Raw genomic sequence first — 72089 nt, 5'->3', positions numbered from 1 at the left:
TCATATTCAACTCTTTTTGTGCAAAGATGTACTTGAGACTCTTATGATCGGTAATATATATATATGGTTATAGCCAAGATGTGTTTTTAGCCAATGGTGGAGATTAAATCTCCTCAAAATCAATGGTTGAGATTGAGATTCTCAAGAGCACATGGATTGTGATTTATTTGTATGGCTAGGATTTCCTCTCCAAAAGAGAAAAGAATGGAGGGTTGAGATGAAGTTTTGCATTTAAAAATATCAAGACTAGGAAATTAATCCAAAAGGAAAGGAAATGAAAAGGAAGGAAGAAGGACGAAGTCTTCCATTGTTGAGAGAAAAAGAAAGAAAAAGAGAGAGATGGGAAGAAGTCTCTCATGGAGGAAAGGATGAAAAAGAAGAAGATGAAGGGATCAAGGTAAGTCCCATTTTTCTTCTCTTTATTTTTGGTATGTTTTATGTACAAAGTAAGTTACTTGTTTGAAATGCTATCTTAGATGGGAGAAGATGATGATGGAAGCTCTCTTGAGATGAAGATTTGAAGATTTAAAGAATGAGGTAAGGGATGTCCCCATGGGATGGTGGCTTGCAAGTTGTAAGTATGTGCTTAAACCTTTAAATGTGTGCATTGGCATGTTTTCTTTGTGTTCAAGGACCTATGGCTATGAGGTTGTGTGGGGTAGGGTAGTTTAAAGCCTCAAACCTAGGTGGTTGTAAGGATATGGAAGCCCTAACCATGTTGCATACATGAATTTGGCATCACATGATATGTTTTTGTTCATACTTATTGTCATTACACCCTTCTAAGCTTTGTAGCTCATGAGATTTTTACCCTCAACTTGTAGGTTGTTCATGTGCCAAGAAAAAAAGGGAGTGTTGCAAGCTTGAAGTTGGGAAGCTCATGGTGGGTTTGTAAATTTATGGCTTATAGAAGCCTTAGCATGTGTTTTATTTAATTTGTGGGTTTATGGCTTAGGGAAGCCTATTTGTTGTATGTGCTACATGTGATGTAATTTAATGGTTGGTAATGGCTTGTGAAGGCCTAAGACCATAGATGTAATTTTATTTTGGAATAAAACATGGGTGTTGGAGAAAAATATTTTTGTTGGAAAAGTGGATATTTTGGTGTATATGTGAGGTGTGAGAAATCTGGAAAAATTTGGGAAAAAGGGGCCAAGAAAAATGTTTGAGACATAGGCATGTCGTGAGCGCCAGGCGTGTAGGCACGCTCTAGGGAGCATGGGCGCGTGCTGGGGGTGCGGCCGTGCGTTGGCGCACAGGCGAGGGCATGCAGCAACACATGGGAGAGCGAGTGGCCAGCGCGCCATGGGGCCCTAGGCGCGCCAGCAACCCCCGCCGGTAATTTTTTTTTTTTTTTTTTTGAAAATTTAGGGATTTTTGGGGCATTTCTTAATTGATTTTGGGCCCTAGAGGAATTTTTAAAATAAAGAGATTTTTCAGGCATTTTTTTGAGATAAATGTCGAATTTTTGAAAAATGAAAATTTTGAGTTTTCCCTCGAAAATTGGTAAAAATTAATGGGTTGATGAAAATGGTGATTTTTATGGAGGCCGGTGGAATTCTTGAAAAGAAGAAGAATTAAAATAAATAAAAATGGTGATTGGGGCAATCTTAATGAAAATTAAATAGCCAGGTGTAGTATGGTTAAAGCCCAAATCTGCTAATGGATCCTGGGGATACGGGAAGGGAATGACGAAACTTAATTCTCACCTAAGGCGTTTCGTGTTGAAACATAGTCTACCCTTTACGAATGGCTAGGCATGTGAGCAATTCAGTTAATTGTTCACGAGTGGCACCCGTAAGTGGGAATAGGGCATCACATGCCATCTCTCTATCTCTATCGCTCTCTCTTTCTCCTTCTTCTATGGGATGGGACGATATTAAGGGATTTTACAGTTTGACTTGAAGCATCCAACGAGCGGAGCAGGGCGTGGCATGGGGAATCATTTCTCAACGGCCATTCTATCGGTCAAATATGGAAAATGTTACTTTCCTATTGAAAATCGTGAGCTTTTGTAAAGGATGGAAAGCCAAATGTGAAAAATGTTATTATTTAGTTTATTCTTCTATATATATATATATTTTTTCATTTTCTATTTAAATATAAGTTTGTATTTTAGAAATATCTTTTCCCTTTGTCAACTTTGATCTTATGAAATTTTATTTTTAAAAGTTTTAGAATTATTTTTCATTGTCAAATTTGGGTCCACCAAAGATTGTAGTATTCACCATTCAAGATGAAAGCTCTCAAAATATTTAAGCCTTAGGCCAAGTGTAAGGTTTGTTGGATTCCAATGCTATCTCTCAATTGTACTTTACTTATATTTTAATACTCTATTGATTAAAAATATATATTTTACTCATTTAAGATAACGTTTATTGAAATAAGTAAAATAAAAGAGTATCAAGATATAGTTAAAATACTTTTAGGATAAAGATATAAAATAATCAAGATAAGGTTAAAAGACATTATAAAATTTTTATTAAACTGTTTATTAAATTTTTTAAAATTTATTAAGAATTATATTTTGTTTATATGTTTATTAAATGCATATGATAAGTATCGAAAAAATAATTTTTTTTTTCAAAATATATTTATTATCAAATATCTAAATTTATTTTCAATGAAAATATTATAATTATTATAAATAATATATCAAACAAAAAAAAAACAAAAACAAGAAAGTGGGTAAACAATTGAAGGTGGACCATCTGGAAATTTGAAGAAGAATGGAACACATGGTGGTGGTAGAAGATTAAGGACAGATTCGAAAAAGAAATTTAAAGAAAATTAAGTATCAAATAAGAATAAGATTTGAAAATTGAAAAAGAAGATCTGGAATCAAAAATTAGAATCGCAATTAAGAATATATCAGAAGACAAAATTGCAAATCAGATTAAAAATTGATCTGGAAATTAAAAATCAAAACTAATTTTAAGAATAAATCAAATGAAGAAATAAAAAAATCAGATTAAAAAGATATTTGGAAATCAGAAGTGGTGGCAGCGGAGAGTAACAAGGATGGGGATGGGAGTGGGGGCGGGGCAGTGATGGAGATGGGCAATAACTGGCGATGGTAATGAGGATTTTGGCGAAGGAGACTAACAATGAAGCGAAAAGGGGAAGATTGGTGAGAAGATGAAGAAGAAAATGAGAAATAAGAAATGAGTGAGGAAGAAGATGAAGAAATCGGTGAATAGGGGTTTTTCGATGGTGAGACAAAAAATGAACATGTGAAAAGAAATAAGTGAGCAAGAAGATATGAAAAGAAATGGGTGAGACTTTTATACAAGCACATATGGGTAATTTGGATTTATCTGTAAATTATTAGATAAATTTATTTGAGAGAGGATGTAAGATAAATTTATTTGAAAAAAAATGATATAAGAGGTCATGTGAGAACTTTTTGGGAGAAGGTCAAATAAGTTTAATAAATATGTTAAAAAGGACAAACATTCAAAATGTTTGGGAAATTCTATCGGTAGCTCGATAAATTACTACTCACGACCGGTCAACTAAAATCTTATTTTTACTCTTTACAGCCACAAGAATTACTCTTTACAACCCATAAATTTCCAAATATGCCCTCACTGCCACAGCCACACCATTTCTCACCTTTCTCAAACAAACCTTAACAATTGTTGGCCATTGTTTTTGTGAGGAAGAAGAAATCTAGAGACTGCAAAATCAAGTATGCCTTATCTTCATAGTTCTATTTCTTCAATAAATGCACATGGCAGCATCGCCATTGGCCGCGATGGCAGCCACCATCGCCGCCTTTGTCAGCCGCGATGCCGCCACCATCGCACAAGGCAGCAGCCCCCACCATTGCGGCTGACGAAGGCGGCGATGGTGGTTGCCATCGTCATTGTCGAGGTGAGGGGGTTTTAGTGTGGGGCAAGGGGTTTCGAGGGTTTCAAAAACCCCCGCACCTCGCGATGTGGGGGTCCGAACTCGGTTCGGGTTTCTCGAACCCGGGTTGGAGAAACCCGAACCAGTATTTATTTTTTAGTTTTGTGCCTTTTTAATTTTTTTAAAATATCATTGATTTCATACTATTCTCACATGTTATTTTTCATATTAATTATATTTTTACACTTCTAATAAATCCAATTGTTGTTAATCTTATTATAAACAATTTTATTTGTCATCATGTATTTAGACATTTAATATAACATTCTTATATGAATTAAATTAATTTTGTAATGGATTATTATTATTATTTTAAAAATGATTGATATAGTACATTCATTTATAGATATGGCACGTACTCGAGGGAGGAGAGTAGAGGGAGCGGACCACTTTTGGGAGGCCCTGAAGATCCATCAATTTTAAAGAGTTTTAAAAATCATGTTGTTGTTAGCATATGGGCTAAAGAGGTAAGTGATTATGAAAATAATTTTACATTTAAATTAATTATTATAATTTTATTAATTATTTTATTATTTTTGTGTAATAGGGAAGAGGTGTATTGAAGTGCAATAGCCATGGACAAATAATTCCTAATTAGTCATTGGCAAATTAGCAACGTATTCATGATGTTGTCATTAGATCTCGGTTGGCACATTTGATAGAATGCACGTATCAATTTGCGAATCCTATAGTCGTGTTAGCCTTTTTAGAGAGATGGCAGCCAGAGACTAACACATTTCATCTACCATTTGGTGAGATGACAGTCACGCTAGATGACGTTGCTACTATTCTGAAGATACCAGTTGCTGGCAGCCCTGTATCAGTCCCTCATTTGACAGGTAATGAAGCTCAGAACTTACTATGTCGTTTACTTGGGGTCTTAGTAGTAGAAGCAGCAGGCCAAATAACGGAGACTCGGGGACCGTATGTGAAATTAGATTGGCTAAGAAGAACGTTTATGAACGTGCCAGATTCAGCTCCGAATGAAGAGATCTACAATGCCAGTAGGGCGTATTTGTTATTTTTATTAGGTTGTACATTATTTGTAGATAAGAGTGGTACCATGATTTCGGTTTCCTATCTTGCATTGTTGGAAGACTTAAGTGTATCTGGTACGTATGCATGGGGGGCTGCTTCTTTGGCATATTTATATAGGCAACTGGGTATCGCAAGTAGAAGAGATGTCAAGGGAATCTGTGGATATTTGACATTACTTGAGGTAATCATTTAAATTTTATTATTATGTGCATATATTTTGACATATTTTCATATATATTAACAATTATTTATATTAAATGTACACAGGCTTGGATATACGAACATTTTCCATTGACTAGAAGTAAACATAACTTAGCATATATTGACGAGTTGCTTAGGGCTCACCGTTAGCTTCCTATTCGTGAGTACGATTCTCTATAATCTTTGCGAGAGCAACTTAATGACTTAATTGAAGATCAGGTATTTTGTTCACACATTATATTTTACAACTTAATATAGCTTGTCATTGAAATTGTATAACACGTGCAAGTCATATGGACACCATATAAGAGGCATCGTACATAACACACACTGCATGAGATTGCGTTCTTCTCCGAATATCTTAAGTGTGGAGGCGTGATTGAGCCATATCATATGGAGAGGGTTCTACGACAATTTGGGCATATGCAGAATATACGTAATACCCCGAAACTTGATATAAAGATTGGAAGTTGTAATAATGAGTTTTACCCTAAAGTCTTATGAAGGAAAAGATTGCAATGATGATTCATTACCCTAGAAGACATGACTTGGAGAGATCGGATTGGATTTGAAACTTCACCTTAAATTCTTATGGAAGAATGATTAATCTTACACCAAAAGTCTTAAGGTGGCTTAGCTTGGAAGTTGTAAGGTTAGCTTGGAAAGAAAGAATGGTTGTAATGATTGATTTTACCCTAAAAGTCTAAGATGACATAACTTGGAAGACTAGGATTGGCTTACAAAAGAAGAAGATAATAGTGCCTATCCTAAAGGCCACATGAGGGTGTATTTGGAGGCTTTTGATTGGAAGAAATGGAGGCTTGCTTTGGAAGATAGAATCAAAGAAGGAAAAAAATCAGAGAATGTAATGATTATTAAGGTATAAAATAAGGTAACTTAGGGGCTAAGAGAAATCTTGAAGATTTGAGATTTGAGAATCTATATATAAAGGGGAGGAGTAGAGGCCACGTGAAGCTAAAGTGTGAGAAAGAAAACAAGGAAATAAAGAAATCCAAAGAAAAAGCAAAGAAGGGAAGATAAAGACACCTGGTCGGAAAGCCGCAAAAATAGAAGGGAAGTCGAAAAGGTAAGTCAAATTTCTTTCCATAGAGTCGTAGAGCACGAAAAGAGGAGTTTGTAGGTTCAAACGGAGAGTGAATAGGAGAAAAAATGAGCAAGTTATAGCATTTTTAATCTTAGGTTGCAAAATCCGTAACAAGGAAGGAGGAGGCGCGTGGCCACTCTTCCAGGGGCATGTGAGGGTGCGTCCGGCCTCTATTTGGCTTGAAATTTTCACTGTTGTTCTCCTATTTTAATTATCTACAACCTTATGTAAAAATATTTAAGGTTTGGTTCACTGAAATCCGTAATTTGTGCAGAAACAGCCCTTAGTGCTCGAAACTGGGCTGTAAACAGTGCTATCGAAGGAAAAATGATCAAGGTGAGTGGTTCTTGTGCATGCTTCCTCTTGATCATTCTTGATTTAATTTGTGAGTGGTTCTTGTGCATTCTTCCTCTTGATCATTCTTGGTTTCATTTGTGAGTGGTTCTTATGCATGCTCCTTGATTCCTATTAATCATTCTTGGTTTTCACTTGTGGATGGTTTGTTACTTACATCTTATGTTCCCTTTGTTTTGAGAATATCATTTCTACTTTGTTGCATCGAGTTTGACCATAACATCTTTCGTGTGTGACTTGTGTCATATTCCTTCTGCTTTGTCATACATTTTGTCATTTGGTGGTTATGGCTAGTTAGTGGCTTGTCGTGTGTGAACTACCATGGGGGCCTGTGTAAGGGGGCTAACCACGTGGGCCTGTGTAAGGGGGCTACCTCGAGCTTGTGTAAGGGGACCAAGGGGTTCATACATGGCAAGTAAGGAGGATATCTCGTGCTTGTGTAAGGGGACCGGGAGGTTACATCTCATATGTTTGTTGCTTTTAAGCAAATCTTGCCTATTGCACATGCATCTCAGTATTTGTATTTGTGGCTATTTGTTGGGGTATCACAGGGGATCTTGTGCTCTTGCAGTGAGCTGTGATCTTGGGAGATTTGGTTCTTATTTCTGCATGTCTCCTGGCAAAGCTGCATATTGTTCTTGCATGCATAGTTTTTTTCCTTATACCACTCACTTAGATGTAATAATCTAACTCGGGTGTTTTATACCCCTGGAACATTCAACGTTCCAGGTATGTTAAGCTTATCAGGTACTCTAGGTTCCAACACAAGCAAAGATTCAGAGGTGGTGCTTGGCTGATTTAGAGTTGGGTTTATCTGGGTACCGTGTCATCCCAACATTGTAATGTAAATAGCAGTTAAGATACTTAAGGATGTATGGTGTTTGTCTCCGATTCTGCGACTGTACCGCAAAATTTATATATTTGTGAAGCTACTATAACTTTCTGATATGTGGGTGCGTGACGGACTTTTATTCAAACTTGTGGAAATCCTAGCTATTTAGCATACGCAGGTTCAATCTTTACTTCCATTGATAAAGGATTTCCAATAACGCCCAAGGTCATTATTAGCATATAATGAATATCTTATTGCTTCATTGTGTAATGGAAAGTGGAGCATTACAATATACCTCCACCTCCATTATCCCCTGTTGAAGCCAAACGGGGTACAGCTACGGCAACATATAAGGTAATTTATGATTTTATCAATGATAGCTAAACTCGCTAGGATTTTTAGTTATTGCCAGCACACCGATGAGGTGGACTTGCCCAAGTGCCATGGGAGTGCAGTGAAGACTACTTGGCGTGGTATCATCGCATTACGCATCGAGTCATACAAAACCTTGCACATAGATTCAGGTTTGACAGAGGTGATCAAGATAGAGTGACTATTGCTGATGTGGTAAGATTAATTTTGTAATTGTAATTTTTTTTAATGTATTATGTTTAATTTTTCATATTTAAAATAATTGTATCTTGTAGTGCATCATGGCATCACTGTCTCCTCTTACGCACATCATATCAGGTGGATCCACTCAGGATGTAGATGCATGGAGACGAGCATGTCTTCAAATATATGATATTTTAACTATTCTTATAGGGTTTTCTTCTACTGGGTCTCGTGCATATACAGTATCCCGCGGAGCATCTTCTAGTGTGGTACGAACACCGACGGTGGTTATATCACCTCCAGCACTAATTATAAATCCACCACCTACGAGTTCAGATCCACATCATTCAGCCCCAGGCCCCCCTCAAGAGACAAGAAAAAAGACTGATAGAGATTAGATTTTTGTTGTAATATGAGACTATCTGTATTTGGTGCAATGTCACTAATTACCCTTTCAAGATGTTATTCTTTATATAGTTTAGTTTTCATGTGTTTGTTATTATTTATGTATTTTGTATTTGTTTTTATTTTTTTGTTAAAAATAAAAAACTAAATATTGTGTCCATAATGTTGCTTCTATAAATACTTTAAAATAAAAATGTAAAAACAGCATATACGTAAACATTAATTTTATTAACAAAATGATAGTCTTTTAAAAAAAAATCAGTGATAAATAGTTAGAAGTTACATTAACAAAATAAAATGATACAATTGGTTGATTGATTATTGTAAGTTAGGCTGATGAAGAGGGTAGTTCCTCATAAATGTCTAAACCATGTTAGTTTCTTTAAAAATTATTTTCATAACTCGAATAACTAATCATGTTATTTTAAAAAGTAATTTTATCATTACTAACAGAATTTTTTTTTTTTTTCCAAAATTGAAACTCCTTTATATCATAAACTTTAATTGTGGGACAATTAAATCCAATACATCTTATGTCAAATAAGATATTAGTGCAATGTAATCCACAAAATAAAATGCGAAAATATATACAAAGTATAGGAAGGCTCAGATATGGACAACAAATCACCACTTAGGTAACTCCAAAAATAAGACCACCAAGCCCCAACGAAACTCAACCCCGAATCGCCCAACCGTCCTTCTTTCTGGGCTGAAAGCATGGCTAACATACGTAATGGGCTAGGCTTCTCCATCTCTTAAGCAAATGGGCTTATGCCCATTTCTCCTCTAAAGAGATAATAAATGTGCTTATGGACTTCAAATTGGGCTGCCAATAAGTGGTGATATGGGTTAATGTTTCAATCACGGGCTGAAGCCTATGAAGATTAAACTTGCCCGAAAAATCATCATCGCTTTAGGCCTTATTCAGAAACAGAACCTAAGAATCACGTGTCAGATGTTAGATATGAGCCCTGAAGATCGATTCTAGTGACACAAAAGGACTCGATCTTGTAATTCTTTAAATATTATTTATATGACAAGTTTGTGTTTTTATTTAAATTCCAATATGGTTTAAATTATAAAACATATATCCATTAGTATAATAAGAAGTGGATACCATTCTTAAGTGTTAATAATACGAGTTACGGATAATCCATAATTCATTATACTATAAACAAGTTCCTGGCCATAGAGTTCCTAATCTGGATAATCGCAACTCGTAAAGGCCAGCACATCGTCTTCTTCCTTATTCAGTATGAGATACTGAAAGGTAAGGTTGGTGAGTCTTATGCCATTCTGTATGAGATATAGAAGAAAGATGAGTGGGTGCTCGTTACAAGAACGAGTGCACTGAATGGGACTGTTAACATTAAATCACATAGGTTATTTCTCACGGGTCAATTATTTAATGTTAGTTGCGATTGTGCAACTAGTCTTTAGACCTGAGATGACATGGATATCTATGTTTTGATGGATTAGGATATCAGTGATATTATGTGGTTGTTCTAATCAAGGATAATCATACGTATCTATGTGCCTAATTCAGTGATACATGAGGTATGTGTGCATTAGACATAAAATCTATCACCTCTAGATTTATGAGGAAGATATCCTATGTGATCTAGTAATCACTTGACAATAAATTCTTGGCCGAGGTAATATGACGATGGAATTTGTTCCATACCGGTTGTGTCACAATTAGTCAAGAGTGATTTTGGATTTGGTCATATGATGAGATTAAGATATTCGACCTACTGACCATGATCTCATATCTTGTCGGGATATAGGATGATAGAAAGACCGTATTGCATGGTAACGTAGTAAAAGGTTTACAATGCCTATTTCATAATAAATTGGGTAAACATGACATATTGCTAGATGTCACTCGTGATTTACGAGAATTAATTGTTGATTATTCTTGTTGTCAATTTATTTGTGAATCCAGAAAGTCCCACCCAAAAGAAATCACTTTCAAAGAGAAGATGTATAAATTAGTAATTTTATAATTACTAATTATAGTGCATTTATTTATTGGATAAATAAGAATAATTAAATAATTATATTATGAATATAATTATTTAATCATTAATTAGGTTGGGCCTTTTGCTAACACATTAGACTTAGCCCAATAACACTATTGGACTCATGTACCATTTAATTGGGCTTAGCCTAATTACATTAAATGGAATGGGCTTGAGAAGCCCAGCCCATTTAAAGAGAAAGGTTATGTTGGAGTTATATAAATAGCTCCATTAGCCATTCATTTCTCTTTTAATGAACACTTGAATCACTTGAGAAGTTGAGAGAATTTTGAAGAACTTGTGTGAATCCAAAGAGGTAAGTTAGAAATTTTTGTGAAAAATTTCTTTACTTATCATTCTCTTGATACTCTTGGATTAGAAGTAGTTTCGAGTGGACCGACTCGGCATCCTACACTTGGAGGATTATACAACGGGAAACCTAATGGTGAAATCGGATTTCATCTAAGAGGTAACCTTTCGTTTTTTTATTTCAATTTGTTAAACTGTAATTTCTGAAAAATGGGATACCTGTAAATTAAATTTTAATTCCGCTGCACATATGATAAGATCTATGTAATCTCAATATCAGATAAGTTAAAAACTTCCTGTGTTGCCACATCTTAACCAACTAGAGATAAAAATGCCTGAATTCTGGATATGTATGGTCTTTCCCAATCACATGTATTATTATATCGAAATCTGTACCAATTCAGTGCGACAAGAGAAATTGGTGAGCTTGGCTTAAGGAATACCTTATAAATGACATATGCAACAAAAATTGTTGTTAAAACAAATGTATGAATAAATAACTATATAAACAAATAAATAACAAAATAAGTAAGAATACATGCACAAAATGACAATCATTCATAAATCCTATAGTAATCATCTTGTGTTATACTGCTAGAGAAGGGATCGATCTGAGTGGAAGATATGTAAGACACTGGATCCGTGACAAATGCACCAATACGACATTGTATTTTGAAGCAATTAAATGGACCATGTCAAGTAAAGTCATCCAATGCTCACACGGTGCAATGTCATCAAAGCAATATAATATATGTAGTAACTCATCCACACGCATGTCTAATCCATAAAATTACGTATACATCGCACGAAAAGATTACAACTCTCATATCAGACTAAAACGAATATCTCTCCAACTATGCTCACTCATACCAAGTAACCCTGCTATCGCGCGAAATCCACAATGTCCATCTAATTATACATTAACAATACTATGCACGAACGGTTGTATTTGTGGTGGGAAACAATCATCATACCCCTTGAGTCGGTTGGTGTTTCTCTTGGATATCCATGTTGTTAGGGATGTTCTGTCTTGACCAGATTGAACTATTTCAAACAAGGACGGATCACGTTTGGTGGATGTATCAACCTGAATTTTCTTCTTCGATCCTGGCTTACCCTTAGTCCTAACTTTCATGGTTGGTGGTTGTAGTGAAGTTGTGTCTAGATTAACTATTTATCTCAACTTTTGCTTTAATACTAGCTTCACTGGCTCTGATTCTAAATAAAACATTTTATATATACTCTCCATCTCTGGCTCAATCGTTACCTGCGATGACACATCATCATAAGATGACTGTACTACCTGCAATCTTATCCAATGAGGATGCACAGTTGACAAAGGAATTGGTCATCCTTATACCATGAACTCTGCAATTTCATGTGCACAAGGTAAACCATATATGCTTCTAATCACACATCCACATGAAACTTTGTCTATCCCAATTTTATGAGCAAGTTGCGATTGCATTAGCACCATATTCAATGCACTTTTTGATATAACACCTCACAATTCTCTAAAAATTACTGGTTTGAAGTTATGTTGCACCAACGTTAAACTTTTTTCAAACGACCCCTTAATCTCCACATGTTGCAACTTAATAAGACTGTTGATAATTGTCCATGGTGACTCTAAGTCACCTTGAGAAGATCCAAGATGTCTCTTCAACTTTGCATGTGCACTCTCAGCCCTGTTTGTAGTAACGTTACTAAAATGCATTATTCTATTTGTCCATGCTACAACAAATTTTTCCTTATAATCATTCAACCATGTCTTTCTCACATAATTAAGTGTGGCCTCATATGCATGATACTCAAGTGTTAACTCATACAGACGACTTTCATACTCATCCTTAGTCAACGCAAAAACAACCAGGTTCCAATTTAACATAAATTTCTCCCATGTCTCCTTTCTATCAAATAATTTCTTACATTTGGCGAGCACATTTTTTGATATATGCCACCTACACAACAAGGTGCTCGTAGTTGGAAACACTTTCTATATTGCATTCATCAATCCCAATTCTCTATCAATTACAATTACTCCTAGATACGTATTATGAGTCATTAGACTCTTTAATTTTTCCATTGCCCATGTGTAATTATCCTCATATTCATGATCCATAAATGCGAAAGCAATAGAAAAAGTTAGCTCAATTGATGTCACACTAACGATCTCTAGCAATGGATACTTATATCTATTAGTTTTGTATGTACAATCCATTATTAACACATGAAAAAATGTTTTAAATAACTCTAGTCATTGGATGAGCCCAAAATAAGTCTATGATACAATCTGATAATCTATCACTTCTATGCCACTCCACATAATTACAATCTTTCAATTTTTTCATCAAGTGTTATATTTGTGATCGACCACCTTTATCCATGACTCTATATCTTTGTCGTGCATTATATATAGCTTTGATGGTACTCACATTTTTTTCATCTTCTGCTTTTAACGTCATCAAAATATTTCTAGGCTTCACAAGATTGTTAGATATTGTTATCATAATTTGTTTCTCTTTCTTTGTAAGTCGGCCAGCATATGAATGACCCTCAAGTTGAGTTGTTGGTAAATAGTTGTGCAATCCACATACAACCTTCAACATCCAGTGTTCATTTGACAATTTAACACCAAGTAACTCAAATGGACAACCACACTTTTTAGAACCTGTGGTCCTACGATTTGTTTCTCCTATTGTCTTATCTTCTTTTTCAAATGATTTATATTTTCCACTCTGTTCACAAGCAAGACAAACTCTAGGTTTTCTTTATATACCCCCAGATTCAGAACTCTTTATAACAATAACCATTCCATTTTCTTTTCCAACTGTCTTAACCCATTCAATAAGTGTTTCCCTATTACTAAAAATCTCATTGCTAACAAAAGTTTGACTAGCATCAAACAATACGGCATTCTCATTCTCAAAATTCTCTAAATTTTGATCATCAAATCCCTATTATCAAAACAAAAATAAGATACATAAATTAAAAATGTGCTTTAAACAAAATATTAATAAAATATATAAATTAAAAATAATAAGATTTATATAAACAGAAGAAAAAATATAAATTTAAAGACAATACACGACAAAATGGAATCGCGGGTCAGGAACTCGAAACCACCGACCCGATTGCGGGTCACCTCGAGTTAGGGTCAAGAACCCGAGGGTCCCCCGACCCACACCAGTTGGGGAATGGGAACCCGAGGGTTCCCTAACCGTTGCAAGTTGGGAGACCCTCGGGTTCCCGACTCGATACAATCAGGAACCTGAGAGTCCCTCGACTCACAGTGGTCAGGGAATCCTCGAGTTCCTGACGACTAACAGTCGGGGAAGCTTGGCCTCCCTGACTAGAACTATTCAGGGAACCCGACACATTCCAGTCGGGGATACCCAAATTCCCTGACCACGAAACGCATTCCAGTCGGGGATACCCAGATTCCCCGACCACGAAGGGTATCCCCGACTAGAATGCATCGGGGAAGCTCAAGTTCCCCGATATTCGGCCTCTACTCCAACTCTATGATTATCATTCTCAGCATTTTCAAACATGCAACAATCCAAAATTACAAATAAAATGAGTTACCAGAATATTGACGTGCTACTGGTTTAGGGTTTGCGCTTCATTGTGCACGACCTGCTGCTCATCATCTTCTCCATAAAACTCTTCCTATCTCATTAATTTTTGGATATAATCATCCATTATATGTAGAGAAAAGTAGAAGAACAAAATTAAAACTAACAAAAACAAGAACAAGAAGATAATCACTGTGATCAGAAACCTTCATAAATTTTCAATGAAAGTGATCGGGGATTGACTGCGAAGAGTAAATAAAAGGAAAAAGTAGTTGAGAGAAAGTAGTTAGGTAAGGGTAATAAAGGTTTTTTAAGGGAAGGTAGTTGAGACAATATTTGACCGAGTTATGAAGAGTAATTCGTCGGGCTGCCGATAGAATTTTTCAAATTATTTCTCATATTTTATCTCTTTTTTTCTCATATCTTGATTAATAAATATTATCTTAAAAAAAAAAAGCCAGAAGAATTTTTTAAAAAGATGCTGCCGAACGAACAAACAAAAAAACACACACTTCACCAAACAGAACTATTTTGTCATTATTTTTCTCTTTTAATAACTCACTCTTCGATCTTGTGTGGAGCGGATTGAAGAATATTTCAATATTACGCAAAGTGCCACTTCCTTTTGGTTTGCTTGTAAGATTGAGAAATAATGTGCTTTGAACCTTAAAGAAGAAAAGAATCCTCAAAACTCAAATCCAAACAATCCCATCACTGTGGCAATTTTATTAGTTTATGTATGATTGTTGTTAAGTTCACTTACTTTACTGAATGTACAAAACAAAACAGTAAAGACTTTCAGAAAGCTTCTCTCGTCACTATTTTGCTTCTTCTCAAGATAACTATTGTTTAGTTTTCTCTTTATTTTCTTCTCTTTCATTTGCAATTCCAGAGAGGAGAGAGTTTTCCTTTCTATTTTCTATAAGAATCATCCATCAAGACCGAAATGATTTCTTATATATTCTTCTCATCCCTCCAATAAATCATATACATTATAGGCCACAAGTCCCCAGCATTATGCTTGAGAAATGAATTTAAACATTCACAAATTTCAGCTTTTATTAAACTACACATTTTCTTAAACGAAATTAAACTTCGGTTAAAGGTGCAGTAGCAGCAAAAATAATTTTCCTTTCCTTCTCCCTCCATATAAATGTTTGATAATTCATTTTCCCGTAAAACTATTAACTGTAATATGCTTCATATTCAATTTCAGAATCAATTCTAGACAAACAAAAATGTGTATATATATATATATATATATTACAATATTTAACTAATTCATTAGATGATCTATTATCCTCATCAGACAACGTGTTGCTGGCATGCAGGGGGAGGGAGATGAGTGGGACCTATGCCAGGACCCACACCCCTGAGTTTGCTTGCGTCGGGCAAAAGGTAAGCAACATAACATTTCATTATTAGGTATATTTACATTATTTAATCATCACATGACAACAAATTCTTTATTTTTATCTAACGGTTACTTCATCTTTTGTTTTTACATTTTAAAAAACAAACGAAATTATCTAACAACATATTCATTTTTTTTAAAATTAAAAAAAAAAGATAAAAAACTATCAACAAAATCCCAACGAGCCCTTAAGGTCTAACGCACAATAAATGAGTGATCATATTTGTAGGGCTAAAGAGATGTATCTTGCAGTTGCAACAAAGTAAGAGGAGCTGTGAATTTAATAGGTTCAAGAAACAAGTTATTAAACATTAATGGACATGGACATTCAAGGGACTATGTTTCCATGTACCTGCAATTCCCCACCCAATATAGCCAGACTTAAAATCACTAGTAAATGCAAAATCAAATAAATGGCGTGATAAATGCTTTCTACATTTTGGGCAAGAACAATTAAAGTATGTACACACAGAAAATAGCAAAAAAGTAACAAAGTGACTGGCAAATAGTTCACCTTCCAGGCATGTAGATAAGGCAACAAATTGGACTGGGATGTAAATGTGAAGAACACAGAACTATATTGCTTTTGAAAGAGTTAAAAATCTAGAAAATTATACATTTGGTTGTATGTCACAGTAAGAAAGAAAATTGGTATTCTAGACAAAAAATAAAAAAACCAAAAAATAGAAAGCTTTGATGGGGGTAAAAAGAAACCTTTCTGTCGTACTTTACCTTGGGGATCAGTATGCTGCGCAATCATCTGCTAGAACGAGGTGTCAGATATCCTGTAAACCATGTGTGCAAGAGTTCATCGCAATCTGAGTTTGTATGCCGCCTCTACAAAATTTTTAATGCGCCTCAATGAAAGAATTGCTACGGTTGTAACAACTTCCGCTCTGTAAAATAAGAACTTTCCATCCAGGGAGTTTGCGGAAGAAACTAAAGCAAACTCAAAGGAACTGGACCATGAAAAATCAGTTACTATCTCTGTACATCTATTCCTAATCATCACCATCCATCTCCTCATCCTGTTCCGATGATGGAGGTGTACCAGTCGTGCTGCTTTCATCCTCCGGTTCAAGCTGCTCTTCCAAATCCGTCTCATTTTCTTGTAGTTCACTCTCATTAGTGCTGTTCTTCTGATAGCGAAGGGTAGTGGTAGAATGCTCCAGTCCTTTGGGGCACTCCTCGCGCCCTTCATAAGATAAGAAGGCAGGAACACGGGTGGGGTTGAGAATTCTGCAGGAGCATTCAGGAATGGGGTGTGAAAGAAATGATGACGGTTTTGATATACGAAATTCCCTTTCAAGGCCTTCCTCACGCAGGCTCTTGGTCAGATGCTCTCGCACTGAAAGCGTCCAATTGTGTTTTGGATGGTAAAGATTGTCTCGGGTACTATTCAAGAGCTCAGCAAGATATTTCCTGCTTTGAGTTCAAGATTGCGTGATTAAAGATGGGAAATTCTCGAAAATCAAAGTAAAAGAGAAAAAAAATATATATACTGATGAAGAAAAAGCGTGCCTACTCAAGCACACAGCATTTTTTCTTTTGTACATTCAGCCATTCAATTATCTTGAGAGGACAGGGCATAATTCCATTGCATCAGTACAAATAAAATTAAGGATTATGAAAGCATATTAATCTGCGTGGTTGTGAGCTAACAAATCCGCCATTCCATAAGAAACCAAAACTGAACTCAAAATAATCAAATAGAATTTCTGATCATTTTTACCTGTCTGGCCGATATGTTCTGGCAGATGCCATCTCATAAAGACGATGTCCCATGACCAAGCCTGAAAAATCTGGCCATCCACTTCCATCGTTGTTGAAACCAGGAAAGAAAGCATCTGCTTCCACTGAAACAATATAATCAAGAGCAGCCCATAACAACCTGTGTGCTTGCCTCCTCAAATCCGCCAGTGAAGGGTCTGGTTCAAAATCATTCTCTGCAACCCAAGCATACCATCCTTCCTTTTCATGCTGATAAATGGGCCTACCAGGAGGTGGAGGAAGAGGCCGGGGTCGTGGTCCTGCTTTATTCCATTCTTCTTTTAGCTGTTCTGCACTTTTGGCTGGAGGAGGCTTGAAAAGATCCTCAGGAAGTGGAGTTTCAGGTCCAATCAAGTTGATTAGCTCCTGCTTGCTACATAAAGAAGTACGATCTACTAAGTTGGTGTACAGTGCACGTAAAGGTATAAGAATCCTTTGACCACCAAAGGTTTCAGAGCCTGCCAAGTATATTCTCATTTTAGGAGGGTAACCCATGACCCGAAGGAGAAGCCCTACCTACAAAAATGAAAAAGGAATAAGATAATTGTTGTACATAATAGAAGCTCATATTACGTATGCGCTAAACATATTCCTGTCAAAAGTTCGGTCAGTTAAACCAATTACCCATCAGATATTGTTGCAACTTTAATTCTTCCTTATTCAATAACTTGCGTATTGATTTAAATGTTTGGGATGAAACAAGAGTCAAAGGAAAGTGATATAATGCATTAATTATACTGCATATTCAGAGCCAAGGGATGTTTGCAGTGACTGGTAAACCCAGAGCAATTCAATGAAACGGAAAGAGTTGATATAAACTGCTAAGATGACTTAAATTTATTGAGCATGGTCAGAAGGGAAAAAGCTTCCATATCCTCCAACAAGGTTCGGCATCAAGGGCAAATAAGTTGACGACTCACAATATTGAAAACTCATCTGAAGTTACCATGCACTTTACACCCCTCAAGGGTATTGCATCTTAATTTTACAAACCTCAAACCGTAGCTTTGTAAAACTGTATGCTATACATTTGTTTCTATGGTATCAGTAGATCAGAGAAGTTTAGTAGTGTATAGATGAACTTGCTAAAGACAAAAGCAATCTTAATAGCCTTTTCAGCTCACTTCAAGCCATAATCAAGCATGGAAATCATTTTCTGTTTGAACATTAGGACCAGGTTTCATAGTTTGCAGTCTTTATCTCGTTCAAATGCACACACAAAAAAAAATCTCTAATGCCAACGAGCTCCCCTCTGGTATAAGTAACTACCTTGTCATCTACATCAATCAACATCTCATGCTAAGATATTGGACATGAAAAAGAACCAGAACCAGTATACCCTGTGGAACAATAAGAAAGAAATTTGTAATTCCTGTGCTTGCTTTGATTTCAGCTTCCTTAAAGCAATCTAGTTGGGTGCAAGAATGCATAAAATTGCAAACACATGCAATGAAAATATAAGACATTTCATTCAGTTAAAAAGGGAAAAATACAAACATTTCAAAAAATGCCATCAGATTATTCGAGTTATATAGTGACAATAAAATTTCATATTAATCAGTAGGAAAGCAATCATGAAGCAGGATACCTCCTCAGGCATGAGGGGGCATGAACCATTGCCTTTCCGAACATGTGAATCAACACTTAGTTCTTCCTTTACAATTCCTTGTTTAATCATCTGTGCCCTTCGGTATTGTATAAGTTCAGTATGAACATCCTGGAGGAATAAAAATCACACACATAGACATAACAAGAATAGAATATAGTACAACAGTAACAAGCAAATGAATATACAGTTAGCCATATTGGCAAAAGTAGATGTTTTCTAGCAAACTCTTCAGATATAAAGATGAATGAAGTCTCCCACAAGCTATAAATATTAAAGATGATCCTTCTATTAATTTGATACTTTAACACATTCATGTTTTACTTTTATATAATGTTTTTTTGACAGATTCTTGCATTACTACCAAAAGTTTTTCTTTTTCCCAATTTTGCAGATGAAGTATTTTTTTGTGTGGATGTAATGGAAACCATAAATTGTTAGCACTTCATACAGAACTACATTCTAAGGCTACGAAGATAAAAAAATTCCACTCTAATAGCATATATCGGCTTTGCAACATATAATTTTTGCTGCAACAAACAGGCTAAGTCAACATGGCAAGATGATCAGCATAAGTAGGGTTTGGTAGCTACCTGAAAAAGCTCAGCACAGCCATGATATGCTAAGGTATCTCTCGTGAGGCCAGTATGGAAAGCAAGGTAAGGTTGTCCAGAAGCTCGTAACCTGAGGGTAAAAAGTTAATTGCTTGAGGCCATCCGACCATAATGTATACTTAAAGGAAAAAACTACTCTCCTTTCCAACTTAGCAAATTTGAACCAGCAGAAGGAACATGGAGACTAATTTGGGTGCCTGTCAGGCTGTGCCCCCAGGCCCACGGCACTTAGGTTCAAACTTATGTAAGAATGCAAGCCAATAGTCAACAGACTGATAAAGATCTCATTCCCCAAAACTCATGCCACATATCAAGATAAAAAAATACACGTGCTGATTCATTAGGTGTTTTGATTTAATGAGAAAGAAAAATAGTAAATTTGGTTCAACGATAATGACTAAAACAATTGAAAAAATTCTTATGTTCATCAAAATTTTAATCAAGTGACATGTTCAATATAATCGAGTATGTGAAGAATCAACAAAGTTTTCAAGAAAAAATTAATCGATTAAACCATAAGAGTAATTGAGTAATGCTCAAAGTATTTCAAAAATAATCGATTACATATGTAAGAATAATCGAGTAAACATAGGAAGTATTCGACTAACAAAACCCTTGTACTCAAGTGTGTGATACAATTTTCTGTCATCTTAAAAGTAATTAAATTGTTTTTGTAATCGAGTAATAATCAGTTGTACTCGAATGAATTTGCTTTGTAATTGAGTAATCTTAACTTAAAGTTTTTGGGCATCTTTTTACTCCAGTGAAAGTATTTTTTTTGTATTCGAGTAGATATCATTTGTAGTCGAGTAAACATAAGCTGAAAATAGGTTGTGTCTCTGGACTTAAGATTTAATTGGGTAATGATCTTTGTACTTGAGTAAGAATCATAGCTAATCAAATAAACATTGCTTTGTAGAAGAGTAGATAAAGCATTTTTCTGTGGCTTGCAAATAATCAAGTAATGGTATCCTCCTACTAGAGTAAGCATGAAATATAATCGATTACATAATACATCTAATCAAGTAAGAATCAAACTTAGTCGAATAATGCTAATTTATACTCAGAGTATTTCTTGTTAGATTTCAAAAATATAGCCGTTACATTGCATTCAATGAAGTTAGTTTCTACTTTTCAGTGCATTAAATGCTTTTCAGACAACTTGTGCGTACTTTATGAATTGTTAATAATTGTTTAAAGTTTGTAGAGACAAAAAGTGCCAGTTGTAACTTAAACAAACATTCCAATTGTTTAATGCAAAGTCAACAACATTCAAGACATGAAGCCCTATAAATAGGAGGAGTCTGAAGAAAAAGTTTACAAGAACATACAAGCATTCTGAGCTCAACTTCTCACAAGTCTTCTCGATAAAATCTTTCTGATCTTTTAAAAGCGAGTGATTTGCATTCCATATTCTGTAACTCTCTTTGAAGAGATATTTTTGTTCCTATTGTAACATCTTTATATTTTCTCTTGATAAATCCTTTCACATTATTTGTGAAATTTGTAAAGGTTAAGTCTGAACCTTAAAAGGCATTAGTTGTGGCTAAGCCAAATATTGAAAAGCCAACTTGTCAAGGTTAAGTAGCCGAACCTGCTTAAAAGCTACAAAGGTATAGGTAAAAATTGTGTTTGCCAAAATCCTTAGTGAGGAACCGAGGTAGTGGATTAAGCTTTAAAGTTGAACCACTTTAAATTTGTTGTGCTTGATTTTTACATTTTTACTCTACTTCTGTTTATTTGAAGTTTTTAAAAAGGGTGAAAGAGGCTTAATCCCCCCTCCCCCCCTCTTAAGCTAACTATTTCATCAACATGCTCCAATGAAAAGATAACGACAATGTCACTTCTTGTTTAAAATTGTCAGACATAACATTGATTGGATTAGCTACCAGGGAAATGGCAGCAGTGAGCTACTAATCTAATCAAGCCTATAATCATGTCCAACCAGATCATGCAATTCAATCTTAATGCTTTCTTGCTACCCCCCACCCCCCTCTTCTCCCAGCCCTTCTCCTAAGCCTTGTGTTATCTAGCCTACAGTAAGCCTTGTGTTAGCTAGCCTACAGTCAGCGTAGAACTCATTAGACCAAACATCATGAATTCTTTGTATACCATGTGACTACCTTAAGGTAAGTGAACTGTGACAGCACATACAGTATATTCATGCCTCAGCTAAAACTAAAGCAAAGTTATCACACAAGCGACTTGTGCTACAGTTTCTCTTCTGCATGATTACTTGAAACAGGTCAATTCATAGGTTCATTTATTGACATATTTGAACATTAGATACAAGGTTCTACCTTTTATGTTGGGATAGATAGTATTGCCCTAAAACATGAACAACAACATACCAAGTTTTCATCCCATCATGTAGGGTCTGTTACATGAATTCTAGCTTGTCAGTCATTTCTACTTGTGGCCTTTTCTTCTATAAAGCCATTATAACTCATATCATAACTAAAGATCTCCAACCTAGTTATTCTTGGTCTTCCTCTATCTTCTTTGCAAGATACTTGTTCCACTCCATCCACTCTCCTCATGGGAGCCTTTATTGGTTTTCTTCTCACATGATCAAGCCATCTTTAATCGAGTCTCACATGTTTTATCTTTGTCAGGACTTGAGGATTGTGCCTGACTCGATTGGGAATTAGCAGCAAAGAGAGAGAAAGAGAGAGAACAAAAGTGAGAGAATTCTGGAATTACTTCTTCATTGATGCCTACTTCTTTACATGGGCAGTATTTATACAATCAATCCTAACAGAATAACCATAGTTGGTTATGGCTAACTTCCCGCCTTATAGCTCCTAAGTAACATACAATGTAGGCTTATTCCCTAACTGCCCTTAGGGTCGTGACAATTGCCCTCTCCTTCAATCAATTATTGTCCTCAAGAATTATAAGAGTCCGGCAGCCCTGGGAAACTGCTGCAACAATTCTAGTAAATTTTCCCAAGTAGTATGCTCCAGTGGTCGATTAGTCCACTAAACCAGTACTTGTGTAATAGGTAAAATGCCCCTGTATATGATCCTTCTCTCAACAATGGCATGAGGCTCTACCTCCTCTTCCAGCTGCTCAGCTATGGGAGGTAATTCGGTGCTGACATTAGCTAGGGGCCCTTTAACTGGCTTAAGTAATGAAACATGAAAAACAGGGTGAACTTGCACCCCTTTTGGCAGCTGCAATCGATAAGCCACTGCTCTCACCTTGGCCACAATAGGAAATGGTCCAAAATACTTAGGACTCAGCTTGGAAACTAGAATTGTGGTGTAAGGCTGTTGGAGGAAACGTCTGACCTTCAAATAGACCTGCTCTCCCACTTCAAATGATCTTTCAGTCCTCCTTTTATCCGCCATCTGCTTCATTCGATTCTGGGCAGTACTGTCTTTGTGAGAAATACTCGCCCACTGCTGCCATAGTAGGATTAGGGCCTGAAATTGCAGGTAAGAAGGTTGGTTTATACCCAAACATGGCCTCAAAAGGACTCCTATTAATGGTACTATGGTAGCTAGAATTGTACCACCATTGAGCTAGGCCTAACCACTTATTCTAGCTCCTGGGTTTTGTGAAACACATGTAGCGCAAATAGGCTTCAACACACTGATTTACCCGCTCCGTTTGTCCGTCCGTTTGGGGATGGTATGCAGTTGACATATACAACCCGACACCTAATTTTTTGAATAATTCCTGCCAAAAGCGACTGGTAAAAATGGTATCCCTGTCAGATATTATGGATTTGAGCACCCCATGGATCTTGACCACCGAATCTAGGAAGACTCGTGACACCTCTGCTGCTGTAAATGGGTGAGTTAAGCTGATAAAATGGCTGAATTTGGTCAACCGATCTGCTATCACTAATATCACATCCTTCCCTTCTCATCTAGGTAGGCCTTCCACGAAATCCATTGATATCCTCTCCCATGCTTGCTCCGAAATTGCTAAAGGCTACAACAACCCAGGGTAAGGGACCTGTTCATGTTTACACTGCTGACAGATCTCACATGATAGCACCAATTGTACCACATCCCTTTTCAATCTTAGCCAAAAGAAGAGTTGCTTCACCTTTTGATAGGTGACCCTTACACCCGAATGTCCCCCTATTGGTGAGCAGTGTAAGGCCTTTATAATCTGCTCTTTAAGCGTTTGGTCTTTTCCAACTACCAATCTGCCTTTGTAACGAAGCACCCCTTGAGTTAAAGTATATCCCTTAGGATTTCCTTGCTGCCCTGCTGGTTGCACTGCTAATTGGGCTGCCCTCTCCTTAATCCAATCCGTGGTGTCATAACTTCGTACCAACTCCTGAATCCACATAGGTAGAATAGTAGATATTACATGACAAGTGCCTTTCTCATCCCTCCTGGACAATGCATCTGCTACCAAGTTTGCTCTACCCTTCCGATATTGAATTGTGAAATCTAACCCCATCAGTTTGGAGATGCCTTTCCGCTGTAATTGTGTGTGCAATCTTTGCTGTGACAAAAATTTAAGGCTTTGGTGGTCTGTTTTTGTCACAAACGAAAACCCTTCCAAGTAATGTTGCCATTTTTCTACTGCTGCCAAAACCGCTAGTAGGTCTTTATCATAAACACTCAATCCCAAGTGTTTTGGAGCTAAAGCCTGGCTAATGAATGCCATTGGTCGTTCTCCTTGCAACAGCACAACTCCTATTCCTTTGTCACAAGCATCCGTCTCCACTACAAAACCCTTTGTAAAATCCGGTAATGCCAACACCGAGGCCTCAATCATAGCCTTTTTAAGTTGAATAAAAGCAGTTTCAGCTTTAGGTTTCCATTGGAAGGCATCTTTCTTAAGTAATTCAGTTAGGGGTTTGCTTATTGTCCCATAATTCCGAATAAACTTTTTGTAATACCCTGTCAATCCCAGAAATCCCCTCAATTCTTTTACAGCCACTGGTCTTGGCCATTCTACCATGGCAGCCACTTTAGCCGGATCTGTCCTCACTCCTCCCGACACAATATGTCCCAAATATTCCACTTCAGTTTCAACAAAGGCACATTTTGATAACTTGACATACAATTGATGAATCTTAAGGACTTCAAAAGTAGGGTGAAGGTGAGTAACATGTTGTGTTAAATCAAGGCTATAGATGAGGATATCATAAAAAAAAAAACAAGGATGAACTTCCTCAAGTAAGGCTGCAAGATTTGGTTCATTAAAGCTTGAAAAGTTGCGGGCGCATTGGTTAACCCAAAGGGCATGACAGTAAATTCGTACAGCCCTTGGTGTGTCCTAAAAGCGGTTTTGTGGATGTCATTAGGTGCCATACGGATTTGTTGGTAACCAGATCTGAGATCCAGTTTGGAAAAAACCTTGGATCCATGGAGTTCATCTAGTAAATCTTCAATTAAGGGTATAAGGAATTTATTTTTGACAGTGTGAAAGTTAAGCTGCCTATAATCAATACAAAATCTCCATGTACCATCCTTTTTTTTAACAAGAAATACAGGAGAGGCATACAGGCTTTGGCTAGGACGAATTATAGAGGTTTTCAACATAGAATTGACTTGTTTTTCTATTTCAGATTTTTGGATGGGAGAGTATCTGTAAGGCCTAATGTTAATAGGGTCTGAATGTGGTTTCAAAGGAATGGAATGGTCCAAAGAATGTTGGGGTGGTAAGGAATGGGGCTCATCAAATAAGTCTTTAAAATTCATCAAAAGTAGGAGCAAGGTATCCGAATTATGTACCTTCCTAGAGATTTGAGCTTCAATGGTCTGATTAGCTGGCTGTTGGCTATTCTGGGACTTGCCGTCCTCCTGCACTGCCATGGCTTGTATAGAATACAGTTGTGCTATCTGTCCTCCTCTAGTGAGCATCATCTTGTGCAGCTTGCTGCCCTTAATCATCTTGCATTCTCCATGCTCCAGGTTGCCCAACAAGGTAAGCCTCCTATCTTCCACTTCCACAGTCACCTCCAACTTATTGAAATCAAAAGTTAAGGGGCTAACCGTCTTCATCCAGTCAACATCGAGGACTATATCGCATCCTCCCAGCTCCAAAACTCTAAGGTCAGCCACAAATTCTTGATCCTACATCACCCATTTGAACCCTTTGCATTTGTAATGACTGAACATCCTACTACCATTAGCCACTGTTACGGATAAGGGAGCAGTTGCCGTTAAGGCCCATTTCAAACTTTTGGCTGTAGTTTCACTGATAAAACTGTGGGTGCTCCCACTGTCAATCAATACCATTAGTCTTGTTTTCCCCACATGGCCTTTTACCTTAATAATTTGTCCCATGGGACTGCCTTTTAAGGCATGAAACGAAATCTCGCCCCCTTCCTCCTCTTGTAGTTCCTTTGGATTCCCTTCTTCTTCCTCCATCACTGCTTCTTCTTCTTCTTGATCCCCTTCCATTTGCATTATCTGTTTCTTGCATTGGTGTCCAAAGCTATACTTGTCCCCACACTTGAAGCAAAGCCCTAGCTGTCGCCTCTGTTCCATAATCGTATTCTTGGGCCCTTGAGGGTTGTAGGCCCCTTTAGATGTTCCTTGAGTCACTAATGGAGTCATGGTCTTGAAATTACCCCCACCCGATTGGCCATTTCCCAATCCTACTCTCAGGGGTACCTTGTGTTTCTTGAAAATTGCTTCCAATGTCAACTCTTGGAGCCTCGCTTTTTCTGCCGCTTGACTTACAATCGCTGGCATCATCATCTTCACCATTGACCGAAGCTCATCCCTCAACCCACTAATGAAGGTCGAGACTAGATATTGCTCCGTTAAACCAGATTGAGCCAAGCACACAATGGCTCTCAATTCTTCAAACCTTGTTTGATATTTCACCACTGACCCTTCTTGTTTTAGTTTACTAAACTCTTCGATTACATCCCCAATACTCCTTTCCCCAAATCTTGCACATAGCTTTTCTGCAAAAACACCCCAATTCCTTTCATGGTCTTGATCTTGGGCCCACCCTTGGTACCAACAGTCAGCCGTATCGTTTAGATAGGCTGTGGCCATCATAACCTTCTGCTCCTCGGGTACCTTATATAACTGGAAGAATCTCTCACAACGCCTCACCCACCACCTCAGCTTAGTTCCTTCAAACATAGGGATTTCTAATCGTGGGCTAGGGGTATGGTTATGAGAATTATATAGAGGGTTTCGCGCCTGAGTTTCTTGATTCGACCTCGACTCCTCCACCCTTAGTTGGTCTCGATTGGGTACATGATCCTGGGTTGACAGTAAGGGTTCCGAGTTCCCCCTAGGAGGAAATTCTGGTGACAATCGGAATTGTGGCAAGGACGATAAGATGCCCAAGACGTTGTTCAGTCTTTGTCCGTATTGTTCTAAAGCTTCACGGGTTCTTTCCGCATCCCCTTTTATCTCGTCCTTCATCGCGACCAGTTCCTCTCGCATCTGCATCATCGCTTCTTGAGTCTAGTGCACCTCAAATTCCATCACCTCCATCCTCACTTCCATCTGCCGCATTCGTGTTCCTTCGGCCATTCTTTCCAATCCGTCCGCCTTCATCCGTCGCTGGCCTCCACCCACCCACAGTCGATTCGACCAGCTCTGATACCACCATGTCAGGACCCGAGGATTGGGCCTGACTCAATTGGGAATTAGCAGCAAAGAGAGAGAACAAAAGTGAGAGAATTCTGGAATTACTTCTTCATTGATGCCTACTTCTTTACATGGGCAGTATTTATACAATCAATCCTAACAGAATAATCATAGTTGGTTATGGCTAACTTCCCGCCTTATAGCTCCTAAGTCCTAACTAACATACAATGTAGGCTTATTCCCTAACTGCCCTTAGGGTCGTGACAATCTTTAACAAGAGCAACTTGGGACGGCAAAAATTTCAGTTGACAGAAATTAAAGAAATATTTTTTCCGTCACATAATGGTGAAATAAAACATCATCAGATGATCAATAACATTATGCAAGTTTTTCATGTAAAATGAGAAACTCCAAGTAGAGGATTCGACTAAAAGATCATGTACGCAATTGGATTTACTTGCCTTTCCACCATCAGGTGCCCAAGTGCTGAAATTTCTGGGCGAAATTGAAGAGCGTGAAATGCAACCCGACATCTGAGCCTTTGATACTCAGCCAAACTTGGGGGGAGAATGGGCTAGTAGAAAAAAGAAAAGTCCGACGAAAATATCACAATCATGGTAATAATCAATAATAAAGAAAATAAAAATGGATTACCCGTGAGGAATGCTCATCATAAGAAGTAAAAGGAAAGATACTAAAAAACTAAAATTCTATTGCCTGGATCAGCAAAAAGATCTTGAAAGATGATAAAATCAAATGACAATATCTAACAGAGCACTAAAAGAAAATATAAGCTAATATGATTCCGGCAGTCATGGTTCCCTACAATCACTTGCCAATGGATACAAGCTTACTGTAGATGTTCCTAACTAGAAAGATACAAATAGAGATCTGAGATCTGACAGACATGCCCACCAAAAATTGATACTTCACCCACTCTTTTGACATTTGTAGGAAATACCACAAAATCCAACAGACCATGCCATATGTAAGTAAATCTGTGTACAGTGCATTTTCTTTTATAAGAAACATAGACGAGTTTATAATTTTATTCATTAACATTCAACAATCTGGTAGGATTTCTGCATCATATCTAATATATATAAATAAAAGTGTTATTCAACTAGTAAAAGTAAATATATTAATCCTAATTAAGACATACATATGAATGTAGTGTGTGATAGAAGGAATGCAACGTGAGTAATTCAACAATCCAGGAGTAATAAAGCAACTAAATAAAGCCAACCATAGACAGTTGAGATTTGTTCAAGTTGGAATGTAAATAAATGAATCATAGTGAAAACAATATTAAGAAACCCTAATCTCTTGAGCTCCTACTCCCTCTCTGCCTGTAATATATGCAGCAGAGGTTTCCTTCTCAATCTCCATCAGAGACTCAACTCCCACCATCAATAGCCCCACCACCACACACAAGCAAACAAAGGAAAAAGAAAAAGAAATGTACCAGTAGGCAGCCTCCATTATGCAGCACTAATCCAACAACCTTTCCTTCCTTTAACTTTGGCAAGACCTCCTTAATATAAAAGGTTGGAGAAGCTGAACTTTTTGGCTTAAAACTTGCAAACTGTTTACGCTTCCTAGCCTCTTTCAATTTTGGGGGCAAGCTCTTTACAACTGTTACATCATTTTTAAGAGCTTCTATGAACTTCTCCTCATCATAGAGATATGAAAAGCTCTTGAACTTGGAACTGCACAGAATTTTCAGTTACAAATCTAATCAAGGCATGAAAAAGCAAAATTGAATCTTGCTAATTGCTGCTTCAAAATACAAAATGTGAATAAACCTGATGCCTTTAGAACGAGTACTTTCTTGAATCTCTGGAATGACAAGTGTGGCATTTAGAAGCCTGGAGATGGTAACAAGATCACAAATCTAACAAATTGGATTACGAATTTTTAGTTAGAACAACACTATGATATAAAATGCCAAAAGAAGTGAACAATAACAAGCAACATACCGAACTTCGAATCTTCTCAAATCCACCAAAAACTTTGGCATATATGAAACCGTTATTCTCCTCAGATGGAGCAGCTACATGAAAAGCAAATAAATGTAAGATTAAGAATGGTATAACAACCCCACCACCCGCGCGGCAAAAAAAAAAAAAAAAAAAAGAATGGTATAACCAAACTTCAAAAGCAAGCCGATATCCTGTCCCACTTACAGAATGATATAGGGAGGGGGAAGCTTAACAAATAATCTGATAACTATCAAGGGGAAAAGAAATTGCAGGTTGTCATATATTGCTTCATTTACAGCAATTTTTTCAGCTCTTTCCTATTGTTTTTAAGGCCTCATATTTCCTTTCGTTTATCCATAAGTTTGTCTGAAACTTGGCCAGGAAAGGTGCTTTAAACAAGATCTTTATACAGGATCTACAAAATATTTTTGAACATTCCTATGAACATGTCTTATCATTCATAGTTTTTCTAGAATTGGTTACTTTCGAGGATACTAGCATCCATATTAAGAATATGCTTGCCCATAACCTTAAACAAATTAGATTCACATTACAAGGTTAAAAGAATTGTTTGAAATTGGTCAACAACATATCAAGCCTTACTCTCCCCAACTAGGGTTGATTACATGAATTCTAGCTCGTCAATCATAAAAGATTGGCAACATATATAAAAATATAAATTCTCCTTTTATTACTTTTTAAAATAAGTGAAAGGGATTTTTGTTCACACTTCTCTCCCACCATGTAACATGTAAAAAATAATTTCTAGCTGATCAATATAAAAATACATTGTGAATCCCAAGTTTTGGTAAAGATACAAGGGGTACCCCTCAGATTTTAGAAATTACACTGACTACCCATATTGTTCAAAAGGTTGTATCAGATTACCCCCCTGGTTATTAGATTTATGTTACACAAGGCACCCCTAATGTTTTTGAAACAAGCTTAAACTCTTGAAAGCTTGAATGATTTTTATTGAACCCGAGGAGAGTAATATATACAGATTACACCCTACTTTTTCTCCTATATATAGGAGAAAATTTAGGTTATTTATCCCCTAGAAACTAGGAAGATTTATCTCCTAGAAAATAGAAATAAATCAAATTTCAAAACTGAACAAAACTTAACTTTAGAATTATCTATCTGATCTAAACTTTAAACATGCACTCTTCCTTTATTCTCGGCCTCTATCCATCTATCATACTCTCTTTTTAAACTTTGAATCTTTTAATCCCGTCCAACACTCCCCTCAAGCTAGAGAATAGATACAAGTCATTTCCAGCTTGCCAATTAATGCCTCGAACCCTAGTCTTGCCATGGCTTTTGTGAACACATCAACTACTTGATCAGTGGTGGGAATATAGGATAAATTAATCCCTCCTCCCTCAATCTCCCTCTTTATGAAACTTCGATCTATTCTCACATGTTTTATGCGATCATGTTGAACTGAATTTTTCACAATGTTGATTGCTGACTCACTATCACTGTATACCTTTGTTGGTTGAGAAAAAGGTATCATTAAGTCTTCCATTGGCCTCTCTAACTAGATCACTTCACAAATTCCTTGAGCTATGGCTCGAAATTCAGCTTCGGCACTGGTGCAAGCAACCACTGATAGAAGTTGATCGGTTATCCTCAATAGAAACTGCCCAATCAGCATCAACAAAGCTTTCAATTCCCCTTTGCTCAATTTTCTGAAACATTAAAAACATGAAAAGTGACAAATACTGACTAGGAGATGTTAGGAACCGGGCAACCGTGAAGATATGATTCTGCCTTAATTGATACGTAGAGCCGCAAACACGAATTCCTCCAAGTCGGTCCACACGATCGGCCGTTTCCACGAACGCCTTGAGTAATGCTAGTAACCCTAGGCGCCTCCAATGAGAGATCCGAATTTTTCCTTCTTTTTCCAGCTTCTTAAGTGGCCTATTTATAGAGTTAAAACCCTAATTATGCCTTTGGAAAAACCCTAAACGATTTAGGTCTGGCCCATAATCATATTGGGCCGTATCTCTCTTTTAATTTGTGGAACGGACTCGACCCAAGTGTGTGACCCCTTAGGTCCACCATTGGGCTAGATGTAGGGCCAATTCTATTGGGCTATATGAAGGCCCAACTCCTTAGAATAATTAAACTCTTTTAATTAAACTTATGGGCTTCATAATTAACTCATCTCATGGGCTTCTTAATTAAACTCTTTAATTAATAGTTTTAGAATTAATCATATTAATTCTAAAACCCTACATATCATGGTTAACGTCTAGCAACATGCCATGAACGCCTAGCCAACGATGAAAAACACGGACCTTTTCGATTGCAATTACCGTACAGTAAAATCCTTTCATCAACTATGTCCCGATTGAATTTAGGGTATGGTTTTATGACGAAACCCTAGTCATTCAATAACTATGTATCCATTCCAGATTTATGACTTGTTCGATGAAATCAAAACACCTTTTGATTTCCATCTCACCTTGGCCAAGGATTTCCTTAGTCATGAAATCATCGGAATACATAGGACATCTTCTCATCTTGTCGATAAGTGATGAATCCTATTTCGACATTCACAAGCCTTCATATGTGATAAGGTTACGCCCAGTGATAATTTGTTAATGACTCCATTGGAATCCAAAAAGAACCAAAGCGTAACCAGTCAAATATAAGACTACCATGATGTCTCAAGTCTAAGGACCAATCTGCACTACTGCAACACAGAAATTCCAATTCGACAATCAACAATTACCATTAGGAATTCTGTAGCGGGTCAGTTCAGTGTACTTATTCTTATAATAAGCACCCACATATATGCACTAGTGTCCACACACCAATGTCTATGAAACAAAACATTCTCCTAATTGAGCATGCATCATATATGCTAGTCTATCCGAGTTATTAGTGTCCAATCCTAATAACTCTATGACTAGGAACATTTAAGATCAAGGCTTATAAGGAATATGTTTCATGATCGTCATCTCTATGCACGACCATATTCCATGAGCCTATTTGATCTATGGACTTTGTCAAGAGTGGAAATAATAAAGTCAACCATCAATGACAAATAAAACATAATGCCTTACAATAATAATTGATTGAAGATAAAGAGTCACAATGGAAAAATATGATCAATTACATGTAAATATAATTGGCTTGTGGGGCATAACTCTAACAGGAGAATGCATATACTGACTAATTACACTTACTGCATATGCTATGTCTGGCCTAATAAGCGACAAATAAATTAACCTCCCAACCAACCTTTAGAATCTTTCTTTTCTACTGGGGTATCATCATCTTTTTCTCTAAGCTTCTAGCCTTTGTCTAAGGGAATTCCAGCAGGTCTACATGCCAACATTCCCGTATCTCTCAGAAGATCAATTGTATATTTCCTTTGTGAGATGAATAGGCCTTCTTTGCTCCGAGCAACCTCCATTCCCAAGAAGTATCTCATGATTCCTAGGTCTTTGACTTTAAATTCAGCCCTCAATTGCTTCTTCAAGTTTTCAATTTCCTGCATATCATCCCCTATCACAATAATATTATCAACATAGACAATTAGTATAGATTTCCTTCCATTTCTATGGGTTTTATAAACAAGGTATGGTTTGTTTGTCCTTGTTTATACCTTAATCGGTTTAGGGCCAAGCTAAATTTCTTGAACCAAGCTCTTGGTGACTGCTTTAAACCATATAGAGACCTTTTAAGTTTACAAACATTTCCACTGCCAGCGTCATGTTCAAAACCTGGGGGGATCTTCATATATATTTCCTCATCCAAATCACCATTAAAGAAGGCAGTTTTAATATCAAATTGGAAGAGAGGCCACTCTAAATTAACAACAATAAAGACAAATACCCAAATGGAATTAAGCTTAACCATATGAGCAAAAGTCTCCTCATAGTCAATCCCATAGGTTTGCGTAAACCCTTGGGTCACCAATCTAGCCTTATATCTTTCAACACTTCCATCTGCATTATGTTTTATTAGAGATAAACACATCACTCCCACAGATTTCCTCAACTCAATAGCTCACCTTAGACCCTTTCCCAACCGAGGACCCAACTAATATATGAAACATACAAGAGAATAACAAAAACAACAACAACACAAAAGGATTTATCTTGGTTCAGTCTCAAAATGAGACCTACGTCCAAATTGCTAGAGCACCTCTAATCCACTATCTTGAAAACCCTTTAGGATGAATACAAAGAGAACCTTAATTCTACCTAGCCCATATACCCTGAAAGCTTAGCAGAATTCCGAGATTACAAAGCTATACCCAGCCTTTCTCTACTTCTCTTGCTCAATCCCAAACACAAGATAAAAACTGAAATTAACCCTTCTCGGAATGAGGCGCACAATACTGATGCCTCTACCCCTATCCCACGATCCCTATTTATAAGCCATAATAGGGCCATGATTTACAAGGAAATAGCTAACTGACCGAGTGACCAAAAATAACTAACATAACCGATCAGTCAACCTTCTAGAAAACACACCTTCTAGAAGAATTATACATCTAACATTACAACAGAAAATTACAAATGCAGCAATACAATGTTTCCGATTACACATCTATCCTAATCTAATACAAATGACACAACATGTTTCACAATAAATACCCACTTACATCCAACTACCTTTTTGTTTGAAGGTAGTTTCACAATATCCCAAGTATCATTTCCAACCAAGACAGTCATTTCTTCCATAACAGTCGCCTTTCACTTAGGATCATTCGTAGCACTTCGAATATTTTTGGGAATTTCAATGCTGTCAATCTTTGCAACAAACCCTCTGAACCGAGGAGACAATTTTGCATAAGTCAAATGATTAGAGATAGGGTACTTGACACATGATCTTACCCCTTTCTGTAGAGCTACAAGCATAGCCCAATCCAAATCATCCCCCCTTGTAGCATTGTTGTCAGTGCTGGGAACAACAGTGTCATCCTTTGATGGACCAGCCTCTAGAAGTGATGGCTAACTAGGCTGAGGTTCCTGATGGCCTTTAGGTCATCTAGAATAGACTAGCAGAGGATTGTTGGCTACTAAATTTGGAGGATAATGGGAAATAGGGAATGTAATCTCAGGCTTAGAGGTAATAGGAGAGGGAGAAGACGAATTACGGGCATGAGGATCATGAGAATTAGAAGAAGAATTAGGGGCATGAGGATTAGGAGACTTAGAAGAGATAGGTTTAGCCAGTGTGTTGTCAGGTGTTGATGCTGAGGATGCTCCCCCTTGAGAACATACCGGTAGTGTAGGATCAAGAAAGGGATGAGAAATAAGAGAATCCCACTTTGGACTATTCGTCCCCTCTAGAGAAGTTGTAGATTGATAAAATGGAAGATCCTCATAGAAAGTGACATCGATCGACACAAAAAATTTGTGGTTGGTAGGACAATAGCACTTGTATCCTTTTTGGGAAGGAGAATACCCAACAAAGATACACTTGAAAACTTTGGGATCAAATTTGGTTCGAGAGAGATTGTTGTTGTGAACATACACAATGCACCCAAATACCTTAGGATCAATTGAAGATGGAAAGGAAGCATTTGGATATAGATCACAAAGGGTATCGAGAGGAGTTCTAAATTTCAGGGTTTTAGAAGGGAGACGATTGATCAAATAGGCAATTGTAAGAACAACATTGGTAGTAAACATCATAACTAGAGCTACTTCTAGGAGGTGTATATTTTTTCTTTCAGCCACACCATTTTGTAGAGGTGTGTATGGACATGAGCTTTAATGAAAAATACCATGTTAGAACAAGTAGTTAGTAAAGTCATGAGAGAAATACTATCGGCCATTGTCAGTTTGAAGGATATGAATAGAAGTTTGGAACATATTCAAAATGAATTTGTGAAATCTTTTGAAAATGCTGCTAGCTTCTAATTTTCCTTTCATAAGATACACCCAGGAAGCTCTACTATGATCATCAATGAATGCTATAAGCCATCTAGAACTAGAGATATTAGGGTGTTTAGAAGGACCCCAAATATTGCTATGGATCAAATGAAATGGTTTAGATGGCTTATAGGACTGAACAGGGTGGAGAGAGTGAGGTTGTTTTGCAAGAGTACACTGCTCACATAAAAAAACTTGTTCTTTATTGATGAAAATTTGTGGATACAAGAATTTTAGGTAAGGAAAACTTGGGTGTCCTAAATGTTTATGCCATAACAGGACCTTAGCATTTGTTGTTACATTTAGAACAACCTTATTTGTAGAAGAATTTGGAATATCCCCAACCATATAGTAAAGGCCATCCCTAGCCTTAGCACTGTCAATCATCATCCCCGATACTTGGTCCTAAAACAAACAATAGGATGGAAAGAATGTTACATTGCAGTTTATATCTTTGGTTATTCTACTGACTGATAGTAAATTGCACTATAATCCTAACACATGTAGGACATATTTTAGCTTTAGTTTTGAAACAAACTGTTCCAAGTCCCAAGGCAGAGAAGGTTGTGCCATCAACCATAGAAATATCAATAGAGGTGTTACAAGGTGTATATTTGGTCATTGAATTAGCAGAACTTGACATATGATTTGATGCACCCATATCCACTATCCACACATTTATCATGAACCTAGGGTTCATAATAGGGTGGGATTGGCCATTGGAAGAATCCAAGAGGCTTAGGATTAAGAACAGAATGTTTAGAGGGGAATTTGGACATAAATGGGGGAAGATAACATATAGAATTGAGAGAGAGATATTGAGAGAAAAGGGGGAGAAACAAGAGAGAAACGTGAGGGAGGATGGGAGAGAATTCTAGAAAGGAAAATCAGACTATTCAATTCTCAAAAACATAATCCTCTTCTTTTACAATTGGCCTTTTTATAGGCATAATTAACTGCTTAACTAATTTCTAACAGCACCCATGTGCTCCTAACAACTTGCCAAACATCCCTAATAAACTATTATATCCTATTACAATAATGCCCCTTTAATGCTTCTAGGGTCATAACAATTCCCCACCTTGAAAGGTTTCTTGTCCCCAAGAAACTTATTACAACCCAGCTATTGTTTCTTCATCCAATGCCCGCTTTCTCCATCTAGTTCATCCTTCTTTCTTTTTTTCTTCTTCTAGGCCTCTTCTTCTTCATTCTTAGGTTCTCATCAACTGGAACAAAAATGATGATCATTTCAGTTAAGACTGCATCTCCCTCCAAGGAATAACATACAATTTCCCTTGGGTTTGCAATAGCTACCAAATTAAGATTGTTGGTACCCATAGTCTGAGGACCCAATATGATGCCAAAACCTATCAATATGTCCACATCAAATGCCTTCAATGACTTTAACCGCTCTCTGTCGCAGGTGGTAGCTGAATCCTGCAACCCTAAAGCTGTCAAATGATGCTCATTCTGAAATTCACGCATTCGACAAGTTACCACGTGTTTCCCTCTTCTCATCATCTTCAATGTTGGCTATTTTGAACCCAAATGGTTGACTAACTAGTTCTCCATCCATCTATTCATCCTTCAGTTCAATAGACACGCATTCGGATTTGCCAACTGGTGGAAGAACCAACATAGCAGCAGGAGTCTTGTTCTCTTCGATAACACCTTTGACTTCTTCAGCTACCTTTGGCTTCCAAAATTCCTCACCACTTTGAATCTACTGCAGGTGGAGAGAACTATTTTCAGAGTCATAACTCGTAGAAGATTTCCCTTGAATGAAACAAAAATCAACATCTCTTTTTTCCGCGAGTGTGACCTGCCAACCCTCATTAGGCACATCCAAATGTATTAACTCTTCCCTTGGCTGCAAAACAACCTTAACTACTTTTTCTGTCAGAATTTCCTATCTCCATGTAGGCAGTCCAACAACATCTTCTTCTTTGTGTTTGGTGGAATTTTTCAAAAGCTCGCTCTCCACAGCTTCCTACTCCAAGAATCCTTTATTACAATAATTCAATCCTGATGATTGCTTGTTTGAATCAATCATATTCTAGTGAGAACTTCCTAGCTGTTCATCAGAAAATTTTCTTTTTGGTTTCTCAAAGAATTTAGCGGGAAAGCTGTAGTGATACTTCTTGATCAGTATCCTTGCAAACTCCTGCAACTGCTCTCATATCATATAGCCAAATTCCTCGCACGTTTTGCTAACCCAAGGGTCTAATGACTATTCCTGTGCCTCCTGATTTGACCCAAACTCCTCGTGATTTTTGTTAAATGAAAACGCATCATTCTTTTCTTGCAGTTGAGGTTTCAATCGTATCGTGTGTGCACTGCCTTCCCTGGTCTCACGAGCAGGATAGCCCATTGGAAATGTGGCCTCCTTTTATTGAAATTGAGACTCCATTGGTCTCATACGTGCATTGTCCGTCATGGCTGAAATCTTGTGCTGGAATTGAGGCTCCCATTGTAGGCACCTTAGGCGAATCCCACATCGACCATGTAAAAGGGGGGAACTAGGCATATAAGTGCGGAGGGTGTTCTACATAGCGACATGCATTTTGGAATTAAATCTCAGAGCGACAAAACCAGAGATTGGTTGCGACCTGAACCGAACAATACGTTGCTACATGGACCCCGACCGTTACATAATGGTATTAGAGCCAACCCCCGAGCCTTTGAGCGCAGTGGTGGGGCAAACCTCAGTAAGGACACTGAGTCCCTAAGGGGGGGTGTATGTAGGCACCTTAGGCGAATCCCATATCGGCCATGCAAAGGGGGGGAACTGGGCATATAAGTGCGGAGGGTGTTCTACATAGTGACGCGCATTTTGGGATTAAATCTCAAAGCGACAAAATCGGAGATTGGTTGTGACCTGAACATACGTTGCTACGTGGACCCCGGCCGTTACACCCATGGTCTCATGCGTGCGTTGTCCCTCATGGCAAAAACCTCACGAGTAGGACAAGCCACAGGCCAAGAACTCGAAGCGCTGTCCATCCTAAATCCCCACACTTCCCTTCTGTAACTGCCTCAACCAGTCACCTCTAAAATTGATCCAATAAGTGGCAAATTGTAGCCATTGTTCTGCTTCAAGGTCAAGTCTATTTTAGGATCGGAAGAGGTCGCATAGTTACCCCGATTTGGTCGGCCTTCTAGAGTCCCCTAGAGCTCCATCAAAAGTGAGAATTGATCACTACAGTGGTCACGTCACGACCGAGATTGTCGAAGTCAAGGAACTGATCTAGATTGCCAGCTACTCCTGATTTTCGTAATCGCCTTTAATTTTTGAGAGTCAAGCTCCGTGCTTCAGAATCAATTGGTTAAGTCGTCTTCCAATTCCAAGCCTCAAATATCAGTCGACCTCACCTCCTTGTGTATTGAACTCAATTTCCGAGATTCAATCAGAAATTAATCAACAGAAAAACAACAGAGAACTGATTCTACTTGCTTCAGTCGCCTTTATGGGCCCGATTCTCTCTGGGTTGACTTCCAAAATGGTCCAAATCCCTTTCCAATCAAGGTGGGCAACTCGCTTCACCCGTACGGTCAGAATTGTTTCTTGACCCAAAATTGCAGCACCACTATGCCTTCCGATCAAGCGGCCACACCCACAGAACTCCTAACGGAATCGCCTTTCGCTCTGCACCTTTTTCGATCGGCTCTGCCACTCTTAACTCGTTAAGTGACTTGGGCGCAACCCTCGCTTGCTGAATTTCGCAACCAATAATCAACAACTACTTCGTCTTCAAAACTCGGATCAATTTTGCGACTCATCACTGCGATTTGTGGAAATTAGCTGGCTCGCCATTGATTTCACAGCTTCCACGTCACCCGGATTTCAACACATGGATCACTTCTATAATCGTCTACCTCCATCGAGATAGACCAACTCTACTTCGAATTTGGATCTCACTCACGCCAAAATTCAACACTAAAATCACTGTCTCTGTTGAATTTGCCTAAGTTTGTAAATCTCTGCTCAATCAATTCTGACGAGAGTTGTTGAAATCAACAGCCAAATTACATGAACCACTGCTAAAAAACGACCGCTTTGATACCATTTGTCATGAACCTAGGGTTCATAATAGGGTGAGATTGGCCATCGGAAGAATCCGAGAGGCTTAGGATTAAGAATATAATGTTTAGGGAGGAATTTGGATAGAAATGAGGGAAGATAACATATAGAATTGAGGAAGAGATATTGAGAGAAAAGGGGGAGAAACAAGAGAGAAACGTGAGAGAGGATGGGAGAGAATTCTAGAAAGGAAAATCAGATTATTCAATTCTCAAAAACATAATCCTCTCCTCTTACAATTGGTCTTTTTATAGGCATAACTAGCTGCTTAACTAATTTCTAACAGCACCCATGTGCTCCAAACAACTTGCCAAATATTCCTAACAAACTATTATACCCTATTACAATAATGCCCCTTTAATGCTCCTAGGGTCATGACAACATTCTTAGGAAGCTTTTTTGAAATTAGGGAGTAATGAGAATTACCTTGCAAGGCTATGGATGATGTAGGCTGAGGATTAGGAGTACTTGAAGGATTTATACCTTGATTTCGCAACCTATATAAGGCTTGGATCAGCTCTTCTGATAGGTTCAGATTTGTACTATTCTCGATTTTTGTAGAAACATCAGTTGCATAGGCTGATCTTGTGATTTCCCTCTTGTTTCTTGGCTTCCAATTAGCTGGTTTGCCATGAATCTTCCAGCACGTCTACTTTGTGTGGTAAGGCCTTTTTACAATGGTCACACCACTGCTTTTCTCTTCCTTGATTCTTTGATAAGGTCTCCCCCTGTTTGACAGTAGCAAGAGCTAAATTCTAATGGTTTAGGATAGGATCATTTAGTTAATGAAACATTACCCTGCGTCTGCTTTCTTCTCTCCTTGCCTCTACAAACACTTCTCTAAGTGATGGTAAGGGTTTTGTACCCAAAATCCTTCCACAAACTTCATCCAAATCAGGGTTAAGACCGTGTAAAAAATAAAAAATACAATCTTTTTCCACCATCTTATTGTATTTGATACTATTAGCTGGGCATTCCCAACTGACAGTGTAGAATAAGTCCATTTCATGCCATAATTCAACCAAAATGTTAAAATAATCTGTAACACTAAGATTACCTTGTTCGATTGTTCTAATAGCTGACCTAATTTCTAAACATTGAGAGGAATTTTTCAAGTCTGAGTGCATCTCTTGGATTGAATCTCATATCTCCTTTGTTGTCTTGCAGAATAGGTATGTTTTGCCGATCCTTGGCACCATAGAATTTATTAGCCACGCCATGATAGTTGAGTTTTTCACCTCCCAAGTGCCATAAGTAGCTGCAATAGTTGGTGAAGTGGGGACGGAACCAGTCAAAATTCTTGCTTTGCCTTTTCTTGTAATTAGGGGTGTTCAAAAAAACTAGCAAACCATGGAAATCGACTAAACCGAATTGCACCGCACCACAAGATTTTTTTAGAGGGGCGGTCCGATACGATTTGAGAAATCCTCAAACAACAAACTATACGATTTGAGGATTTCTCGGTTCGATTTAAAACTGAACCGCCTAAATATAATGTAATAATAAAAAAATTATAAAATAATTTATTTAAAACAGATCTCAAACCAAAAAAACAAATCTCAAATAGATTGTATAAACAATCTGTTTATAACAGATTGTTCATACAATCTGTTTTGTTCTGTTTATATAAACAGATTATTGTATAAATAAAAGATTATTTACATATAATTTTTTATTTATTTTGATTCATGGGCTAAATGGCTGATGAAACAATTTATGATACCATAGAAACCGCACCATGAAAATGGGTTAATTAATATTTTGGATGTTTTGGGTAAACTGCGGAAATCGCACCAAACTGCACCGCAATTTGCGATGCGGTTTTCGCGCACCAGACCAGACCACGCGGTCTGGTTTGATAGAAAAACCGCACAAGCGGTTAGGTGTGCTAAAAATGTTAAAAACCGACCAAATTGAACCGTGCACACCCCTACCTATAATTACCAGCATCACCAATTGAAACCATTCTCTAAAATTACTCCCATTCAACTTGTGCTGAGTAATTTGTAGAGGATGATTATCAATAGGATTTGTGGAAAATTTTGGTGGAGATGGAGGGTGTTGGAGAGCTTGGGGCTGAGACTTCGGTTAGGGCCGGGTTTTGTTGAGCTTCAGCCATGAACTTGTAAACAACCAATACTTCAATGCTGTTTGAGATCGGAACAAGGCTCTGATACCATGAAACAAGCTTAAACTCTTGAAAGCTTGAATGATTTTTATTGAATCCGAGGGGAGTAATATATACAGATTACACCCTACTTTTTCTCCTATAAAGTAGGAGAAAATTTCGGTTATTTATCTCCTAGAAAATAGGAATAAATCAAACTTCAAAACTGAACAAAACCTAACTTTAGAATTATTTATCTAATCTAAACTTTAAACGTGCACTCTTCCTTTATTCTCGGCCTCTATCCATCTATCATGCTCCCTTTTTAAGCTTTGAATCTTTTAATCTCGTCCAACAATTTTATATTCTTACACAGATTTCTTAACATCAGTTTAACAGAGGGGAGATCAGTGTAATTCCCAAAATGCAGTGGGCACACGCTATAATTTAGTGAAACCTCAGGGGTGTTGACAGTAATTTACTCTCTTCCATTTTCTACAAGTTAGACAAAAGAGGACACAAACCACAAAATAAAACTATGATGTGAGAGGTTTTGACTAGTATCGCTGAGAGGAATTTTGACCAGTCTTACATTGGTTAAAAATCTAAGAAGCCATATTTAACAACTTAGGCAGGACATTATTCCCATGTATCTAGGAAAAGGCTACAGTACAGGCTAAAATAAATATTTGACAAGTAACAATAACCATAAAAATAAACCTGCAGGGTGGCAATGGTATTTTCATTTTAGTTTCTTTTTATTTTTTTGGGTAAACCTGATTAACAGAAAGTTGTTCATCTCACTCAAGAGTAATTGATTATAAGTAAACAAGACTTATGGTGCCTATGAGTTAGCCAAAGTCTGCAGGAAAAGAAACAAAACATTTAAACAAATATCTTATAGAATCCTATGATCAAATCTCAATTCTCCCATTCTTGTAGTGATCCTGATTAAAATTTGAACTTGAATGCAGATAAATGCATGAATCTACACATTACCAGGATATGGACTTCGAGGTGTGGCATATGGCTGCAAGGACTCTAAAGAAATCACATTTCTCCACACCTTACGGTTACTAGTTCCCTGTAGCAATTCAAGATGAAAAGAAAATAATCCATACATGAGGAAGATGAATTCAATGTGAAACCAAGTATCACAAAAGCTGAAAAAAACACAACACAATTAGAAAAACTAATATCTCTTCTACCTGTCTCCCATCAACATTTATATTTAAATCCTCAGTAAACCCAGCGGCTGCACTGTACTGTACTAGATCGGCACTTGAATACTTGGCAAGAAGTAGGTGAACCAGCAAAGATAGAAAAGACAAAACCAGTCCTCCAAGGGCAGCCCATTTTATTTTGGATTTGAAGATCATCTTGATTCACACCAAGGCATTCAAGAAAGCTTCATGGATCATCTCAGTGCTATTAAGAAATAGATTGCATGTAGCCACCATAAAACTGAAATGCAATACCCATAACATTAGATTCTAAGTGATGTCATCTGATGCAGATATGAACCTGCTCTAAAGCAAAATTTCCAGAAGTCCATATCTGCAATAAGGACACCACCAAACAAATGTACTGATTAATCACATCAATAAGCACATAAGTTCTTGCATGTGCTCAATAAGGGAGTGTTTCATTTACCTAAAATACATACATAAAAACATGTTTAGAGTTTAGATTGTAGGAAATAAACTCCCTTCAGTAAGAAATAAAGAGATAGGAGGTTTCTCTTTCCTCAAAAAAAAAAAAACACAAACTGCAGTTCTTTAGTTTGCTTGATTACTAATTATATGGGCAATTTTCCTATCGCATAGAAAGCTCCATGGTTAATTTTATAGCACAACCCCCTGCTCTGAAGCAAACATTAAAGAGGAAGCATGAATTTTATTATTATTTTTTTTCATTACTTGAAGAATCAAAACTTGGAGATTTTTCGAATAAACTAAATTACATAAATTAGACAATTTATAAGGACCTGAATGTTTTGCAATCCTCCTATCAAAGTAGATATTTCCTCCAAATACTACCTTATAAGACTCTACATCTTTTAGAAGTTTATTATCAATCCAGTAGTCTGTACAAAGTCAAAATGGTTACTATCAATCCAGTGGGCCCTTACAAAGAGGGAGGGTTCCCAATTTTGTGGCCCCCAAATAATCAAATATTCATGGGCCCTGAGGCAACCGCCTCATGAGCCTCATGAAAGCTCCGGCCCATCAGAGACATACACTTCCAAGATCCGGAGAAACAAATCATCAAAAACTAACCAAGCACATGTAATTTCACAACATTTTCAATAACTTACTTTTGTGGAAGCTGCTCGATCAGCTCATCAGCCTTCCTCTTTGATTTCCCGGCCGGAGCATTCCCCTAAGCCAACCCGATCTGCTGTTCGTCGGGGACAACCGGATCGAGCTGATGCAGCTGGCCGAAGATCGTCGTTCCCTCGCCAAAGATCAAGCCCGCCGTCCAATCCCCAAGTCGCCGTCTCATAAAGCAAAGACTGGAGAGATCGGGTGCGTATTTTCCAAATTACCCAAATATAAAAGATGAAGTTGAGGGGCATCTCGCCCCACCCCACCCCCAGCCCGACATCTTATTTTATTTTTAATTATTAAATTCAATTTACTTATTCTTACTTATAAATTAATTACAATTATAACATCATTAAGTGGTGTTTTCTAATTTTTTATAGAAAAATATATCATTAACTCTTAGTATTATTCTATTTGTACTATGTTTGAATTATTTTTTATAATTTTTTATATTAAAAATTATATTTTTTTAATTTACACTTGACATTGCATTTTCGTTTTCTATTTTTTAAAAAACAAATATCATTTTTGTCATTTTTTATTTTGTACCAAAAATATTTCTCACTTCCATTTTCATACAACCTAAATTAGAGTATTCAAAATCAAAAAAAGAACTCTTTCCATAACAATAATAAAATAAGCTCAGATAATTTTTTTTCCTTTATCATCCATCAACCCAAGCATTCAAATGTTGGTAACAGAAGCAGGTTGGCCAATCCGCAGAGATTTTGACTAGATTTAGTTGGATAAAGTAAGAATATTGGATTACTTATTCAACAATAAACATACCAACTAATTTTAAAAATCATTAATATAATATAATATTGTTCCTTCCTGGCCAAAAATGGGACGATCGAAGATGGGACGTGGGCTCCCTCGACGGGTCCGTCTGGGGGGCGATTGGCACCTGCAAGCACTCCAACAATCAAGTGAATAAGAAAGTAAGATAGGCAGTGTATCAACAGGTCAGAGGTCAGAACATACCTTGACTCTGAAGAGAACTGCCTGATATAGAATGAGAAGATGCCATCCTACATGCATGAGACATGCATTTGCAGGTGATGGGACTGGCTATTCGAAGTCGGTGGTGGTTCACAAGGGGTAGCATGGTGGCGACGGGACCCTCATTAATGTAGATGGAATATGCCATTAATGAGGATGGGATCTGAGACAACTGCGCGAACATCTAGTGGGTTTGCAATGATGTTGTGGCAGGCTGGCGCTGGGCCAAAGCTGGGTCTAGAAGGGAGATTAGGTTGGGCCGAAATTAGGCCTAAGGAAAGAGCCGAGATTGGGTCTAAAGAGAGGGCCAAGATTGGGCCTAAGGAGATGGCCAAGATTGGGCCCAAACGGTCCATAGCCTCCCAGGTCAGATGCTCAAGCAGCAAGCGTTCGAGTTAGAAGAAAGGAGCTTGAGCGATTTGTGTGCAATCGTTTTGGAGAGTCGAATTGGGCGGGGCCGAGGAGATCGATTGTGCCGATTTTGTTTTTTCCTGGGGTGATGACTCTGAGTCATCGTGCGGTAGGCCTAAGATGGGCAAGTGGGGCAATATCTTTTACGCGTCGGTCTGCATCGGGTATGGCCTCAAGATTCGAAGGCATTTTTCCTAGAAGGTAAGGGTGTTATTTGGGCGATAACTAGTAATCCCTTGGATGCACGACAGGCGGTAGCTTGGTGATGTTACGCATAGCTTCAAGAAGGCGAAGGGTGCTGGCCACTATAACTGTACATCGTCAGGGTCTCGTATTGCCAGGACACGTTCGGGATATGGTCGAGTTCCTGCTTATGTACGCTGTCCGAGCTCGGGGAAGAGAGGTCGTGCTTTCCTTGGTGAAGCTTTAGGTGTGTTTCTGGGGTTTTGGGTGTGGTTTGTATTCCGATTCTTGCCAAGTGGGGGCTAATCCTAACGGTGGGATGCTTCCCCTTGGCATACACCATGCGGGACTTTGGGATACTGAGAGTCGTACCAAAAAAGCGCGTCATCATAGGTGTGTGCGTTGGCTTCCAATTTCCTTGGGAAATTTGAATGTGTGATGGGCATGTGACAAGTGACGCACCCTTAACACTCTGTTAGACATCTGATGGCGCTTTACTTTCTTTTTGACGCGACGTGCGAAACAGTTTAAAAGGTGCACCCTCTTGTTTCTGCATTCCTCATAGTTTAAAAGGGCTAATTTATTGCTTTCTTTGATTGTAATTGCGTAAGCTTTCAATGTTTTCTCGATTTTGCTTGGTCTCATGGTATCGTGACCTTTTATTGTCTTTTGACTTAGCTTATTCCCTTTGTCTCAAAGCGTCTTCTCTATGTCGCGGTATCATGACTTTTTTTTTTTTAATTATGGACGTGGTGGCTCTTGATTAGGTTAGTGTTCAATCCTAGAACTCAATGTGCCAGTTTTAATTGGCGGGGGGGAGGGGCTGGGGGATTATGACTGCGTGCGTGGCATAGGCTTCAAGGTTATAGATGATGTGAGTTTTTGGTGCCGGATGTATTATGGGGACGAAGCGCTTTGCCTTCCAAGCGTTTTTATAACACACAAGAAAGGTTGATTGGCCAAGGCAGGATTTGGTGTTTTCTTTTCCGAGGTAGGATTATGGCAGCATTAATGGTGCAGCTTTTCGGGGCCTGACTGTATTAAATGTTTAGGAGACAGTGAGGGGTTTCCAATTGTCGGACATTTGAGTTTATAAGGAAATGGGGAATGGTTTTGCTCTATGTTATCCCTGCTGGCTTGCGTCTTCGTTCTGGAAGACTAAAAAGATGTGGTTGGTATTCTACGGGGGGAGTTTGTTGTTTGAGTGGGGTGTTTTTGCCGGTGGCTTTGGGAACCGTGATTTTCTAAGTGGCATGGAAAAGGTAGAAAGGTCTGTGATTGAGTGTATTGAGACGAGGGCAGTACTAGGACGGGTGAGACATGACATGTCTAGAATGGGTGACGTGGCTTTATCGGGGTTTACTTCTGGCAAAAACGCCATATGTTGTTGTCCGAGGGCTTGGGCCACTAATGCTGATATTATCTGGCTGTCGTTAGGGATTGTCTGCCTGCTCCATGATTGAAATTTGGAAATGTCGGGGCTACCTAGGCAGTAGGTCGCTCTGGATTTTCATCAGGAGTGACAATTATGCTAGCAGAATTTGACCTTTTGAAGGGCAGGATGTCAGGCAGTATAAAAAGAAGGTCGCGCCATAATTAGGCGATTCTGAAGTAAGGTGCGTGCTAATAGTCTAGAGGAGTGCAACCGTTGCTTAACCATGCTTTACCAGTTTGTTTGTTCTTTGTTAGATTTCCAATCACTTGTTTCGTGTGACAGTTTTAGTGTGATAGCCGAGTTTAACGGAGAACTGTTATAGGTGTGAGGTTTGTAATCAAATGTAAATTGTTCATAACGAGAATGTAAGTTCTTTCTAGGTACCTTGTTTTGTGTTGTGTCCTGATGTAAGGCTTTTTGGGATTGAACTCAAGATCCGGCGTACCTGTCTGTCTAAGTTCCAAGGTCTGCGTGGGGTATGTGCATCTGTCTGATACAAGGCGTGGCTCAATAGGGTCGAGGCGAGCTCGAGGCCCCAAGAGAATGACGGGGCTATGCCAAGGTTCGCTCGGGGCGGACTGACTATGTCTGTCTGGATCCCGAGCACAGTTTAAAGGATGAGCAAGTCTGGCTCGAGGTCCTGTGCGCCTGTCTGATACAAGGCGTGGCTAGATAAGGCCGAGGCGCCTAGAGCAATGACGGGGTTGTGCTCGAGGTCTACTTGGGGCAGACTGACCATGTCGGTATGGATCCCGAGCACGGCTTAAAGGAGGACCGAGTCTGGTTCGAGGTCCTATGCGCCTGTCTGATACAAGGCGTGGCTCGATAGGGCCGAGGCGAGCTCAAGGCGCCTGAGCAATGACGGCGCTATGCCTGAGGTTCGCTCGAAGCGGACAGACCATGTCGATTTGGATCCCGAGCAAGGCTTAAAGGAGGGACCAAGTCTGGCTCAAGACCCTGTGCGCCTGTCTAATACAAGGTATGGCTCAATAGCGCTGAGGCGGGCTAGAGGCGCCTAAAGCAATGACGGGGCTGTGCCTGAGGTTCGCTTGGGGTGGACTGACCATGTCAGTCTGCATCCTGAGCATGACTTAAAGGAGGACCAAGTTTGGCTCGAGACCCTGTGCGCATATCTAATACAAGGCTTGGCTCAATAGGGCTGAGGCACCTAGAGCAATGACGCGTTGTGCCCGAGGTCTGCTCAGAGCGAACTAACCATGTCGGTCTGGATCCCGAGCACGGCTTAAAGGAGGACCAATTCTGGCTCGAGGTCATGTGTGCTTGTCTAATACAAAGCATGGCTCGATAGGGCCAAGGCACCTAGAGAATGACAAGGCTGTGCCCGAGGTCTACTTGGGGGCGGATTGACCATGTCAGTCTGGATCCTGAGCACTGCTTAAAGGAGGACTGAGTCTAGCTCGGAGTCCTGTGCACCTGTCTGATACAAGGCTTGGCTCGATAGGGCCGAGGCGGGCTCAAGGTGCCTAGAGCTATGACAGGGTGGTGCCTAGAGCTATGACGGGGTTGTGCCAGAGGTTCGCTCGAGGCAGAGAGACCATGTCGGTTTAGATCCCGAGCATTGCTTAAAAGAGGATCGAGTCTGGCTCAACACCCTGTGCGCCTGTCTGATACAAGATGTGGCTCGATAGGGCCAAGGCGGGCTTGAGGCGCCTAGAACAATGACGGGGTTGTGCCCGAGGTCTGCTCGAGGCGAACTAACCATGTCAGTCTGGATCCCAAGCACGGCTTAAAGGAGGACCGAGTCGGGCTCGAAGCCCTGTGCGCTTGTCTGATACAAGGCGTGGCTCAATAGGGACGAGGCGTGCTCGAAGAGCCTAGAGCAATGACAAGGTTGTGCCCGAGGTCCACTCAGGGCAGACTGACCGTGTCGGTCTGGATCCCGAGCACGGCTTAAAGGAGGACCGAGTCTGGTTCGAGGCCCTGTGCGGCTGTCTGATACAAGGCGTGGCTCGATAGGGCCGAGGCAGGCTCAAGGCTCTTAGAGCAATGACGGGGTTCTGCCCGAGATCTACTCGGGGCGGACTGACCATGTTGATCTGGATCCCGAGCACTGCTTAAAGGAGGACCGAGTCTGGCTCGAGGTCCTGTGCACCTTTCTGATACAAGGTGTGGCTCAATAGGGCCGAGGCGAGCTCGAGGTGCCTAGAGTAATGATGGGGTTGTGCCCGAGGTCTGCTCGGGGCTGACTGATCATGTCGGTCTGGATCCCGAGCACGGCTTAAAGGAGGACTGAGTCTGGCTCGAGGCCCTATACGTTTGTCTGATACAAGGCGTGGCTCGATAAGGCCGAGGCGAGCTTAAGGCGTCTAGAGAATGACGAGGTTGTGCCCAAGGTCCGCTCGGGGCGGACTGACCATGTCGGTCTAGATCCCAAGCACAGCTTAAAGGAGGACCGAGAATGGTGGATTCGCATTTTTAAGCTAAGTTGCTTCATCAATGATCAATATATCTAGTGGTCTCTTTCCTTCTGTGCACAGTTTTATGGGGCTTGATGCAGTCCAAAATATCAAACACACATTCTTTAAGCAAAAGCTTTGAATTGTATCAAACCTATTAAAAGTTAGCAATACTAATGTTTCACTAAGAAGTTTTATGTAAGGCCCAACTTTTGGGCCTTATGTTAAGAAGGCCCAGGAAGAGAAAACCAAGCCCATATGGCCATATAAAAAGCCTAGGGCTCCTATTTCCCCCCATCTTTTATTCTCTGTCGTTACCAGCAATCTCTCTCTCTCCCAAAAGCACCAATTTTTGCAAAATTCAACCATTGGATCTTGAATCCAACCACATTATCACCTTGAAATTAACCCCAATCTACAACAAGGTAAGCTCTTATTTTTATTAGCTTTACTTTTAGCATAGATTTGTGAGAGGTGTATGTATATGCGCGTGGGTGTCTAGGCCGAAAGTTTGAGCTCAAATCTAAAAAGATCTAGCCATTGGATCTTTTTAGTTTTTGGTTATGTTGGTCTATTGGGGTAAGGAAGTTCAGTGGTGGTCTTGGATCGCCGAAAAATGCTAGCCGTAGTGGTCGGCGACGTCAAATAGTTTGGTTTTCAAATTTGACCAAAAATTAAAAGCTAGATCTACAGAAATCTAGTCGTTAGATCTAGCTCATTTTTATATATATTGACCTTCGTTACTAGGCATTTCTAATAGTAGGTTCTGAACGTCAAAATATTCGACCGGTGATGGCTGGAAGTGGATGCTAAAAATGGCCGGCGGTGAACATCGGCGATGGCAGCAATGTGACTGGCCTAGGTTATTTTATTTTGGGATTTTGAGCTGTTGGGGTAGCATTTGGGTCTGTCTAAATCTTAGGGGATTTAATTTTGTATTTATTTAATTCTGATGTAATTTGATAATTTTGTTAGGTGATTTTGATGCGCCCCAGCTGAGAGGCGTTTGAGGGAATCCCACATCTTCTATAACACAATGAGTGGGTAAATTGTATTATGGTGGTAATTATTGCTTTCATATCTCTTATTATTTTGTTATTCCATATATCTTATTCATGATCTTGTTCTTTAGTTTCATACGGGAAATTGGAATTTATATTGTATGTTTTGCGCATATTGGCACTTGTGGTTAAATTGCATCTCTGTTAATATGTATATGGAAAGATACGATTCATGTTGTGTTGAATGTGGATGGTAGTACTTATACGTGATATATTGCATATGGCATTTGATAATATTAAATATTGGTATGAAAAGTGTGTTAGATGGAATAACGATTAGAACCCTGTATGCTAACTATTGTAAATGTTAGCCGTTGGTGCACCATGTATACATTAGGGTGAGAGTGGGTTCGCCCTTACTTGGTGAGAGTGGTTCCACCATGATGCTTAGTAGGCGAGAGTGGTTCCGTCGAAACAAATCTTGTGGGTGAAAGTCGTTCCACCCCAAGAAAATGGAATAGGTGAACTTTGGTTCTAGATGGTTAACTCATATATGTACATATTTATTTGTCATCTCCTATATTGTTGTAAGTATTATTGGGCATAGTATGGTATGATGATCATTCTTGGATGCATTGATTTTACATTTCCCTATTATAATCCTTTTTACTCCTCACTAAGCCAGTAGTAGGCTTACCTCTTAATATTTCAAATTTTGTAGGTGGGCATCATTTTTTATGGTGGAATCGTGGTAAACGATTCTACTCCATTTACCCTAGTCACGCTCCAGCTACAACACATACATCTCATTTCACTAGTTTGAGAATAGGGAGGTTTAAATGTTTCCTTCGTATATGAATTGGTAAATTTTGAATACTGTAAGTATATAATGAATTTATAGCCCAATGGGCACTTCAATATCAATTAAAGGCAATGGAATTACTTTGTAATGTATATGAGATGTTTAAATGGTTGAAGGATTATGTGTATTGTAAGGCTTACTATTCATTGTTGGAGTTTGTGGCTTTTTAGGGGATGGTGCCGGTCATGGCCCAGATTTTGGGTCGTGACATTTTAAGTATTTTGATGAAGTCTCTTTTCATGGAACTCAACGCAAGTATCTTTTTCATATTCCTTACATCTTGAACTTCATTGTGAAATTCTCTCAAACCATCATTTGCCATAGCCTTGGTTTGCACCAAATTTTCAATTGACGCTAGCAGATAAAGAGCTCTAATAATCTTCTGTACTAGTTCAACTGGAATGAAAAAAGTTGGCAAATGGATGTACAAACTTTTAATAAAAAAAAGGCAATTGCTTTCTAATGAATTTTAATTGATTTACCATAAACTCTTCAAATGGATATGAGTGAACTTATCTTCCTTGTCTCTGTTGTTTCCCTATTCCCATCAGAAGGCTTATTCTTGTTCTTTTTCTTTTTTTCCTAGGAAAGGCATCTTCTTGTTCAGTATTTTCTTATTTTCCCGTAAGGTTTGAAGATTTCACCTCATGATTTTTGTTCTACACATATTTTCGAGTATTTATCACAAATACCATCCTCCTCATCTTTGTTGTTGTTTACCTTCCTATTTCCATCAATTCTTTGTTCCTAATCCTCCACATCCTCCTCTTTATCATCCCCTTCATCATGATCCAATTCTTCAACATCCTCGTCACCATTCTTTGCTTTCGCCAAATACAAGCTGTACTGACATTCTGGGTCTTCAAGCAGACTTATCATTGATTCTATAATACTTTTCTAGCTAATTAATGGAGAAAAACAACTGTCAAGACAATAAACGCAAAGACTAAGAAACACATCAAATAGGTATTCATGATTATCAATCTTCATTCACTTTCATTTTCTAAGTAAAACTATGTCTCCTAATCTATAAGAATCATACTCTAGAGCATCCTTAACTAAACCCACAAGCCGTTTTGCAACCCCTAACATTGCAATGTTCATCTTCCCAGTCCTGGGGGGCCTCCATATCAGTTTTAATAGTATTCTGATAATTATATTCTTTTGTACCACGCAATCTAAAACAACATCCATTTGGGAATTGACGAGCTTAAAGGAGCTTATGATATTATAAGCATCTAATACAGATGCACTCTTGTTCTCTTGAGAGATACACCAACTACAATTGCTCCCAATCTGTAAGAATTTAAACAGGGGAAGTTAATGTAAACATATAACCTATACTTATCCCTATCCAATGAGAATGTCGCAATAATTAAAATAGAAAGAATGGGAAGGTGGTTAATATTGGACAGGTGATTCTTATCACAGAATCAGACTGCATGACCTTTTTTGAGGATGTTCATGTTGCCTCCAACTAGCTCCGAACTCATTACCTTCCATATTCGAATATTAGTTTTCATGTTTGTTAGATAGAAAAATACTTTTTTATTCCATTAGGTGGGCTTTGATGAAAGTATATTTAGTTCCTGAGAGCCATTACAACCAAAGCCAGAACACAAGGACTTGGAGGCCTGTTGATTAGATAAATTTCAGTCTTCGGTCTCTCAGGGCGATGAGATCTTCAACCCCGCTTATTCATTTCATCACCATTTGTAATTTTACTTCTCTTCATTGAAATTCTATAGTACAACTGCTTGGGAGGCATTAGTCCTTGGATTTTCTTACTCCAATTATTTTGTAGGTAGGTGCTCGGGCTACATTTTCTATGTTCAAGCATAAGTCAGCAAGTGTTTCCACAACCAATGGGTTGACAAACAACTTTCAAGTACTGATTGGTGACGAAAATGTTAAGGGAATTTTCCCAACCTCTCAAAAAATTCCAAGTATGGTAGGGAGAAAATGTCATTAAACATAGTACATAATTAAAATTCTTGTAATGGAAGACTAGAATTCACCAGAAAAAGAAAATGAAGAATAAAAAGTATTAGTTCTAGTTCGATGCATCCCTAAATTCTATTTGAGAATTTCAAGTTTGTGTAACATGGCACACTAGAGAGGTTTTGCAAATGATCCTTTCAGCATTTGGAACTGACCTCAGTTCTTCAATAGCCTAATGCCAAAGCATATCAACATAAAGAGAGACAAATAGAGGAGATGAAAACTTAAATTGCCTGTCCACATACATTAAAATCAACTATAAGATGATAAGGGTAAAAGAAATGAGAATTCAAATAAAACTAACAAAATGAGCTATTTCAGTTGATCACATAAAGTTGGGATGATCATCTTGATCTTGAAGTACTAATTTCCACATCTAAAGTTCTTTTTTCAAATTATTCATCACCAGAGTCAATTATCACTCCAACCTTACCAAATCTCTGTTAAAATTATAGAAACTTGATTTGGCTTTAAATGTAAGTAAAATCTTGCATTGCTTACACAAGAAGAAAACAGCATGCAAATGTAAGCATACATATGAATCCAGTGTTTGTCACCAAGAAGACAAAGAAGGAGAATATTTTCCAGACCTTGGCCTTGTAAAGATTTTTGTTGAGCACATCGTCTAGGGACCAAGAGAACACAAAGTCTATCAAGCCTTTACCCTTTGGTTGATTCTTCTTCATATTACTACTAGCCATCCTGTTTCTCTTCTCTTCACAAAACTATCAAATATATCCAGTGGAAAAGCTACTCCAGTCCACTCCTAGATACAACAAACCCGTGAGAAGATTTTTTTTGTTATCAGAGAAAGAGAGAGAGTGTAAGAGAAGAAGGCTTGAAGAAGAAGATGATGAAGAGGAGGAATGCCCAAGTCTAGAACTTATGCATGAAAGAAGATTCGTATAAGTGGGCTTGGCATTTAAGGTTGAAGAGTTCCTTTATTGTATCATGTAAAGGTCATCATGAACTCCATACGAGTTGGTATAAAGGAAGTGTTGAAAGAGAAATGGACAGTGGCCAACTCTCAACAGAAGTAAAACGCTAACATAAGGGTGGTGAAGGGGCAACCTTACATAGAAATCTGAAGGTTTTGTGGATTTATTGAATGAAAATGAGGGAGGCTGGTGGTGGAGAGGAAAAAGCCTTTTGGTTTTCTTTGTGGGTAAATAATCAGAAAACACCATATTTTAGCATATTTTTCAAATTCATTATTAGCTTCAAATTATCAATTTACCTTTAGAACTTTAAAATTTGTCACAAATGTGTTATGTTGTCTAAACTCCATCACATTTTACCCAACTATTATCATGCTGAGTGTGCATGAGTTAGAGGAAAAATCAGTAGAGGGAAAAGTCTAATTGTTAAAATAAAACCCTAGTAGTCCACATTGTACAGTTTCAAAAAAACCTAAGATGTAATGTCTCTTAAGGCATTTCATCAAATAGTTAAAAGGATAAAATTTAAACACCCACACTTACCAATATGGTCCCATAAGCACATCCAAAACAAAAGTGTATTGCATACATAGCCCATGTTTTTATTGTCCATGATTGAACTTGAAGATATGACAAAAGACAGAAATACATAAAAGTCTAGAATTCATATAGTCGACCCTACATAGTGGGATAAAGGCTAGATATGTTGTTGTTGATTGAACTTGAACCCCAAATCTATCCCTACAAGATGAACGAAATTAGCTAATGCACCAATAAAGCTAAACTCATTAGACTCAATTCTGAATCCTCTCATTTCAAAGAAAAGCTCCATGGCTTCAACTTTGCGACTGGATTTCACAAAACCCCAATATTATTGAACTATAAGTCCTCGCATCCGAGCACGAAATGCTGAATAAAAACCCTTCGGACATAAGCTACAAGACCAAGCTTTGAGGTGCGAGAGACAGAGAGTGTTGGACAATTAAGTGCCTTCTTCAAGCTTGAGATTGAGGCATGAACCGCTTTAGCAAGTTCAAGTGAGTGCGATTTTGTTCACCCTGAGGGTAAAAATATCATTTTGGTCTCCCTCCTTACCCACCACCCTATTTCTTTCTCCTCTCTCTTCTTCTTCTCGTCGCCGTCTCGCCGACTAGTGCTCGCCGCCTTACCTCACAGCTGTGTAGCGGCGAGGAAGAGCGTCGGGTCGATCGGCAGCAGTGGGAGGAAAGAGAGAGAAATGACGAGGCGAGGCAGCGAGAGGAAGGTGAGAGGAGAAAGAAATGAGGTGAGTAGAGAAGAAGGCTCCAAATGACTTTTTTCCCTCAAGGATAAAGTCATCCGGGGTGAACAAAATCGTACTCGGTTCAAGTCGCTACAAATTGGTATCGTCACTTGCCAGGTGGCTCATGGTTTTAGGTAGACAGTAGAGGTGGCGACGGTAGATGTGTCAGTTACGACAGATACTTCTACCGGACAAAACTTTCATAATTCCATTGGAAGCTTCCAAAACTCATATTTTCATTTTCTATTTTGTGGAAAATGATTTTTACATATTAAATTTTTATTTATTTTTTTAAAATCATATGAAAGCATGAGTTAAAATAACTTATTTTAACATGTTTGATATTCTAAAACAATGAAAATTACTTAAAATTGAAAAATAAATATATATAACTCAAATATTGGATTTTTAGAAAGCAAATATTATATTTGGATCGTCTGGGCCCAATCTCGGCCCTTTTCTTAGGCCCAATCTCGGCCCAACCTGGTCTCCCTTCTAGACCACGCTTTAGCCCAATGCTAGCCTGCCACAGCATCATTGCAAACCCACTGGATGTCCTCGTAGCCGTCTCAGATCCCATCCTCATTAATGGCAGATCTCATCCTCATTAATAGCGAATCACATCCACATTAATGAGGGTCTCGTCGCTACCATGCTACCCCCTGAGAACCACCACCGGCACCGAATAGCCAGTCTCATCATCTGCAAACGCACGTCTCATGCATGCAGGAGAACATCTCATCCTTCTATATTAGCCAGCTCTCTTCAGAGCTAAGGTATGTTCTGACCTCTGACCTACTAATACACTGCCTCGTCTTACTCTCTTATTCACTCAACCGTCGAAGTGCTTATAGGTGCCAGCCGCCCCTGGATGGACTCGTTGCCGGAGCCCATGCCCCGCCTCTGATCGTCCCCCTTTTGGTCAGGAAGGAACATCTGGCGCCCACCGTGGGGCTCGGTAAACTTATCTACCCCATAAGCTCATCGAAGCCTTTCGAACCAATCTTCTCGCGACCGCACCATGGTGCTAACCAGAAGCACCCCTGCCCAAGAGCTAAACAACCCCAGACACCCTCCGCAAAATCCAACTATCATAGAGGTCCTTCTCTAGATAGTAGAGCCGCTCCACAAAACCAATAGCATGACCAGCCCAACGGACGGGCCGCCTGCGATGTCGAGGGCAGTCACCACCAACACCATCAGGCTACTCATACTCCAGCTCCCTCACCTCCCACGTCCCTGTATTCTCATAACCATCTTTCTCTGAGTTCATAATAACTGTTCCCTTACCCGATGGTTTCCTCCCTCCCTATGCCTTAGAGCCCTATGACGGTACCACTGACCCCCAAGATCACCTTACCACCTTCAGTGCTGCCATGTTGATAAGCGGAAGCTCGACCCAATAATGTGCCGAACCTTCCTGAGTACACTGAGAAAATCGGCCATGTTATGGATCTCGTCCTTGGAGCCAAATTCCATCCACGACTTCTCTGAGCTAGCCACCCACTTCCTCACTCATTTCTCCACTAGTCGAGCCCATCGCCGGACCTCGACCAGTCTTATCAACCTGAAATAGGGCGAACACGAGCTGTTACAGGCATTCATGAACAGGTTCTTTTAAGAAGCCCTCCAGATCAAAAATCTCAACCCCGCGATATCCCTACAAGCAATTACGGCTAGATTAAGAGTGGGTCCCTTTGCCAATTCGCTGGCTCAAAAGCCCCCTGCTACCCTGGCTGACCTTAGGACACGGTCGGTACGATAAATCGACATGAAGGAAGCCTCAGCTGCCCGACGCGCGAAGATTGAACCACAAATACAACTGCAACTAGCCCCCCAATTGGGGCCTTCTCCCCGGCATCAACACAACCACAAGAGGGATCCCCACCGAAACCAAGAAAGTCGAGACCATAACAAAGGGCGAAGGGAACTACCTTGGGCCCTCGAACCACCCCGGTTGCACTATAACGCGTACATTCCCCTCATGACAGGGCAAAACCAATTTTTATAGAAGTTTACAACACTAGGATCATCCCTCTCTCGGATATCAACGAGCAACGACCTCCTCGTGGCAACACTAACACCAGCAAACAGTGTGATTACCACCGTATGTTCAAACACACAACTGAAGAGTGTGTTACCCTGAAAGACCAGATAAAGCGATTGGTTAGGGAGGGTTACCTTCGCTAGTATGTCTATTAACCCGACTGGAGGCGATCTCCCCAAGGCAACCCAAAAAAGCAAAGGAGCCGCAGCCCTCAGAGGCGGCACCAAGCAGGCGGGAGACAAAATGTCAGACCGCCTCTGGGAAACCAGGTAGCAGGGGTTATCAACACTATCTCTGGAGGCTTCACAGGCGAATGAGAGTTTAGCTCAGCAAGAAAATGACATCTTCGAACGGTAATGTCAATAGGCAACGCCGAAAAAATACTAAGGAAAATTCCTAACCACCCCGCAATCTTCTTTACCGAGGAGGACTTTGAAGGCATCGATAAAAACCTCGACGATCCCATGGTAATCTCGGTTGTCGCCACCAACTTCTTGGTGAAAAAGGTCCTCGTGGATCAGGGCAGCTCGGTTGACCTATTGTACCTGTCAACCCTAAAGAAGATGGGAATCCCCGAACAAGGGCTAAGACCATTCGACAGAAACCTAATTGGCTTCTCAAGGGAATAAGTAGGGGTCAAGGGCTACATCGACTTGCTAACTTCATTCAAAATTTCCCCCCTCATCATGACAATTTGCATCCGATACTTAGTCATCAATTGCCAAACACCATACAACTCGGTCACTTTTCACTCAATAAGTTAGGCACGGTAGTGTCTACCCCCCATCTAGCCATGAAATTCCTAGTAACAAAAACTGAGGTTGGAACCATTCATGCTGACCAAAAATAGGCTCGGCAATGCTACCATGACAGTTTCAGGATTCGAAGCCCAAGGCCCCGTAAGGATGACAAGGGAAGCGGCGCTCCAAGGAACAATGACCAAGCAGCAAGAACAAATGGCCAGACCTTGCATTCTGGCATTTACATGACAGAATTGGAAGAACAAAACCAACCGGCAAATGACCAACGCATAGAACCCCACCTCGAAGAACCAGACTCTTGCCCAGAACAAGTCACTTGCGACACGAGCCGATTGCACTAGGACCAATGTTAGTAGTAGAGGCCGCCACCTAGCTGAACCCGTGGCATAAGAAAGCGGGGGCAAACCTCAACCAAGCAGCCATACTCTTAGAGAATCATTGTTACAATATTCCTGGTTAAGTAAATATGGTTGACTTGTTACTTGTCATCACTTCAAGAGGAAGCACGACCCTTCCTCCAACACTCCCCAATAAGTCCTAATATAACCTCACCCTCTCTCCATCATCTCGAGGCCACCACAGCTAGTCCTGTCCACTCAATTAAATGCAAAAACAAGTCATTTACAACCTCGATATACTCTGACAAGCCACTAAGCAAGCCAAAATAAAAAGGTATGCCATAAACTCCACATTTTACAACTTGTCCACCCCGAGCAGACCTCGCCCACAGCCCCATCATTGCTCTAGGCGTCTCGAGCCCGCCTCGGCCCTATCGAGCCACGCCTTGTAAACGACAACTCCCAGCAATTGTCCCAACCATGGTATGGTATCCAAGTTATTATGTCTTGTTAATCTTTGAAAGTTTTATTTATTATTTTTTTTTCCTTTCATGTGCTGAAAATTTACTATCTCTTGATATCTGAGAATTCTGAATTTTGAAGAAGCTTGTTTGAGAGGCTGGTATTATTGGGACATAGGAAACATCTTTGAAGTTAAGTACAAAATACACCTATAAGCTTATTTCCAAATTGGGACTTTTACAACAATAAAATTTTGGATGCACCAATAGTTAAGGAAAAGGCTTATGAGAAGTGATTCCTTCCTCATTAACCTATCCAAACTTCTCATGTTAGAAAAATGAAATCAAATGATTCATATAATGATACTGGACTTACTTGGTTTACACAGTGAAAGTTGGATAAGTTGGTTGAGTTACTGGTATTAAAACAAAATCATAATGAAAGTCATTTGTTTTCACAGCCTAAATGCTTCACACACACACACACACAAATTTCTTTGAACAATTGGAGAGTTTTTCCAACAATTTGAAACTCGTTTTTTGCATATGCTTTCTATACATATTCTACAGTATATACAACTAATATATATACCATAATGTACAAGCGTTTTTCACCCACCTGCCCACTTCCACCATGAATGGAGGAAATGGGATTCAACTGCAATCAGTAGTTGTTCCAACTACACACAACAGTTGCAAATCTGATTTTGGATCTATGTTTGGATCCAAGTCTAGATCTGGATTTGGAGCTGGATCTAGAGCTTGTTATGGGCGAACCGACCCAAGTACACAACCTGAATTTACTACATCTCACATAAAAATCTTCAAGTCCAACACACTTCCCATATGTCATAGCTATTTTATTCAAACCTTATACGTGTAGATCTTTTTCAAGTGTTTATGCTTTTGCCTAAGATAAAACCATGTTCGTGAAGTTGTTTAATGTAAACTGTAATCATGGATTTATTGTATTTATATGATTTTCTGAGTTTATGTATACCCTTATAAGCCATTTTTATATCATGCCAAACAATAACCAAGTGAACAGGGGTGGAGCCAGAATACTTAAGTAGGGGTGGCGAACAACTATAACAAAAAATGTAAAACTTAAAGTTATACAACAATTATCTATATTGTTAAAAAAATGTATTGTAATATAACGTCAAAATATTATATCAAATATCATTATAGTATTTCCACATAAACTCAGACACATGTTTCTCAAAGAAATTCTTTAGTTTTAAAAGCAAAACTATTGTACTTACATTTAGGTCTTCACAAAATCATAGATGTTCTTGCCGGGTCTTCATATTCTGAAACTGCTGCATGATTTTTTCATTGTCAATTGTATGAAATGTTTCCTTCTCAATATAAGTAACCAAACAATCATTCATTCATTGATCACCAATTCAACTACGCAAACGATTCTTAATGAGATTCATGGCTGAGAAAACTCTTTCAACGGTTGCAGTAGCAACAGGAAGAATTAAAGCTAACTTTACAAGCATATACACCAATGGATACATAACATTCTTTTTCGTTTGGATTAATTTCTTTGCAATACCACCAATCTCATTAACTTCCAAAAATTCTTTATCAGACTGCACATTAATTATATAAGTCTCTAATTGATTCTTAAGTGCCATAAGATCAACTTTAATTTAGAGAATTCTAATGAATAAAAGTGAGCAATACGAACCAACTTATCCTTGTCAAAAGCATGAAAAGAAGTATTTGGATTCAAACATGTTACACAAAGAAGTAACTCAATATTTGTCTCTGTGAAATGATTGTTAAGCTCATGAAGTTGTTTGTCTATCACCCAATAAAAAAGTTCAACTCTGTAATGATGCGTATTAGTGTGATGTTCAGCATTATGCCTTGAGCGCCCCGGAACAACATAAACATCATCCATGCTCGGAATTACAATCTCATGTTTTTCACAAAAAGAGGAAAGCTCATCAAATAACAATTTCCATCCATCATCTCTCATTGTTTGTAAACGTTGTTTGCATAATTTAACCAATGTCATGGCATTTGTAATAGCCTGATCTTTTCTTTGCAATGCTTGTGACAACTCACTTGTAATGCCCAAGACATTTTTTATCAAATGCATGTTGAATACAAATTCAAAAGATTGAATTAAACTCAATAAAGCACAAGCTTCACCTTTTTGTTCTAAACTTGTACCATCTTCTTCAACAATTTTCAGTATATTAATAACAGAGGAATATAAAACAATCAAGTTCATCAATGCACCATAATGTGATCCCCACCATGCATCACCAAGTCTTTGGAGACTACATTCTTTATTTAAACCACGTCCACTTTTAATTTCCCCATTACTCAATGCTTCAATGACTCTATTTGCTTATTTTTCTTTTAAAATATCTTGACGCTTACATGAACCTCCAACAACATTCACAACATTACTAAGAGAATTGAAAAGAAAAGCAATTTGACTATGACTTTTTACAACTGCTACAAGAGCCAACTGAAGTTGAGCAAAATAATGAATATAGAAAGTAAATTGATTCTCTCTTAAAATAAGACTTTTAAGACCATTAAATTCTCCCCTCTTGTTATTAGCTCTATCATAGCCTTGACCACGTAATTTTGATAAACTCAACCCATACTTTGAGAACAATGATTGTATTGCTTCTTTAAGTGATAATCAAGTTGTGTTTTTAACATGAACTATACTAAGAAATCGTTCAATGACACTTCCCTATTTATTCACATAATGCAAAAGAACGACAATTGTTCTTTGAATGTCACATCACGAGACACATCAACTAAGATAAAAAAGAAATCATCTCCAAGATCATCAATTAGTGCATTAGTAGTTTTCAGATGCTACTGCATTCGCAATTTCCTTTTGGATATCATGAGCTATTACTTTAAGATTTTTTGGAGCATTATTCAACATAACATTGTGGATGCTTTCATTGTGATCAGCAAGTTTCAAAAAGTTACCTTGATTTAATGAACTTTCAGACTCATTGTGACCATGTAATGCCATTCCCTGACGTAAAAGGAATTGAACACAGTCTACTATTGCAGTCAAACAGATTCGATACTCCTTTCGAGCTTGCTCGAATTGTCTAGAATAAAGAGTTTCAATATGTTATCTTTGATTCATTAAAGCTTGACATTTGCTCCAAGCATGATTGTGAGCACTAGTGGGGCCTCCTACATGTTTTTGAAGTCTGTTTTTTTACTTCCAATTTTTGAACCCCCCCTGAAACAAAGGATTCACCTCCAATGCGTTGCTCACCAACATACTCTCTCATAAGATAGCAACACAAACAAAATGCAACATCTTTTTAAATGCTATACTCTAACCAATTACTAAACTCATCAAACCATTCTGGCCAAAAATGACGCCTTCCATTTCCTTGTTTTTTTTGTGGAAAGTGGTGCCCTCATGGTTGACATGGACCTTTCAATAAATAGGCTCATCGAATTTCAACTCTCTCATTAGGATGATAATAAAAAATACTCTTTCGTAATCCTGGATCTATTTCAAAATTGTCTAAATCAACACACTTATACTTAGAATGTTCTAGATCCTCACTTGCTTCAGAAATTGAATTTTGCTCTGGCCTTGCTCTTTTATGAGAAATTTTTCCATATCTAATTAAAAAATAAATTATTATAATTCATGTAAAGAAATGTTAATGCTATTATTTAGTTCCTAGTTCCTATAAATAATAGTTATAAAGAAAGTTGAAATATTTTAGATTTTATTTCTTCTTTTTTGTGATTAATCTTTTCTAACATATTTACAATTATAATAATACATAACTAAATAAAAGTTGCTGAGATTAATTCTTTTCATTTTTTCTCAAAACATATCAAATACATTATACATATCCTTCAAATTTTTAAAAACAACCTAAAACGTCCCTAGCAGTCAATTACAACAATACATAACTAAAACTTGAAATATATATCAAGGATCTGTATTGAAAAACCAAAAATAATTTCTGAAAATTCTAAAAGACTTACCTTTTTATAGATCGATGCCACTTTCATGGTGAAAATATGATCAAATCGAACATCAAAATGTTAGATTTTACAAAATTAATAATTTATTGATATATTCTTGAGAGAAAATAAAAAGAAGAGAAATAGAGAGAATGGCGTTGGGCTTTTAGATTTTTGGCCGAGGGTGAAAGAGATGGTGGGTGGCGGAGGAGAGAGATTAGTAAGGAATAAAGAGAGAATGCTGAGACTAATTTTGTTGGAGTGGAAGAGGAGAGAGATTTCAGATTAATGGGAGACAAAATGTAAAGTAGAGGGGACAACTTTTCCAGATTCTCGTGTTGGTATGGTGAGGGTGAGGGAATAAGGGGGGGAGGGGGAAGAGAGAGAATAAGGGCAGAATATAAATTTAAATTAAATATAATATATATTTTAAATTTTTTTTATCTTGGGAAAGGGGGAGCTGCCCCCCTTGCCCCCACGGTAGATCTGCCCCTACAAGTGAACATCACATTTAATGTTCTCGCAACAAGTTCGCTTCAATGATGATTTTGTGAAATCCATGGCTAGCTAGGATTAATAACATGGAAGTCCAAAAGGAAGTGCTTTCTCTTCTAGAAAAGCTTTCGGGTGGCTGGCGACAAAATAGGGGATCAGAGTTCCCAACGAGAATGTGGCTGTGTCCCAAATTTATGAAGTCGATGAATCACTCAATCTTGCATGGAGAGTAGGCATCGTTTGGGAAAATTTGCAAGAGGTTCAAGTCCTGAAAATCTAGGATGTTTTTCCATCTTTATAGATAACAAAACTATCCAAGCGCCTTGAAACTGAATTTCAGAATTATATGACCAACACTATCAACCAATGCAAATACGAAAAACTTGAAGGGTATGCATATGCTTCATTTTTCTTCTCACATGCTTTGCTTTTGGTTTATGGATTTGTCATATTGATTATTCAAATAATGAGGATATTTCTTTGATCATATGCCATAGGAGCTTAAGATTGCCAATGGCTTGGCTGGTCAGATTGGTAGTTCAAATAATCTTGGTTTGGATTGAAGTTTGTTGAAATTGTAATCCGTTTTTTCTAGCCTTTCAATTGGTTATGCAAACTTATGTTGAGTATGGTTAGTGTTGAGTCAACTTGCTCATATTAATTAAGTTTTGATGATTAACAAAAAAAGAATTTTTAATATACAAATTATAGTATTTTTGATGATTAACAAAAAGAGTTTTTTTCTTAAATATATTAATTGTAGCATTGGATTATTTTTTATATTAATTTATAAAATATTTTCATAGCATATGCATTATCAAAAATATTATTTTTTATTAAAACTATTTTATTAATTATATCTTTTAAGATTAATTTATTAAATGTTTTTTTTATCATATATTATTAAAAATATTATTTTCTATTAAAAATATATTTTATATTAATTTATATAATATTTTTATAGCATATGTATCTCAAAAAGTATTTTAAGAACTAGGTGCGTGTGCTTGGATTTGAACCCAAAACCTCCAACCTTCCAAAGTCTTCCCTTGTAAGTTGATCCACAAGCCCCCTTTGTTATTTGAGTGCATATATTAAATTTAAGCTATACTAAATTTTTCCTACTATAACAATCATATTTTTGACCATTGGAAAATTGGTTAAAATGCCTACAAATACCCTCCCAAACTCATTTTTTGAGAATCCAAGTGCTTCCATTGCATATGCAAAGCACCCGAAAACTCTCAAACGCTCTCAAGCAAAGTATCCAAGCAATCCGAAGCTCTCGACATATTATTGCACATCCATCGAATAACCACAAGGCAAGAGGAGAAAAGTTCTTCAAGTCTTCTACAATAAATTTGACTTTCTCCATTTGAGGTTACAAATTTATTTAAATATTATTGCCTTATATAATTTATTCTTAATTTCTTATTTGTGTGCAAGTGTGGATAAATTATTTGTAAAAATTTAAGTTATTATTGAGGATTGTATATGTTTCCTGAATCTAGTTTTCAAGGTAAATTAGGGAGAAAACCTTGGTGTAGTGGTTTCCTAGAACCCATTGTAATCTAGGTGTGTATCTAATTTTCAAGGTGAGTTAGTGTGGAAACCTTGGTGAAATTGATTTAGTGAAACCCAAATGATGGTTAGACCTTAAGAAAGTGGACTAGGTGTGTGTGAAGATACCGAACCACTATAAATTGTGTTGTGCCTCATTGTACTTATTTTTGTTATATCTTGTGTAACGACCCGTTAAATGGCCCAGCATTTATTTAGAATTATTTAGTTAATTATTGAGATTTAATTAAAAGAATTTACCAATTAAATTTTAATGTGGCAATTTAGAGATTTTTAATCGAGAGAATAGCATTTAAAGAGCATTTAATTCTAGTTATTTATTATGGAAATTAAATGATAGAACATGAAGGTCATTTAGCAATTTGTGATTAGTATTTAATTATCTAATTAAAGTTATTTCATGATTAGGAGTCCATGCGGGAGATGAAGTTAAGAGTCTCCAAAGCGTAGTAGGAGATTAAGAGATGATTTCTAGGGTTTGTGATGCTTATAAATATTCAGTCTATTAGTCATAATCTTCTCACGCCGTTAGAGGAGATTTCTGTGAAGAACAAAGAGCTAAGAACAGCATCAGTGTTTGCATAGGCGAAGTGGTTTAGCAAATCGTCGATCCGATCGATCATAAGGCAAGTTCTTCACCCTGTAATCCTTTCTTGTGGGAGTTAATTTAGCATTCGTTATCAATCCATTCAAGTCTCTTTGATTGAGTCCTCAAATTTATGTAACAGACAACAGATACTTAAATATATATATATGCATAGAGCAGTGAGTGCATGAAGAAGATATGCATGAGTCTTTAGCGATTCTTTTAAATATGATCTTTGAAACATGATAGCATATGTTTTCAGATTAAACAGGACTCTTTGTTCTTGTTCCCAGATTTTTATCAGTTTACATGCATATGTATATTCATAGTTATATCAATTATCCAGTGAGTTATGATAAGCTATGCATAATTTTTTCAGCGTTTTCTTTCATAAACGATTGATTGATCCATCTTGGTATTATTCTATATCAATTGAGATTGTTCTCCCAAGATTTCTTTTGGAATGATGTAGTAATGTTAAGTTTTTTATTTAAGATATAGTTTATGTTATTATAAGATTCGTTTCGTATGAGTTTTCAGTCATTCGAATGAGCCTCTTTGTCATTCGAATGAGTTCTTAGCATTATCGTATCATTCGTATGTGTTTTTGAAGTTTTAACTCTGTCATTCGAATGAGTTTTCTTGTCATTTCAATGAGTCCTTGAAGATATGAGTAAGTTGTTGCTTTGTATAGTCTAGCATTCGAATGAGTCTCTCTGTCATTCGAATGACTCATGAGTATTCCATTCATTCATTCGAATGGGGTACTGTTGCATTCGAATGAGTTGCTTTCTGCCCGTTCAAATGTTGGAAAATTGTTAAATTCATTTGAATGAATTTGTGAGTCATTCGAATGAGTCCTTGAAATATCCGAATAGCCTTGTTATATATCATCTATCATTCGAATGAGTTTCTGTCATTCGAATGAGTTTCTACCATTCGAATGACCTTGGTGTAGTCCATTTTTTTCATTCGAATGGGTTGTTGCTTCATTCGAATTGCTCTCTTATGCTTCAACTGTCATCCAAATAGTATCATATGGCATCCAAATGACCCATATTCCATTCGAATACATCTCCAGCATTATGCCTTATATTCGAATGACCTTTCTTGCATTCGAATAACTCTCTCTTAAAACATCCGAATGACTTCCAATAAATTCTTAATGCAAGTCTTAAATTTAATATAAATATTCAATTCTTCAAATATTGAATTTTTCTTTCAAGATATGATAAAATCCAATATGCCATGCCCATATTCAAAAATTACAAAATCTTTGTATTCCAATATATTGAAGATCAGATTACGTGTTTAGCATTTATTATGACATGTTCAGCATTATTTTGTGAAATTATGTGCATACATATTTGTATGAGCATTGAGCATGACCTTATATGGAGCACTACATATTGTCTGCTAGCATTTATATGAGCATTGCATTATGCGCACCAGGCGGTTTGTCCGTGGGGATCCCACTAGTATCAGTTTCAGTTATATCTCAATTATGAGTTGCTCGCTTGATGTCGACCAGGGGGCTAGGGGCATATTACCGACAGTATGTGCTTACAGTTTTTATGTTTACAGGATTCAAATCAGTCATGTATGTATTACAGTTATGTGGGCTTGTTAGCCAAAGTTGCATACCTGCATTTAGTTTACAGTTTATATGCATTACATTTTGTGAATGCTATCAGATAGTGATTATACTCAATACAAGTTCAGTAAGTAATTTATCAGTATCGATATTCTTTGATTCAGCTTCAGTTATTTTTTCCAGCTTATTACTTGTTAAGTTTTGTAGCTCACCTTGTACTCTTCACCATTTTAGGTCCTAACGGGGGAGTACCAGATGTGTGGCCTAGCAGCAGTGGTCAATAGTGTGTGTACGTAGAGCTGCTCAAGACAAAAGATGTCTTGGAGATTGTCAGTTTATAGTGTCTTGTCAGTTAGGGTTATTTTATATTTCAGTTGAGGAATTGTCCCTTAGACATAGCTTATAGTTTTTAGTTTATGTTGACTCAGAGTTTTATTTCAGTTGATTGAGATGTGCATTTATGGTATCAGATTTCAGTTTATCTGTTAGTTTTATTTTGTTTCTCTGTAACACCTCTTCTCGAGCATTTCTAGGAGAGGGGGTGTTACATTTTGTGGCTTACATTTATTATTAATCTCAAACATAATTTATTATATTTATCAAATATATATTTTTCAATAAAATTATTAATCAATAATATTTATTAAAATTGAGAAAAATTTTAATCACTCAATTCAACCCCCTCTTGAGTGGCCATATCCTAAGGGACCAACAATTGATATTAGAGTAGGCTTCTAAAATAGTTAAACTCTTAGTTTATACTTTAACTTAAAAGAGATCTAGATAAACTCATTCACCAACCAAGCTATAGTTGAAGGACCCTCACTATCTAGACCACTATTATTTGATGGCATAAATTTTTCCTATTGGAAGATGAGGATGGAGTCATATTTATTTTCAATACAGTATTATTTGTGAAAAATAGTTAGAGATGGTTTTGTCACAACTTCAACTAAAGAAGATAAATGGACCGAAGAAGATATTAAAAAATACCAAATCGATCATAAAGCTAAATATATAATTTTTTGTTCAATTCTTCCTTGTGAATATGAAAAATTATATGTTTGTTCTACATCACATGAAATTTGGAGAAAATTAGAAGTAGTGTATGAAGGTACTGATCAAGTAAATGATATTAAGATTAATCTCTTAGGGTGTGTTTGATAGTATGAAAAATACATGGAAAATGTCATATCCAAGGAATTGAATTCCATCTTTAGTGTTTGATACACTATATTTTTCATGGAATTGAATTCCATGGTACAATCATTAAAGCATGTTTTTGCCTCTTTTCCATGAAAAATTCCATTTAGGGGGGAGATGGTTTTTATTTTCCATGTAAGTTGGAAAATATTTTCCTTTCCACCTAAAAGCTATCAAACACACCATTAATATCACAATATGAAAAATTTAAACTACTTCCAAATGAAAATATTAATGATATGAATGATAGATTCCAAAAGATTATAAATAATCTTAAAATGTTAGGAAAAATAATTTCAGGAGAACATCAAATTAAGAACATTCTTGAATCTCTAACAGTAAATTGGAAGCCTTTAGCGACTGCTATTTCTCAATCTAAAAATTTAAAAGAATTAAAAATAGAAGAATTAATAAGAACACTTCTAATTCATGAATCAATATTAAGTGAAATGAATGAAGACATGAAGGGCAAGAAAGATAAGAAAATCTCAGCTCTAAGAATAAATAAAGAGAAATGTTTTATGGGTATAAAAGAAGATGAAGAAAAAGAAGATAACATAGAGTTAGAAAAATTAAAAAAAAACATACGAATAATTATATATCAAATATATATCTATTAGGAAATAAGTAAAAACAATAAAAAAGAATCATAAAGAAAAAAATAAAAAAATAAAGAGTGAAATAAAGAACTTAAAAGAAAAATCACAAGAACTCAAGAAAGAAAATGAAAATAAATTAAAAGATCAATTAATTAATCTTGAAGAAGGAAAAAAAATATTAAAAACTAAAAATGATAAATTATTAGTAGAAAAGAGAGCCATAGAGAAAAGTTTAGCGACATTAATTTAAAAAAAAATTCAAAACCCAAAACCAATATACAAAACACTTAAGAGAAAATGGAAACAAGCTAGATGGAGACCCCAACTTAAGATAAACAACATAGTACAAATGTGGATACCCAAAGGGATGATACAAACAATAAATGAGATATATCACAAAATTTAAATGTTGCTCCTCATCCACATACATCAAGAATAGTTAAATCATTTGATCCTAATGAAAAAAGATTTAAGGGACCCGTTTATAGATGGGTACTCAAACTTAAAATGTGATCTTATCAAATATGTAGATGTGCGTGAAGACCATAATGAGAAATAAATTGTATATGGATAGTGGATGCTCACCGCACATGACTAGTGGGAGAGATCCATAGATCTCACTCCCAAAGAAAGAAGGTATGTTACCTTCTAGAGATAATGTCAAATAGTAAAGAATGACAATATTCTTTTTTATGGCATAAAAGATATATTAGGTTATTGATATGGCTTAATTGTATGCATATTTTTATCTAATTTTTATCTTAACCTTACGCTATTTTTTCTACATAAATGTGTGTTTATATAGATTTTATATTATTTAATCTCTTTTTGTAGGAACACAGCAAAGGATATTATTTCAAAGATTTGAGCGTAAAAAGAAGAAAAAATATATTATAAAGTTAAGTTTAAAATTAATATTATAATATAAAATAAAAAATAAATATTTTAAATAATTAATTTTATGATATAATTAAAGTTACTACAATTAATAATATATTTTATATTATATATTAAATTATAATATATATATTATATTATCTTATATTATTTATATATATTAATATAATAAATGGAGTCTAATTGTAATGCAATTGGAACTCCATGCCCCATGTATATAGATATATATATATATATAAATATATGTATATAATAAGAATAGAACATGGAACAGGGAGATTGGAGGACTTCTGGGAGCAGCGCAGTGAATGAATCTGGAGAAGCAACGGTCGCATAAAACTACAGAAGGAGATTGAATGGAAGTAGAGTAGCGGCGAAACAGAACAGAAGAACTAGAGGCCACATAAAAGAATGCAAGCAAGGAGGCGCAATTGTGATCTAGATCTGGGCAATGAGCCTTTTTTTTCTCCATTAAACTTTCAGTGTTTATTTTTATTTTAATTATGTCTAGCTAAATTATTTTAGCTAAGGTTTTGATGGATTTTAATTTTGAGATTATGTGATTATTTGTTTAGTTTGATTCAAAACCTGATTATTATTTGCGTGACGAATTTATATTATTGTGTTTAATACTTTAAAAGATTGACCACTTTTTAAAGATTTAATAATTTATGCATGACTGACTAAAGGATTGTTATAAGTTAGATCCATAGGCAATATAAATCACATGCTTGATTATGAGATCGAAAAATGATTAGATCATGTGTGGGAATCAAGGAAGCTTAATGAGTCAAATCCCCTTCCGATATTAGAGGTTTCCAAAGAACTTAATGCTTATTTATTTCATTGATATCTGCTTAGAAATCTGATAGTGAAATTGAATTAATAAAGGATTAATACGACTTGAGAAAGCTTATTAATTAATTGAGGGAAATCCACCATCACATGGACCCTGGAGGATTGAGTTCTAGGCTGCCGGACTCAAGCTTAAGGGAGCTAGATTTACTTTGGTATCGCTAGGAAAAGGAACTACTCACAGTATAAGGAGGCAAATAGCGAGAAAGAGAGCGAGTGGTGGACTATCTATATCGAGTGGATTCAGTGTTCTACTCTACAATTCATGAGTACATGTGGAATGTGTAGGGCCTCCCAGAAAAACAAGTGTTGTTCATGAGAAAACTCATGAATGAAACGTGGAAGGAGCTTACCCAGATAATGATGCAAGACATGCACATCTGGTTCCACTATGACAATTTTATTTATGCTATAGAGCGACAAGTGGAGGTATGGGACCCATGTCAAACTGCAACTTGTGACTCTCAGGAGGAAAAAGCGATTTCTGGGAAATTTCCATCTGAGGTTGTGAAGTGGGGGTCAACTTGTCAAAGATGAGAGCTCATCAGGCTTGAGTCAAGTATAGGCAGCGAGGGAGGTTTGACTTGCTTGGAAGATGAGGCCACATCCTATGCTGAGGGGGACAAGAAGAGCATTACTTAGTAGAAATATTATACTATTAAAGTTGTAAGTGCTGGCATTGTACATATTTAGTAGGTGAAGTATGGGTGAAATGTATTGTATATAGTAGTAAAATGTACAAGGAGTTTTGTTTTGTCACAAATAGGGATTGCTTATAAATATTTGTTGTGTGAAATTGTTTTACATGCTTGGCAAGGTGAGTGACTAATGTGATAGGGTATTGAGTTGGAAAGATTACATTTTGATAGACCTGTATGCATTGGAGTAAGCATGACTTATGGGTTTTTGTGTTTGATTTTTCAAGTCCTTAAAAAGGAAGACTGTCTCCATGTGAGGGAACGACTTGAGGATTGAATTTCCATTGATCTATAGTTAAGGGCTAATGGTCGCAACATATGTGTGGTACGACTGTAATTAGTGAGAAGTGTAAATAGTTATGACAGTGTTCATGCGGAATATGTGAATTAGGGATATTTCAGTAGCAAATTGTGGAAGTTTAAGGAGTATGTAGTACTCACAGGTGAGTTGATTGGGGGAGTACATGACTAAATTAATGAGGAACTAAGTTGGAATTATATGAAAGACACGTGTTGTTACTTGCCTGAATTTTTGGTTTGGTTTAGGATGGGGATGTGCATAGTGAATTAGAGGAAAAAGGAAGAGTAAGAGCTACCATATGAACACACGCGTATGAATATATGTAAAACCTAGACTAGGCTAGCTCACATAAAAATGTAATGCAATTATGTAGGCTAATGAAAGGCTTAGGGAAATAAAATAATAAGGTGAGAGCTTATTTCAGCATAGCAACTGTTGACTGATGATGAGGAACTGTCGACCGGTCGTGAATGGTCGCCCATTTTCTTTCGTCGGTCGACTGTGT

General features: G+C 37.6%; 1 protein-coding gene and 1 long non-coding RNA gene across 5 annotated transcripts; one reads left to right on the top strand and one right to left on the bottom strand.

The window, feature by feature from the left end:
- Positions 1-16285: 16285 nt before the first annotated feature.
- Positions 16286-43840, bottom strand: LOC127803923 (protein EMBRYO SAC DEVELOPMENT ARREST 30-like). Of its 4 annotated transcripts, none has more exons than XM_052340567.1 (11): positions 43637-43839; positions 42528-42876; positions 42319-42403; positions 29223-29296; positions 29049-29137; positions 28709-28952; positions 27705-27817; positions 19694-19784; positions 19083-19211; positions 17457-18010; positions 16286-17146 (listed from the first exon to the last, which is right to left on the bottom strand). In XM_052340567.1, the coding sequence occupies exons 2-11, from the start codon at positions 42696-42698 to the stop codon at positions 16726-16728; spliced, it is 1971 nt and encodes a 656-aa protein (XP_052196527.1). In that variant the 5' UTR covers positions 42699-42876; positions 43637-43839; the 3' UTR covers positions 16286-16725. The 4 variants fall into 4 exon arrangements, with proteins under 4 accessions (XP_052196527.1, XP_052196526.1, XP_052196528.1 ...); XM_052340566.1 differs by having other exon boundaries at positions 42528-42783; XM_052340568.1 differs by lacking the exon at positions 19083-19211 and having other exon boundaries at positions 42528-42783; positions 43637-43840.
- Positions 43700-51068, top strand: LOC127803924 (uncharacterized). The gene is made up of 3 exons (XR_008023621.1): positions 43700-43847; positions 50070-50156; positions 50817-51068. It is a non-coding gene; the product is annotated as an uncharacterized LOC127803924 (long non-coding RNA).
- Positions 51069-72089: the final 21021 nt, after the last annotated feature.

Source organism: Diospyros lotus, chromosome 6 (assembly GCF_014633365.1).
Source record: "Diospyros lotus cultivar Yz01 chromosome 6, ASM1463336v1, whole genome shotgun sequence".
Lineage (NCBI taxonomy): Eukaryota > Viridiplantae > Streptophyta > Magnoliopsida > Ericales > Ebenaceae > Diospyros > Diospyros lotus.
Note: the sequence above shows the minus strand (reverse complement) of the source record. Positions and strands in the feature narration are given on the sequence as shown.

Bases quoted from the DNA above. Each gene is read 5' to 3' on its own strand.
- LOC127803923 (XM_052340567.1), bottom strand. From the start codon at position 42,698: ATGATCTTCAAATCCAAAATAAAATGGGCTGCCCTTGGAGGACTGGTT. The intron at 42,404-42,527 runs GTAGAAGAGATA...GAATTGCTACAG, and splicing joins TAAATGTTGATGGGAGACAG to GGAACTAGTAACCGTAAGGT. The intron at 27,818-28,708 runs GTACATTTCTTT...TTTTTCTACTAG, and splicing joins ATAATGGAGGCTGCCTACTG to CCCATTCTCCCCCCAAGTTT.